General features: G+C 45.5%; 1 protein-coding gene across 2 annotated transcripts; it reads right to left on the minus strand.

Annotated features, from left to right (window-relative positions):
* Nucleotides 1–284: 284 nt before the first annotated feature.
* On the minus strand, nt 285–43677 carry LOC115469421 (tumor necrosis factor receptor superfamily member 10B-like). Of its 2 annotated transcripts, none has more exons than XM_030202048.1 (9): nt 43437–43677; nt 22931–23078; nt 21361–21492; nt 19908–20022; nt 12833–12915; nt 11853–11936; nt 3062–3114; nt 1294–1414; nt 285–970 (listed from the first exon to the last, which is right to left on the minus strand). In XM_030202048.1, the coding sequence occupies exons 1-9, from the start codon at nt 43473–43475 to the stop codon at nt 672–674; spliced, it is 1074 nt and encodes a 357-aa protein (XP_030057908.1). In that variant the 5' UTR covers nt 43476–43677; the 3' UTR covers nt 285–671. The 2 variants fall into 2 exon arrangements, with proteins under 2 accessions (XP_030057908.1, XP_030057907.1); XM_030202047.1 differs by having other exon boundaries at nt 1294–1450.
* Between the last annotated feature and the right edge of the window lie 28412 nt (nt 43678–72089).

The following is a 72089-nucleotide window of genomic DNA, read 5'->3' on the forward strand; positions in this document are numbered from 1 at the left end:
TTCACAAGTGTTTTCACATACAGACTCTGCACCAGTTCTCAAGGGGAAAGTAGCTGTATGCTTTCCTTTTGACAGCTGCCCCAGGAACATGTACAATGCAGAGATTTGTCTTCAATTTTTCTGCAATAAACAATTCCTTTCCCAGTGCACATAGTTTTGGAAATGTAAAATACACACAGTAATATTCCACACCTAATCCCATCCCTGGGAATGTCTTAATGGGATAGGAGGTAATGTCCTATTGTGTATTAAAAACAGTTAAAAGATAGAAAACGGAAAGTAGGGTTAAATTGTTCTCTGGCAACGAATTCCAAAGTTTAATTAAACGTTGAGTGAAGAAATATTTTTTCTGATTTGTTCTAAAACCTGGCAGAAGCACTACTACACTCACTGTAAAAATAAAATTAAAAATGCACAGTGCATTTCTACACTAGCTTATAAAGCAGCACTTAAAGCTAAAATCTGGATCTTCACATACAAATATATGTAAGGTGGGCTCTTCCAACAGCAAGCTGTGATAAACAGCTTTTGAGCACAAAGATGGTGAGGGGTGTAAGGAAGTGTTTCTGCTGCTCCCCTCCCTTCTGAATTCATGGTGTCCAGCACACAAAGAGCAGAACCCATGGAATGTGCACCACACCCACCAGCTCATCAGTGGACACTCTTGCTCCTCAGTCCTCCGTATCATACTTGTACTGTGATGTCTGGACAAGCTCATCTTCGATTTTCTCTGCCACCCCTCGTAGATCAATCTTGCACAGAGCATCCAGTAAAGTGTTCACAGATGCCTTCGACCCAGTTCTGTCCAGCCAGCTATTCAAAAGCTGAATCTGTTGCTCCCTCACATCACCGTGGTAGTTTTGTTCGGCCACCGAAATCTCATTGTCGGACACTCTGAGTTCTCGGAGGAACGTTTTCCATTGTTTAAAAGGCACGTTATTTAAGAAGATGGAGAAGGATTGACGGAGGTCTGTGAGATCAAATGAAAAGAAAGGAAGAGAAGTTAGTAACAAGCTAGCAGGAAGCTTATGATACTGTGAATGCTTCCCCACTCCCTCACTGAACTGTGAGCTTACAATACTGTGAATGCTTCCCACTCTTCCGCAGCACACCTCCTCACTAAACTGTGAACATAAATCCCAGCGGCCAACACGTCAGACCCAGATATTCAATGCCAGGGCCGGACATGGATCAGTACTGAATATTGGAACCTAATTCTGTCCATGGTGGCCAGCATTTAAAAATACACTGAATGATCTGACTGGGCACACCAACCTGGAGTACGACACTTACCCACTCCAGTTTCAGGAAGCAGAGGTCTCCTCTCGCGAGTCTCTAGAGTCCTATTCTGCTCATTGTCATCTCTTTCTGACCTTCTCGATCCGCATATTCTTGTCAAGATGTTAGGACAGCCCTTGGAAACAAACACTCCATCTTTATATCTGTGAAACTTTCCAACATATCAGAATCTCTCAATATCATTTGCTGGATAAAAAAGCAGATTTTTCTACATTTTTCCTGATTTTTGAGGATTTTTTTCCCCCCCCAAATTTCACACATTCATTTGCTTAAATGTTTTAACATGAGTTAAAACTTAACATGCATAGATAGATTGAATGCATGTTAACTAGTAGAATAATTTGTGTTAAATTGATTTTTTTGCACACAAAGGGGACCTTTTTAATAAGATGTGCTAAGAAATGGGCCTTTCCCGTGCACTTAGCCCACTTTTAGTGTGTCCCAAAAAAGGGCTTTTTATCTTTATTTTTGCAGGTCCCACACTAATTTTTTCCATTGGTGCATGGGACTAGCCAAACAATTTTGGAGGAGCTAAGTGCTTCCGTGTTAAGTGTGCAGTAAGCAGCACGAGCTAATGCGTGTGCACTAGCTGGTTAGTGCTTCCATGACTAATATGCCCATGACACGATCCCTCAAAAAATAGTGTTAAAATAGTTTGTGCACAATTATCACTCACGAACAGTGAAATTACTGCAAAACACTTTAGCACATCTTACAGTAAGCCTTCTTGGGTGCACTAAGCCCATGATAGGGCTTAGCACACCTTTGTAATTTTTATATTTCAACATTTTTATTGATGACAAGACAAAGAAACATCTCCAGCAATTTAAGTGTACATACAGTCAAATATCAAGGAGTGTACAACAGAAGACATAATATTAAAGTCGGTCATCAAACTTTAACAATTTTCCTCCCCCCCTCCCCATTCCAACAACCTATTAGTGGTTTAACCTTTGTAATTTTTAAAGGTGCGCAAATGAACCAAATGTCTGCTAACATATGCCCAATAACTCCTAGCACATGCACAGTTTCCCTTCTCAATTCACTTACACCTTCATTTCCCCCCCAAAATCTACTTCATGTCTCCAGCCCTCTCCCCAAGAAACACTGCTAAATCCCTAGTTACCCAGAACTAATATACAACTGCATCAATCCCCAAAACACATCATGCAATCAAAAACAAATCTCTACTATAATAAAACGCAACCTCCCAACGTTGTGAAGCTGACTCCGTGGCTTCACTGAAGTGAAGGGTTCGTAAGGTTCGTGAGATTCATCACTCTTGTCACCATCTCTCTCGGCCCCGCCCTCGATCAAAATGTGATGACATCGAGGGCGCCGGACCTATCAGAGGCGCGAGGGCGAGGCAGAGAGAGATGGTGTCAGACTGACGAACCTTACGAACCCTTCACTTCACTTCAGTGAAGCCACGGAGTCAGCTTCACAACGTTGCAGGTGCGTTCTATTAAACATCGCAGGGTGGCTGGAGGGTTGGGGGGAGAGAGGGGGGCAACGACCCTGGAACTTGGAGGGGGGGCGGGCGGATCCTGCAACTGGGAGGGAGGGAGGGGTGGGGTGACCCTGGCACACACACATTCTCACACACACTCTCGCACCCAGTCTCACTCTCTCTGTCACACACACTCACACACTCACACACTCACACTGTAAAACACACACACTCCGAGGAAAACCTTGCTAGTGCCCGTTTCATTTGTGACAGACACGGGCCTTTTTTACTAGTACATATATGAAAGCTTACCTGGAACAGCCACAACAAGCTCTCAGAGCCTGAATGTCTTCTACCTGGAACAGCTAGAAAAACATAATCATCCTCTTTAGAGCAGGTTATTGCACCTTAGGTTGTATACATCAAGGGTAATTTTACAAGAGGGGTCTAGGCAGGAAAAGCACACATTTTTAAAATTTCATATATACAATTTAAGCAAATTAAGGGCTCCTTTTACTAAGCTGTGGTAGCGATTCCCGCATGGCAAATGTGACGAAGCCTATAGTAACTGAAAGGTCTTCATCGCATTTGCTGCGCTGGAAATTACTAACGCGGCTTTGTAAAAGGAACCCTCAACATCTTGTTACTTTGAAAAAGAAGCATAACGAGGGAAATAAAACATGAATCTATAGAGGGGGGGGGGGGGGGAAAGGAAAGCAACTCCACAAGTCCCCCAAATATAGGGTGGCAGAAAGAAATAAAAAGGGGTTACACAATCAAGAAGATTACAATAGAAATGACCAATCACAATAATTCAACCATTTTCACCTTGGTGTGGAAGTAATGGCGATCAAAATCTTTTAGCATCTGGAACATAAAATATGTAACTATTTCTAAAATATTTAACAAAACATTTACAGGGATAGCTATAGAAAAAGGCAGCACCTAAGCCATGTATTTCTGCCTGTATGTCAAGAAACAATTTACATCTTTCCCGTGGTGATCTCACCAAATCAGAAAACTACTACTACTACTTAACATTTCTAGAGCGCTACTAGGGTTACGCAGCGCTGTACAATTTAACAAAGAGAGACAGTCCCTGCTCAAAGAGCTTACAATCTAATAGACAAGTGAACGGTCGGTCCGATAGGGGCAGTTTGGATTCACTGAACGGTAAGGGTTAGGTGCCGAACGCAGCATTGAAGAGGTGGGCTTTAAGCAAAGACTTGAAGACGGGCAGGGAGGGGGCTTGGCGTAAGGGTTCAGGAAGGTTGTTCCAAGCATAGGGTGAGGCGAGGCAGAATGAGCGGAGCCTGGAGTTGGCGGTGGTGGAGAAGGGTACTGAGAGGAGGGATTTATCCTTTTCACTGATACCTGCCTTCCAAGCAATGCTGATGGCAAAAGTACAGTACACTACCTCTTGCCATGATACAGCTCCATGGGTCTGTGTCCAAGAGAGTAGGAATAGGACTACCATTGGTATTGGTGAGTTGATCATTAAAAACAGGTAGGATCAGTTGCAAACTTGCCTGTCTAGTACAAATGTAGCAGACCTCACAAACTGCCTAGGTAGGGTTTTAAGAAGTGCTGAAAATGAGGAAACTTGCCTGGTAGAGGTGGGCATATGATGTAAAAGGGCCAAGAGGGAGGCCAAATTTAAGCCTAGATCGGGGGTGGGGGGGAGAGCGTAGTTCTGAAGTATTTTCAAAGGTTACAGTTAAAACAGGGAATAAGTGTACCCAGATAGAGGATGCGGAAAAGGCTGAGGTAGTTTAGTTGGTTTTAAATGTCAAGCACATACATATAAATGATTTGCTGATACTTTACTTGAATTGGCTGCTAATAATACGTAGACTGTCTATAACAGTAAAAATAATTCATGTAGATGTCTACAGGCAACTGTACAAGGTCCATAAAAGTGAAGAGCGAGACAAACATCTTATCTTACAGACGGTATGGAAAAATTGATAACCAATGAAACACTGCAATACCAGGGTTTAAATCCTATGAAAGAAACAATGCAGCTTGAACTGGTGATGGAGGTGGTACTGTATATTAAGAAGGGCATGGGATGTCCAACCTCAGCCCTCGCCAGGTCAAGGTTTCAGGATTTCCCCAAGAAATATGCATGAGATCTAATTGCATACAATGGAGGCAGTGCATGCATATTTCTTGGGGAAATCCCGACTGGACTGAGGTTGGACAACCCTGCAGCTAAAGTAATACACAATAAGTTCAATTTTATTGATATACTGCCAATTAAAAAAAAACCAGCTAAGTGGTTTACAGAAATTTAAAAAGGGAAGTGGGGAGATATACAAAAGAAAATCACCAAAACATTACACAAAAGGGAAGAACAGGAGGAATGAATACAATAGTATGAAGGGAGAAGTTAGGGGATGGGCAAAACAGAAGGCAGACAAAGCACCAGAGTGGAGGTATAGCCTGATAGTGAGAGTAGTGGGCTGCGAACCAGGGGAGCCTGGTTCAAATGCACTGCAGTTCCTTGAAATCTTGGTCAAGTAACTTAACTCTTCATTGCCTCAGGTACAAGCTCAGATTGTGAGCCCACCAGGAACAGGAAAAGACAAAAAAAAAAACACAACCCTACAGTAACAACAGGTTCTGACGTGATACCCAAACTGCTCTTTAGAGAAAATAAGATTAGCTAAAAAAAAAAAGATGGGGAACCTGAAGCTTACACTTAGTGAGTGATGGTCAGTATCAGTAGAATGGGGCGATACAATTGAATTCCCTAAATCCATATTGTAATCTGATTGCTGTATTTTGTATCAATTATAATCATTTAAATTGAGTTGCAGTAGTCCAACTTCGTAATCACAAAGGCCAAGATAAGTATACAGAGAGGAGAGAGATCAAGTATAGACCAAAGAGAACACATTTGTTTTAGTGTAAAGAAACAACTAGAAATGGCACAAGAAAATTGGGCCTGAAAAGTGAATATAACTCCAAGGATCTTCATGGAACAGGGAGGGTGCAGGACATGAGAATGAAAAATGGCAGCCTCTGATTTGATTTGATTCTAATTTTTGTCCCATAAATTATTTGTGTAATATCCAAACTTTAAGACAGAAGATCACGTTCAGATCTTGTTCAGTAACAGGGGGATCCAAAGATACTTCCTTCTTTTCACCTTGATGGCCCAGAAGAGTCCTGAATGGTGCACCTATTTTATAAAGACAACATATGCTAGAGCCTGACCAAATATTGGTTTCAGTTCAGATTCAACACTGAAACCAGCCTGAAATCCGGGTTCTGGCTGAAAATGCTAGCACATTTTTGGCTGAAACAAAACTCCACACCGCTAGTCTGTGCCGCCACAAGCCTGGGCCAGACCCCCCACCCCCTCAAACAAACCTGTCCCTCCTGGGCTGCCCACCAACTCCATCCTCCCCCACCCCTAACCTGTAGGCCCTCCCCTGCTGGTCTAGTGGCCTTTTCAGAGCAGGGGCAATCCTGAGTTGCTCCTGCTCCCACCTGCTGCATAGTGACTTCCCATGACAGCCTCGCAGCCGTCAGTTTGAGATTGAAAATCACATGAACAGAAGCAACTGGGCAGGGCCGGTCTTAGGCAGAGGCGACCAAGGCAGCCGCATAGGGCCCCGTGCTTAGGGGGGCCCCGCTCAGCGCGCCTCAACTCTGCCTCACTCCGACTGACCCCTGCTCGGACGACCGCATCATGATCCCACTCGGCCGCTGCCGCTCCGCTCCCTCGACGTTGCGGCACGGTGCCCACCCCCCGCTGAGACCACCGTCAGCAGCCTCCCGCCTCCCCAGACCCCGACAGTTGCACCGACGGCCCCGACAGACAGTTGCAGTGCCAGCACAACGGCCCCGGCTCCTGACAGAGAGTTGCAGCGAAGGCTCACCCCAACGTTTCACTTCCCGCTCAATGTCCCGCCTTCTGATGAGGTATTTCCTGTTTGGCGGGCGGGCGTCACTGAGCGAGAAAGCTGCCTGGAGCCTGGTCGGAGGTAAGCCGGTGTGTGAGCGAGTGTGACTTAAAAATAAATAAAGACAGTCAAGTGGAGCTTGAGCTGGAGCAAGTTTGTGCCACTGCCATTCAAAGGCAAGCCAGGTATGATGATAACTTTTCTTATAAGGAAGAAGGAAGTTTCAAACCCCTTTTGTGCCATTTTAAAGGTAAATACTATTGCAGTAGTCTATTATTCTCCCATCAGTGATTAAGTCAAAATTCAGTGTTTTATGAAGGGCAGTGACAGGAAAAGATCAAGAGGTTAGCTAAAGTGGTGCGTGAATGTGAGGGGTGGGACAGGGGTAAGTGGAGAGGGCTAGTAGTGTCAGACTTTACTGTTAATTTGCCCAAAGTTATTGAAAACCTAAAGAATCAGACTAAAAATTGTCCATTTAAAGGTACTTATCTTGCTAAGATGGCCAGATCATGTGTATTTAGGAGAATTTGAGTTTCCAAAGCAAATAGCATTGTAGCCTCAAAAAAGAGGGGCATTTCTCTAAGCATGTTCAGCTTAGGAGAGGAAAAAAGCACATATAAAATCCATTTCCAAGGAATCTTTTTAAATTAAAAAATAGGGGAATTTGAAAGTACTGGATCTTTTTCTTAGTATTTTTCCTTTATTCTCCTTTGTTATGAGAATTGGAACTACTAATTGTAGTGGACTTGAACTGAATTTCTGGGGAGGGGGGGTCATGATAGCATTGGGCTTATTATTTCAATCAGTTTTTTTGTACAAGTTTAGCTTCATTTGTCTTTATTTGAAATTGCATAAATAAAAAATTTTCTAAAAACGGAATAATCTTATCAATGGGGTGGAGCTAGGGTGGGGGGCGGGGCTAGGGCACGGAGGGGCTAGGATGGGGCCCCACCAAATTGGTCTGCACAGGGCCCCGCACTTGCTAAGACCGGCCCTGCAACTGGGGATTGCTCCTGCCCATGTTGGTTCCAATCCCAAAATGGCAGCTGCCGCTGAGAGAAGCTGTAGCCACCATTTTCACTATGCAGCAGGCAGGAGCTGGAGCAACTTGGGGTTGCTTCTGCTCCAAAGAGGGTACTAGACTACCAGAGCTTTTAGGCCTATGAGTGAAGGATGCAGGGAGGGCAGAATTGGTGGGCAGCCCAGGAAAACAGGTTTTTTTGTTGAGGGGGGAAGGCTGGCCCAGGGGGAATGGGTTTGTTGCGAAGGAAGAATTCTACGGTGTCAGTTTCAGCCAAAACCGAGCAGCGAATTTTGGCCATAGATTTGGTTTTGGCTGGAACTGAAAACCCTGGTTTTGGTCACCCACTAACATATGCGCCTATGTACCTTTACAAATTGCCTCTCCAAAAACATTCCCAATTGAAGTTACACCTGCTCCAATGTAGAAGGAACTTTGTGCTTGTAAGAACTGATATGCATGCATTTTATACAGGGACAGTGTTGACATGCAGGGGCCCAGGGCAAAAATAGGGAAAAGTGGCCTCAAAGTCCATCTTCAGGCTATGTCTCCTTCAGACTGAAGCAGGCTTGGGTCTCCCTGTGGCAGGGGGGGCTCAAGGCAACTGTCCTGCTTACCACCTCCTAACGTCAACCCTGATTTTATAAGATATGTACCTATTTATATCTCACATCAAAGTAGGTGCTATGTTTTCTTCTAGTTTCTTGTGAAATATAATCCCAAACTCAAGTCACTTATAAAATCTCCCGCCCAACCCCCCCCCCCCCCCCCCCAAAAAAAAAAAAAATGTATATACACTTAGGTTAACTTCTGAAACACAGTACAAAAGGAGGAAAAATGAAATGGGGGAGTCAGTATTTAAGTAGACTAGGAGCAAAATCTGAAATAAGACACAATTGGACAACAGGGATGAAAAGAGGAAACACAGGGATTCAATATATAAAGTGATTAGGGACAGTTTTACCATAGATCAGAGGCATTTAAAGGGGAGAATCTTAAAAGGTGGAAAAGAGTGACTACATACACATTCCTCACTCTGAACGTTACCAGTGGTGTGCCACAAGGTTCGGTTTTTGGGCTGTTTTTTTTAAACATTTTTGTAAGTGATATTGCTGAAGGGCTGTCTGGTAAGGTTTGCCTCTTTGTGAATAAATACCAATATCTGCAATAGGGTAGACACCCCTAATGGTGTGGATAACATGAGGAAAGATGTAGTGAAGATCGAAGAATGGTCCAAAATTTGGCAGCTAAGATTTAATGCTAAAAAAATGTAGGGTCAAGCATTTGGGCTGCAAAAGCCCGAGGAAGCGTTACAGTTTAGGACAAAGTACTTTTGTGCACAAAAAAGGAGCGGGACTTAATTGTGATCGTATGTGGTGATCTTAAGCTGACCAAACAGGTAGAAAAAGTGACTGTGAAAATTAGAAGGATGCTGGAGTGATTAGGGAGAGGAATGGCCAGCAGGAAAAAGGATGCAATAATGTCTCTGTAAAAGTAGAACACCGTGTAAAAGTTTGGAGCTCGCAGCTTCACAAAAGGTACAAAACAGGATGGAGTTGGTCCAGAGGGCAGCTTCTAAAATAGTCAGTGGTCTTTGTCATAAAACGCATGGAGACAGACTTAAATATCTCAATATCTATAATTTGGAAGACAAAGGAGGGGAGATATGATAGAAACATTTAAATACCACTGTGGAATAAATGCACAGACGGCAAGTCTCTTTCGGCTGAAACTCTGGAATAAGGGGGCACAGGATGAAGGTGAACGGGAGTTACCAGAGGAAATGCATCTTTAGAGAAATGGTAATGAATTTTGTGAAGTTTAGGCAACTCCAGTGTTGTGGATCACTTTGTCATGTGCTGTGAGGATGCTGTGCAGTTTGGGGGGGGGGGGGGGGGGAGAGATTTTGACTGTAAGATGAATACTGTCAGTAATGTGGATATAACCAAGACTACATCATGTCTGGATGCTTATATGGTTGGCATAGTGGAGACTTGACAACCAGCCTTTAATCATTGGTGACTGGGTCCCCCCACACTAGAGGCGGGCACAGTTCTAACCACCTTGTAGGGTAGACTGGGTGGACCGTGTCATTTACTGTGTTACTGTGTGGAATGGCCTCTTGGTGGAGGTGGTGGAGACGAAGACTCTCTCAAGTAAACAGGATCTCTAAGGGAGAGGAAGGGAGAGTAGATGGCATGGATGGGCAGGCCTGGTTAGGCCATATGGTCTTTATCTGCCCTCATTTTTCTCCATTTCTATGTAAAATGGGAAAAGAGTGAGTCTCCTTTTCTGTGATCTGCATGTAGGCATTCCTGGGGGTGCAGTTTGAGTGGAGGTACAATTATTTATGTTTATTTCACAAGTGATATACTGCCTTTTTGTTGATACAGTCAGAGGTTTACAGATCTATTTTTCCAGGTATTTTTCTGTCCCTACTGGCCTCACAATCTAAGGTACAATGTACTTGTGCATTTTATAATTCACATGCACTAATTTACAGCTTCTTCATTTAACAAACTGATACATGAAGGGCAATTCAAGCAAGGATGCCCACTGCATGAGTAAATGTCTGGAATACTAGAACATACCCATATCAGTGCCAGCAGGGCACCTACATGCAAATAACCATTTAACTTGATAGCGTATTTTGCAACGGGGGTGTACACAGGAGTGTAGATGGCTGGGATATGGGGTTGCTCCCATCTACGCACACAACTTACAGAATACTGTGTGTCCCCACCAAATTTATACCAGGTTGTCACATTGACTGCAGCACGAGAATTTCTTACTTCATAAAAATATTTTTTGTTTATTCCAACACTCTCTAATGGGTCCTTTTTGGATCAGAAAGATATAGCCCACTTCATTACAATCCAAGATGGCCGACTAGCCAGCAGTTCTGCGATGAGCTCCTGGAACCTGGGGTCGGTCCCGAAGATCCTGATCACACTCCAGGGCCCTAAACAGAGCCATAGGGAGCCGAGAGAGTCGTCCGAGACTCCCGCGGCGCCTACAAGGAAAAGAACAGTCAGGACTTCCTCTGATGGACCGAGTCGAGCGGATGAAACGTGGCGGCCAATGCACACATTCGCTAGGATCGAGTTCACCGTGGTCCACTTTTTAAGCCTATGAGGCGAATACCCTTTTTATTCATTTGAGCAGAAGCTGTGCTCTCGACGGGGTTCCAAGGCTTTTCCCTTCATTTATAAGGTGTTTAATAACTATATCATCTGCCACATTGAATGTCAACCAGTTTGCGGTTAACAGTTTACTACTGCCTAGTGTGATTTGTTTGTTTGTGATTATGTGTCACTCCACTGGTCTATATTTATTGGATAACTAGATGACAAACACAGAGGATCCCTATATAGAGAAAAAGATGGAATGAAAGCAAAACTTTATTGACCTTCACACTCAGGGCATAGAGGGATGTCAACTACGCGGAGCAACAGGTACAATTCTGGCCAACCTGTTGGGCAGAAGAGATGGACCATACTGGTCTTTATCTTCCATCATTTACTATGTTACAATGCAACCACAACCCGCCCTATTTCAGATATCAAGGATTGACCACCAAGGTGGAGAAACTGGATCCGTTACAAGAGGAGCAGTACAACAAAAGGGGAGTAGAAGGATCAACAAGACTCTTCCAGAAAGCCAAAAGTGTAACCACAGCCGGCCCTGCCCTAGCACAGGCTATCACCATGAGATGGCATAACTGCAGCTGGTGCTGTCTCAGCTATCATTTGTTTCATTCTGCATCTGAGCTGCCTACCTCAGTTTGATCTCTAGACTCAGCATTCACTACTCATTGAGCCCCTGCAAAATGTTCTTGGCTTCTACGCACTGTATAAAGGTACCAGACTCTTCCTGCACGTGATCACCTGCCCTGGTTAGGAATTCTAACAGCCAGCCTGGGTCCAGTTCCTACCGGAGAAGTTGGAATTACAGGAAAGCTGTGGCCTCCCTAGCCCTTGCTCCTCCAGGTGCCGTCTACCTAGTCTCAGCTCATGTGTGTCTGGACTCTAAGCTGCAACCTGTCTGTCTCCTGATGATAATTTGCTTTTCTTGAAACTCTTTGCAGCATACTCAGGAGATCTGTTTCATTTGGTTTTACTCTCTACATTCCGTATTATCTCTCTCTCCAGTTCTGCTGTTTTCTCACCTGCTTTTTTCCAAAAAATGATGTAGATCAATATAATGAGGAAAACCACAATAACCACAGCAACGACGACACCCACAATTAAACCTGAAAAACAGAAGAGAGATGGAAAAAATTAAACAACAACCACAGCCTGAAATCAAGTCCCGAGCCAGCCTCCATGCTAGAACAGCAAAGAGAAACAGGGAAATCAGACCGCTACCACCGTGCCAACCAGCTCCCCAATTTTCAGGGCACGTGAAATCCTGATGTGACCCCACTGCTGGCATGAACTTGTTGTTCTGTTATTCGTAAGGTAACTAGCAGGGAAATGTGAGCTACAAGTCCAGAAAAAAAAAAAAAAGAGTTAGCAATCTTAGCTCCCAGAAGGTGGATAAAATAGAGCCCTGGGGAACATGTTGCTTCTAACAGAAAAATGGGGGTGTGGCACCCAATCGTCACTTTTCTTGTTTAACGTTTACACAGCCTCACACATAACAGAGTGTAATTAGGGTGACCAGACAGCTCCATGTCCTATAGGAAGCAATGATCCTGCTTTTACTCTGTAGTATGCTGGATTGCTGTAGTTCCCATTTCACCATGGCGTAAAGCCAGGATTAGCTCAGAATAAACCACACGACATGGTACCTAGTAAAGGTCATCACAGTTTAGCATATACAGAGATCCTGAAAAAAGGAAGGCAACATTGACTGACTTAACCGAAACTATTTTAATCTTTAAAGCTGTAAATACATTTTTTACTTATAAACTGCAAATATAAATATAGCATTTACAAGCATGAAGTATGATAAGAAACAAGAGAAAATCCTATCAAAATTGAACTTCTACAAGCATTTCTGCTCTTCCTAAAAATGTCCAACAAGCAACCATTAAAAAAAAAAAAAAAAAGAAATGAATCCCCAAACAACATATCCTGCCACTCAGGAGATAAGACACTGCTGCCACCAGTTTAGCTCCTGAGCAACAGCCACAAGACTACTTACTAGATGAATTCTCCGTGCGGTCGTCACACTGAATATCAGCAGTAGCATTACAGGGCCTCACCATATGCTTCCCTTTAGGGCACCTGAAAGAGAGAGGAAGACAGTCATGGAGGGGGCCAGAATGAGAGAGAGAAGAGGACGGAGTGAAATGCATGGGAGAGAAGTAGGGAGGAAAGTGACAAGCAGAAAGAAAGGGGATGGAGGAGGAAGGAGAAGTGATGAGTGGGTTCGTAGAAAGGGAAGGAAAAAAACAGAGAAGAGCTTACGATCCTTACTAAGGGGGTGTGTGGTTGAACAGGGGGTTCCCATGCTTTGTGATTTGTAATGCTGCCCTATGACACTTTTCTTCCCTTCAGTGTATTTCCCTTGATTGGCCAGCAGGTGGTGTCTGACCTCTGCATTATAGTGATAGCAGAGGTCCATTTTCTTTTTAGCTTACCTTCTCCAAAGAAAAGAGGAAAGCCCCTGAGGCGAAAAAGTAACCTGCAACGTCACAACCTTAGTGCTAATGCTCTGTGCCCTGATGCCAAAGACCTAGTCCAGAATATGGTAGAACTCAGTCTCAGTTGGGAGTGTGGAGGAATCAGACTGCTGCACTGAGACCCAGTTCAGTTCCTGTAAGCATTTCTCAGGGAATTAGCAATATGAATGGTAACAATGCCAAAAATAAGGACTAAAGATGTGCAATAATCAAATAATTCTTGGAGACTAGGAACATGAAAGGATATAAGAAAAAAAATATTCCATAGATCCAAATTCAGATTCAATCCATAGGTTAAAAAGAATCAAGGAAAGTTGAATGGAAATGAAAAGTGAACAACAGGATGCCAAGAATCATGGGAGCCAACTTTTTAGAACGCCTGGGGGTGCTTAACCCATCAAAAGTTACTCTGCCTTGGGCAAAGAAGATATTTGCTCTACATTGGGGGTGCTCAACACTGTTCCCGCTAAACTGAGCAGGTGCCCTCCTGACTGCACTGCTGCTTCTTCAATTTTGTGTTTTCAATCACTAGGGACAGGCAGGTTCCCTGGAGTTCTGCAGAAATCGCCTGTCCTTCACTATCACATTTTCAATAGTGAAACAACACCCCCCCTACTAGCAGGACTGTAGGTGGAGGATTCCTGCTCAGCTTATAGGGAAAAGGTGGTGCTCAAATACACACAGAGCTGGCATTTATGCCGAGAATGCAGTCTCGACAGCAAGGTAAACTGATCAAATAAATGAAAGAGTAAGGGGTGAAACTCGTCAAAATAAAGAAAGAACAATTTGGCAAGTACATCATAGAGACTATTATAAAGAACACTTTTGAACACATCGACAGTTTTCTGGACAGTCAACACAGATTTAACCAAGGGAAGTCTTGCCTCATCAATGTGTTACATATTTTGAAGGCATGAATAAAACACGTGGATAAAGGAGAGTCGGCTGATACAGTGGACTTTCAGAAAGACTCTCTCTCATGAGAGACTTCTGAGGACACTAAAAAGCCATGAGACAGGAGACAATGTTCTATTGTAGGTTGGGAATTGGTTAAATAATAGAAAACAAAACAGAGTATGGTTAAATGGACAATTCTCTCGATGGAAGGTTCAAGGTTATTTCATTTGATAAATCGCTTAAGGACAACCGTTAAAGCGGGGTACATAAAAGCTAAAATAGCAGTATAACCAATATAATCAGAAAAGGAACCCCAACCATATGAAAGAAAAGGGTAAAGCAACAGAATAACACAGCACTTAAAACAAAAACAAACAAACCCCAAAGCCATAAACTGCTGAGTTGCCAGAGTCCCAGACCCTTGTACATAACGCCGGGGGGGAGAAAAAAAAAAAAGGAGACTAGCCTCAAAACCACAGGAAAGGCCTCCTGAAAAAAAAAATGTATTTTAAGCAGCCTCTTAAAAGTCAGTAAAAGTTTCCAGCTTTAAAAAGGCTGGAAATTGGTTCCACAGCTTAGGCCCAGTCACACTAAACATTGCATTCCGCTGTGAGAATAAGGGCACCTGGCAAAAAGAGCAAAACCAGTTGGCCCCGGTCTGCTGACCTGAGATCTCAAGCAGGTGAACAGTGGAGTACTACAGGGATCTCTATTGCAACGGTGCTTTTTTTAAACATATTTATAAATGATCTGGAAACTGGAAAGACAAGTAAAGTGATCAGTTTTGCAGATGACATAAAATTATTCAAAGTTATAAATCACATGCTGACTGAGAAGTTGCAGGTGGGGTCTGGGAGGCTGAAATATTGGGCATCCAGGTGGAAGATGAAATGTAATATGGACAAGTGCAAAGTGATGCACATTGGGATGAATAACCCAAATTATAGAACCATTACACCCACACTAGCCTACTCCTCAAGTCACTTCACTGGCTCCCTGTCCGCTTTCGCATACAGTTTAAACTTCTCGTACTGACCTTTAAATGCATCCACTCTGCAGCCCCCCCATTACCTCTCCACTCTCATCTCTCCCTACATTCCTCCCCTTGAACTCCGCTCACTGGACAAATCTCTCTTGTCGTCCCCCTTTTCCTCCACTGATAATTCCAGGCTTCGCTCCTTTTCTCTCGCGGCACCTTATGCCTGGAAGACTTCCTGGACCTATACGTCTAGCTCCATCTCTACCTGTTTTCAAATCTATGCTGAAAACCCACCTTTTCACTGCTGCTTTTAGCTCCTAGCCACTACTCAATTGCCCTCCCCTTGTCCCTTCCCCCCTTCTCACCCATTACTTCCCTCACCCGTAACTGTCTTGTCTGTCTGTATTATTTAGATTGTAAGCTCTTTTGAGCAGGGACTGTCTCTTTGTGTCATGTGTTCAGCGCTGCGTGCGTCTGGTAGCGCTATACAAATGCTAATAATAATAATACATGATGCTAGGTTTCACATTAGGAGGATTTAAGTGTCATCATGGACAATACATTGAAAACTTCTGCTCAGTATGCAGTGGCAGCCAAAACAAAAGCTAACAATATTAGGAATTAGGAAAAGACTAGAGAATGAAAAAAAGAATATCATAACGCCTCTGGCATTACTCTATGGCGAGACGACACCATGAGTATTGTGTGGAATTCTGGTTGCCGCAACTCCAAAAAATATATAGTGAACTGGAAAAGGTACAGAGAAGGACGATCAAAATGATTAAGGGGATGGAAGGTCTCTCATACGAGGATAGTCTAAAAGTGGGGCCCACACTAGAGGGTAAAAACCTTTGCAGGATTTGGGAGGGGGGTTGTATCAGAAGGTGGACCTTTGATCTTACGGAGGGAGGGGGAGAAGATTCAGGGAAATTTGACTAGAAACACTTATTTGGGTCCTGGCTAATATTCAGCTGGAACCTGCATAGGCTCAGTAGTCGGGATGAGATATTTCAATGCTGGTACTTGCACATGGCCGAGTATCGAATATCCAGGGCTTATTTACTAGGCGATGATGGTCATTGTTCAAAAACACACTGACTGCCACTAGCAGAAGATCAATTGGGACATGTTCTGTTTACCAGATTATCCACACATTTACAGAGGAAACAAAGCTTAAACTTGGCATCAATGGAGATTAGTTTGACACATAGGTAAGAATTTTCTCCTCCTAGTCTTGAGTCCATCAGAGACAACTGGAAAGTTTTGACTTTTTCCCTCCCTTAAAAGGATACATCTGATAGTCTAAAATATAAATGTAATACCTCCTTATCTGAAAGAAAAATGACAAGTACTGCTGATCTTTGTTACACAGTTTACAGATCTCTATAGTTAAAATCAAGTCTATCTGACGGACCCTCTAGTACCAAAGTGTCATCAGTCCTCTGCAATACATTTTGTGGAATGGGCATATAATAAAAAAGTTTCAGCAATGGAAGAAAACCATTAGCAGGATATTTCAAGACCTCCCTCAAAACGTTTTCATAAAGTGGTCTCAAGGTGCAGGGGTTTTAGAAACAAGGAAAATTTAGCAATCTACTACTACAAATCATTTCTATAGCGCTATCAGTCGTACGCAGCGCTTCACAATTTAAACATGAAGAAAAGACAGTCCCTGCTCAAAAGAGCTTACAATCTAAATCAGGAGACAGACAGACAGGGACAAATAAGGGATAAGGGTAGGACAGACAGATAGGACACATAGGGAAAAGGGACTATTGAAGAGAGGAAGACAAGATAAAGGTTACGAGCAGGTGACAAGTTAGGAATTAAAAGCAGCATCAAACAGGTAGGCCTTTAGCCCGGATTTGAAGGCGGCAAGGGATGGAGCTTGACGTAATGGCTCAGGAAGTCTATTCCAGGCATAAGGTGCGGCGAGATAAAAGGAACGGAGTCTGGTGTCTAAATTCCAGACAGAATTTTCAAGATTTTCTATCTTACAATGAATATCTTGAGCACCCTTAATCTTGGGGGCAGTTTCCAATTCCATTATCTTGGATGTCTGAGTCCCTATCTGTAGACTAAATTATTTAACAGAATGTAGTTCCCCCCTTCCCCCCCAAAGAAGTAGTTACTAAGATAGAACACATCTTATGAAGTGCTTCAAAAGCTGACCAGATTGAATTTAGTGTGTTTTCCTGAGGCTGGATCAAAAGCTGCAAAGCAGTTATAATTTATGACAGTTCTTTCCTCTGAGTGCCCAGCATTCCTCCATCATGCCATGCAACAACTGAATCACCTACAGCAATATCTTCCACCACTGGCTCCAGAGTCGACCTTTCTTTCAGGTATAGCATGAAGTCCCACCCTGACTCCGCTACCAGAGTACTGGCAAAGGAAGCCATTGGCCATCCCACAAAAGCCACCAAGGCACAAAGTGTTCCAACCTCCAAGACTCTGCCATACTCAGTGGCCCCAGACAAGTCTTAGGGCCGAGTGATGTCTTGCTCTCCTGATCGGGGCACTGTCCAGCCCTGAAAGCAGCAGATAAGCCTGAATTTAATAAAAGCTGTGCAAAAGCTGCAAGTGCGTTTTGCTGGTGTGACTGGGTCTTTGGTGGGGAAGGGGAAGTGTCCCCTTAAGCTTTTCCATATGCTTTTGACATCTTCTCCCAATAAGAAAGAGGAAATACAACCAGGAAACAGGAAAAAATACAAAATCAGAGCTCCACAGCACACGACCTACTGTCACCATCTTGGCTATAATTTTTTTTTTTAAAGGTAACATCATTCCCACCCTAAGAGGTATTTTGATTTATTGCACGTTATATTCTATCTTTCACAGTATTTACGTTAACAAAATGGGTAAAAGTAGAGGCTGATCAAAGACGATTCCCCACTGGAGACTTGAATCCAACAATCTTTATTAGTATAAGTAAAATAAGGACCCGACATGGGCCGTGTTTCGACACGTGCAAGCGCCTACCATCAGGGGTCAAATAAAATACTCTGGATGAAAACACCTCTTTTGCAAGTTCTGTTCATGCAGTCGTTGCAAGTACTTATCCATTTGCTTTTAGTGCTATCGCGTTTCAAAAGGTGACAGCTTCGCACACAAGCACAGCTGCGCCTCCGTGTTTTCATCCGGAGTATTTTATTTGACCTCTGATGTAGGCGCTTGCAAGTGTCGAAACATGGCCCGTGTCGGGTCCTTATTTTACTTATACTAATAAAGCCTGTTGGAGTCAAGTCTCCAGTGGGGAATCGTCTTTGGTCAGCCTCTACTTTTACCTGCTGTGATCCGTCATCGTAGAGGATTCCCCCTGTTTTGCACTTTGGATTTCGTTAACAAAATGGACCACAATCAAATTTGGTAATATATAATAACAAAAACATTTAAAAAACAGTGAGGGGAGCAATTTAGGTGCCCTGCAGACATGTTTAGTGAGCCGAAAGTTGGCATCACCATGCCCACATTTAGATTCATTCACTTATGCTATGGCTGGCGCAAATGGTTGCATCTAATTGTGGCACTTACGCACATGACTTAACAGTATTCTATAAGTTCTGTGAACGCCTCTCTTGCATTTATGTGCTAAGTGATTTGTGCACGTAAACTACTGAATAACGCTAAACGCTCTACTAACGCTTACATGTGTTAAGGCACATACTAAGTTTAAGCCCCATTACAGGATAAGGGGCTGGGGTATTATAACCTTATCCTAAACATCACATGCAAAAAGGCAACCCCCCCCCCCCCACCAATTCTATTACAATTTCTTCCCCCTGATATTGAGTAAACAGCCACGCCTTATCAACAGGGACATTGCACATACCAAGCGACCTAAATTTCCCACCTTACTCAATACGGCTAAAAGTATCATTGAAGTGGTGGAAGAAAATTGGAAATCCCCTCTAATTCCAACTTACAAGGAACGGATAAACCAAAGCCCGAGAACTGGTGACAAATGCAAGAATAACTTTGCTTTCTAAAAAGGAAATATTATCATTTTATGGAAAACTGCACGGAAATGGTTTAGGTCAAATCCCTGAGAACTGGAAGCTGAATGATTCTGGCTTGAGTGAAGGTTATGTTTGGTAACGTCAATGTATCTGTGAGAGGAACCTGATGATTCGAAACCTTAAGAGTTAAAGGAAAAGAACAGTAATAAAAATGGATACAGTGATATGCATGTGATGTCACCTGTTCATAAAAAAGCAACACTCATTCACAAGCCTATCCCTTTTGTGGAGAAAGAAGTAATTAATGTTAAAAAGAGGTTTGTTGTGGTGGTGGTGGGAGAAATTGTGTGTGGTGTGTGTATTGATTATCTTTTTGTCCATTTATGTCCACACTGTGAGCTCTGAGGAGTTCTTAGGAAGACAGTAATAATTTGTGTGCTACATCAGATGAGGAAATGGCTTTAAATCACGGTGGGGGGGGGGGGGGGGGGGGAGACGGACAAGGGAACAGAGATTACACACTTGGAAAATAGTGAAGCAATGGAAGAAATGTGGAGGAGGTAAACTCGTCATGACTGCAGATCTCAAGAGCAAGCAAATCAGGAATGGTATAGTTACAATGAATCCTAATGGACTAGATGATTTCTTTGGAGCCAAACCTATGATTTTATGACAATGTGGGACTCACCCTAGCCCACTCTGTGGTCTCCTTCCTGTACAAACTTCCTCAGGCAAAGGCCTACCACATCCCTGACTTACCTGGCTGTACAGATTAGACACACTTCGCAGGGATGCTCAGGGGGGCAATAGTAACCCTCTTGACAACGACATACAGTGTTCCTCGTGCTGGTGCATCTGCTCACCACTTCCTCATCTGCAAACAAAAGGAATGAGGCAATCATAATCCTTCTGAGCATTGCTGATCTACAAGTCAGAGAATTCTTTTCCTGGCGAGTATTACCCTTCACCCAGAAAAGACACTGAAAAATGCATGAGGCCGGTATTCAAAGGGGTTACGCTCCTGAGAGTTGGGCTCCTAAGTTGACCACTTTGACTTGGGAATCTTCTATTCCACCTGATGGTAGGTTACCAGTCCCTTGTTCAACTGAACTTGGAAAGTTATCAGTCACACTAGGAAGATTCCTTCCAGTCCTCCAGTGTTTGTGATTTTTTAAACATTTTCCAATCTTCCCACCTGACAATTCAGTAAAACTTTGAAAAATATGGAAAATCCCTAAAAATTCCAGAGACTTTTCCCAAGTTTTGGGAGCTATATAGGTACTTTGCCTTACATGTTTTGGAAGGTGCCACAATGTGTTGTCCCAGTAACAGTTTTAGGGTTCATATGATGTTTTATTTGTATTAAGTGTCCCTCATCAGTATACTACTGTATAAGGATTTCTTATTTATCTTTCCTGCCCTTTCATAAAAAAAAAAAAACCACACTGTAACATGCTAGATGTAATAAAGATAAAGGCAGTCCCCTGTATGCAAATTGCAAATGGTTTGTGTTTTCACTGTTTCCACCCTTTTATTCATTTCCTCTCCTCCTCAGGAGCGGAGGGGTAGCCTAGTGGTCAGCGCAGTGGACTGAGAACCTGGGGAACTGGGTTCAATTCCCACTGCAGTTCCTTGTGACTCTAGGCAAAGTCACTAAACCCTCCACTGCCCCAGGTTTGATTGTAACCACAGAAAGTCAGTATATCAAGTCCTATCCCCCACCCCTTTCACACTTATTCATTTTACCTCTCCCCTTCTTTACTGTATCTCTCTGTATTGCAGTCTGCTTCATCATTGATTGTGTGTATCAAACATATAAACGGCAAGTGACCGACTCACCTGCAAAAACGCTGAGAGTGTAGAAGTCCAAGCCCCGCCTCCACCAGCAGTACAGCCCAATAGGGAGGAGGGCTTGGACATGGGCGTGGAAATCAGAGGAGGAGGGAGCAGGGAGGGAAGGGGAGAGAGCAGGGTTGGTGGACGGGGGGGGGGGGGGGGGGGGGGGGAGCCCATTGGAAAACAAAAAACTAGCCCGTTGTTACAGGCTTAACGGCTAGTATAAATATAAAAGGGAGAAAGAGAGAGTGTGTGTGTCTGAATCACTTTTCTTTCCCCTTCCCTCTCTCCACTTCTTTCATCCTCTCTTCTCCATTCTTTTCCCACTGTCCCCTCCCCCACTCTGTCCCCCTTTCTTCTGGTGCCCTGTAAATACCTGGTTTACAACGTCGGCACGGCAAGCAGAAGGAAAGCCCACTGGGGTACTCTGTGTAATCTGTGCCCTCTGTGCATGGCGCACAGGTGCCACTGGTTTCAGAAATCTCACAGTCCACCTTCACATAATAACCTGCAGAGGTGGGGGACGAAGAGAAGACAGAGAACAAGAGGAATGTCAAAGACTGGAATTGAGAGTCAAGAAGGTCTGTGTGAAACCATTCTATCCAGTACAGAAGAGACCCTCGCCAAAGGGAAGATGGGTCGCAGAAGCATGACAGTACACTATAGAGAGTACTGCAGATTCGATACCAAGCGACATGGGGAAACACTCTAGGTTCAGTATCAAAAATCACTTTCCCTGATCAAACATAAGCAGTTTACAAACAAAATAATAATTAACTAAACATGTAATCATCAAATAACCTCATCCATTACACTTAAGCTCTGCTCACCCTCAGCAACATAGAATGCATTTACAATAATTTGATTTGTGAAAGGTTAGATTTTCTAGGGATATTCTCCCTGTGAGGTGTTACTATTTGTCCTCCCTGTCCCCAATCATCCACTGTCCCCGCCCACCCCAATTTTTCTTTACTTTTGGCAGTGGCGTCGCGAGGTCAGCTGACACCCGGGGCGGGTCGCCGCTGCGCACCCCCCCCTCCCCCGGGTGCGGTGCAGCGCAACGCACCCCCCCCCCCGCCCGAACATACCTGGAAGGCGGTGAGGGGCGGGTGGGAGGGCCAATCCGCCGAGAGCACGCCGCTGGGGGGGGGGTGTCGGCGCCTCGCTGGTTCCTTGCTCTCTCTGCCCCGGAACAGGAAGTAACCTGTTCTGGGGCAGAGAGAGCAAGGAACCAGCGAGGCGCCGACACCCCCCAGCGGCGTGCACCCAGGGCGGACCGCCCCACCGCCCCCCCCCCCTTCCTACACCACTGACTTTTGGGTCTATCTTGACCTTCATCTGCCAAGAAGTGGGACTTAATTGACAGTGTAAAGAAATAATCTAAGTGGTTTTCTCTGACACATCTGAGAAATAAAACAATATCCTTTATTGGACAGAAGGAAGGAGGGGAATTCCCCAGTCAGAAGGGAGAGGTGAAGCAGGTTTACTTTAAAGAGTGGGGAGGGGTGAGGAGGGTTATGTTGTCATTTCACAGTTGATCTGAGATTTTAAGTTTTAGCAAAAGTGACTATTTGGAAAAGTAAGATATTCTGCCTATGTATTTTTGTTTGAAACATTAGTTTGGCATTTGGTGTACTACATTTTTATCTTTCTGGTATGTAAGCATTGTTGAACTGTATTCAGTTTTCTGTGTTGTTATATTTTACATTGCATTATTTGGGAGCACCATAGGATAGAAGGACAGATACAATAAAAAAAAAAATAAGTGATAATCCATCAGCAGTTTAAAGACATAATTCAGACCAACTGTACTCTCACTGGGGAATCAGCTGCTCAATTTACAAAGCAATGGCAAATTTATAGCAAAACAGCCCAACTGTATCTGCATATTCCTGCAAAGAAATCCAGCATCCTCAGCTAACGCTCAAATACAGGACATTCTATACCTGCAGGGCAGTTCTTGCACTTCTTGCCCCGCTCATTGTAGAAATCAGGGTCTGCATCATAGGTGCTGCGCTTCCATTTCCATGCCGCTCTGTGAGACAGTATTGGGTCCCTCATCATGGGAAGAGCTGCTGCCACGGTGGTCCCTACCTGCGAAGATAAGAAAGGAATTCCACACTCAGACTTGAGCATTTGCCAGATCCCTCAGGCTCAGGGAGCTCTCACTGCATTGTGATGTTTGAAAGGAGGGGCAAAGGCCATCTCTACTCTGAATTCTGTCATGAAAGATCCTGTGTCCGCTTCTTCATTTAATAATAAAACTTTATTTATAACTCGCTATATCTATAATAGTCTAAGCGGGGAGCAAAGCACATACAAAATAAAAAGACAAAACAATAAAATTATTTCTTTGCTCGACAAACTATACAAAGATTGCTATATTAAAATACATACATCAAATTTAATTTGCATGATATTAAAATAATATCATAAGTACATAAGTATTACCATACTGGGACAGACCAAAGGACCATCAAGCCCAGCATCCTGTTTCCAACAGTAGCCAATCCAGGTCACAAATACTAGGCAAGATCCCAAAAAAGTACAAAACATTTTATGCTACTTATCCCAGAAATATGCAGTGGATTTTCCCCAAGTCAATTTAATAATGGTCTATGGACTTTTCCTTTAGGAAGCCATCTAAACTTTTTTTAAACCCTGCTAAGCTAACCGCTTTACCACATTCTCTGGCCATGAATTCCAGAGTTTAAGTACATGTTGAGTGAAGAAACATTTTCTCCGATTCGTTTTAAATTTACTACTTTGTAGCTTCATTGAATGCAATGGAACCAAAAGCCTGAAAGAATAAATTAATTTTTAAAGCTTTTTTTAAACTGATCCATATTTCTGTTTTCATGTACTGTGAAATTCTACCTTGACCAATAAGATCCAGATCCTGGTACTGGAAAGTCTCCTTCAGTCTCCCAGCACCTGTCCAGGACAAGCTTAACCATTAGGAAAAACAGTTAGTCACCTAGGATGACAGCTTTGGAGGAGCAGCCGCAGTTAAAGTAAAAGAAAAGGTCTCCACAGCCAAACACAAACTAAAAGAATCATCAACACATACTTTTGTTCACAGGGAGAGTGGTCAGTTTTCAAATGCACCATGGACCTGATTAAATGGCTTTTAGAAACTGCTGTTACAGATTGGACTGGATCATCCTGGGATGGATGGTGATAGGGTGTTCATAATTCTTCAGGTTAATAGGCAAAATCTCAAGGGTGGAGTCTAGAAATCAAAAGGTTAAATGAGGAGTACAAGGTTGAAAGTTCATCTAGGGTGCCTAATACCCTGACACCAGCCCCTGTGCCTCTCCAGCTGCTTCACTGCTGGGATCTGCAAGCCTTCACCTCCCCATAATTAAATGATCCCACAGTTGGGAAGAATTAACCCTTTCCACAAGTGCTAGAGCCTGAGAATCACCCCTTCTCAGTGGTACTCAGCCACATCAAACAGAAAAGCCTTCTTTTGGGGGGGGGGGGGGGGGGGGGGAAGGAAGTCTAGACCTGAGCAACCACATACCTATGTGAACTGTTACAAAGCTGTTTAACAATGTCCAAGCTATGTTCTGAAAATTAAAAACTGATATTCTGCATGTAGCCCACATATCACTGCCCTAATATTTCCAGAACTACTCACAGCACTGGATCTATCTGATGCCTTCACTGGCTGGACTTGAGCACAGATATTATCCAGTTGCTGGTCATACAACTAAACTATGATTGACCATGTGACACTTATTTTCGAATCCTTATCCCGACAGGGTTCTGAATTCTAGCGTCTCCTCTAATTGTTCTGCCTTTATTACCCAGTATAGACCCCCTAGACGTACTTTGAATGACCGGCAACTGAGCAGACCATCTGCCCGCTCGACCGATACTGCATCCTTCTTCTGGAATGCTCTCCTGTCTTCTATCCACCTTAGTTTCCTTACCCCAAATTCTGTACAACTTTGAAGACTCATTTTTTTGGGGGTGATGCCTTTGATAATTCACCCATTGCACCTAGGATAGGCTGAGCCGGTTTCTCTGTATGTGTGGTGGGGGGAAGGGGGGTTGTGAATGTGTGTGTTTTCTTTTCTTGCTCTTTTCCTTTCATACGACTGGCGTTTCTTTCTATTTTCTTATTATGTTGTTGTACAACTTGTTAGCTGCACAGGAAAGATGGCATACATCAAAAGTGCTTGAATGACTTTTTCCTATCGATTTTTGGGGTTCCTTTCTTATTTGATTACATTTTTTTGTTGTACACCACTGTGCCCAATTTTCCCTCAGCGAGCACATGAGCAATTGCTCATACATTTTAGGAGCGTTGCTCAGATTTTACATGGCTGCTCACAAAATTAATTTTGTGCTATGTACAGAAACGCATTGCTAATATTGGCGCTCAAAAATCGTAGATTTTTAAAACTTGTTGCTGACACACACACACACACACAAAACAATTTGCACACACCAGGCCACTCCTTAGAGGAAACACTGCCTGCGACCTTTGATAGAAGTGGCAGTATATTAAGTCTCTTAATAAACAAACAATAAACAATTCTTGACATCTCGTATGGCAAGAGGCCCTACTGGGACCTGAGCCCTACTGAGGAAGGTGACTGCTCAGGGAGGAACAGCTAAATATAGCTTTCTGGAATTACGCAATGCAGGCAGATTAGCTGGGGCCAAACTCCAAAAAGTCTTACATCACCAGCAAACAGGCAAGGTGCTCCGAGATCTGCACTCCACAACACCTTCTGGAGGCACACCCATAAGCTGGGTGCCTTCTCAGCACGTGTCAGTAAAACACATCAATGCAAAAACATTTATATAACTGTCTATTGAACCAACACTGGGAAAACAAGTCTTCTCTCACCCCTCCCCTCCTCTTCTTGTATCCTCCACTTAGTTATTGTGTCAAACGTGACACAAATGAACATATTTGATTCATCTGGAAAAGGTGCCCAGCAATAGTACCTGTGGCATGAAAACACTGAACATCTATTTTTGTGCCCTTACAAAACCCCTAAATAGTTGAAAAATAAACACCTAGGAAGGGAAGCCCTAAATATACCCTAAGCACGCAACAAACACTTACTCCTCAAAGGATGCAGTGCCCCCGTAACATGCACTGAATATCCCTCACACCTACTTCTCTTCCCAAGACATATAACTTGTATATGTAGACAGCGTGCACTTTATACACACAAAAACACTTATAACATATCCTCCACGCATACCACTTTCCAATATGTGCACTCTCTCTACATATACAAACACCCCAGTAGTATGTACTGAATATGCCCCACACATACCTCTTCCAGAGATACGCACACTCTGTACATATAGAATCTGTATATTATTACACACATACATAAAAAATTCACTGTAGATCCTACACACATGCCTCTTCCCAAAATGGGCACACTCTACACACCTATCTTTATATAATAATTGGTCAATCTGCCTCCCTGGATGGCTGGCTGGCTGGGTTCGTAACAGCATGCAAATGAGCTTACGTCAGCTTGCCTCCAGCATTTCCTTCCCTCTCAGTGTCCCGCCCTCATGGAAAGACGAAATGACATCAGAAGAGGGCAGAACACTGAGAGGGAAGGAAAGGGAAGGCTGGAGGTGATGCGAACTGAGCCTGCCGCTGCTGCAACCTGAGGGAAGGAAAGAGAAGGCTGGAGGCGATGCGAGCTGAGCCTGCTGCCGCTGCGACCTGAGGGAAGGAAAAGGAAGGCTGGAGGCGACGTGAGCCGAGCCTGCCGCCACTGCAACCTGAGGCCTGTTGTGGGAGACAAGGCGGGCAGGTGGGGGCTGGAGCAAGTCACTGGACATGGATGGGAGGGGAGAAGAGAGGAGAATCACTGGACATGGATGGGAGGGGAGGGGATAATGGCTAGACGTGGAGGGGAGAGGAGAAATTGCTTAGACGATAGCCTTCCTAGGGCCCGTTTATTTTTCGCAAAACAGGCTTTTTTGCTTGTGTATTATATATTATACACACACTCACATACAGCATGTACTATATATCAGATAACACACCCTCTTCTTGATATATCGAGTACTGTACTCTCCAATGAGGAAATTTTGGTCCTAAAGAAAGGCCTAAAGTTTGTAGCTACCAATACATATGATCCTTTACAAACAAGAATAAGGGGCCCTTTTACTAAGCCACATAGATGCCTACATGCGCCCAACACACATCAATTCAGAGTTACCGCCCAGCTACCGTTTGACATGCGTCTGCTACATACGCCAGAAAATATATTTTCTTTTCTGGCACGCAGCTAAAAATCGAACGGTAACCCCAACTTCACGCGTGTAGGCAATTACCGCACGGTTAACGTGAGAGACCTTACCACTAAGTCAATGGCTGGCAGTAAGGTCTCAAGAGTCAAAACGGACACGCGCCAATTTTTATTTTGCCACACATCCATTTTCGGCAAAAATTTTAAAAAGGCCTTTTTTACAGGTGCGCTGAAAACTGGATTTGCACGCGTCCATAACATGCGCCTACACTACTGAAGCCCCTTTTTCAGCAAGCCTTTGTAAAAGGACCCCTTGATTTGTTGTTTTGTTTAGATTTGAGAGGAAACTTATGATTACACATTTTTTTTTTCCACTGACATTACATCAAACACTAACTCCTCTTTGGTCAAACGTTCATCTAAATGGATCCCTCCTGGACCCACAGATCCTCTGATCTCAGCATTTCACCAGTGTGTGTTGCGGGACATAACACGATTAAAGCAAAAGAAGAAGAGGATCATTTTCAATCTTTCTAAGGATAAGAACCTGGCGCTCAAACATTTCAAACACAACAGTGATATCACAATAACCTGCTGATAAAGGAGGATGGATTGTTATCTTCAACACCAGTGATTACATCAAGGAAATAAGTTGACAATTATTGGATTGCACATTAGACAAGGATCCGACAGAAGAGCCAGGAAAAATTAGTTTTTGGGTTAACTTTGGTTATGACTCTGGATGCCTCATGTTGAAACAGAATTTTTTGATAACGGATCACCCAATAATACCAGTTATCTATATGCTACCTAAAATTCACAAAACTCTTGTGGATCCCCCCGGAAGACCGATTGTGTCAAGCACGGGTCCTTGAACCCCTCTCTAACTTTGTTGATACTTTCCTGAGACCTTTCATTCCTTTGGTGAAATCATACATCCGTGACTCCTCTCATGTTATTAATCTTTTTCATGAATTTGATGGTGATTTAACAAACATTATCTTAGTCACCTTCAATCTTGAATCTTTATACACCAACTAGTAAAAAAAAGAGGCCCATTTCCAACAGAAAGGAAATGGGCGCTAGCAAGGTTCCAGGGCCCCCTCCCCCTCATCACCCCCTCCTCCTCATTGCCCCCCTCCTCCCCCTCCTGACCCCCCTCCCCCCAGGACCCCGCCACCCTCTCTCATCTGAGGACCACCACCCCCTCCCCCTCAGGACCCCTCCCCCTCATCTCAGGACCCCCCCCCCTCCGATTTCCACCGCCCAGTGCCTCCCTCCCTCTGTCTCTGTGGCCTCTAAGTGCAAGGAGGACGTGTGCCCCAGCCCTTCGTACGTGGTAGCTGCTGTTTAAAAGTTTTACTTCCTGCTCGGCCGGCAACACTCGCTGTTCCTGTGGTCCCACCCTTCCGCAAACAGGAAATGAGGGCGGGACCAGAGGAACAGCGAACCACAGCCTGTCTGAAGCAGTGTCTGTACTTGGTGGACTTGAGTGATGCTGGCCGAGCAGGAGGTAAAACTTTTTAAACAGCAGCTGCCACGTATGAAGGGCTGGGTCACCCGCACATGTCCTCCTTGCACTCGGAGGCCACAGAGACAAAGGAAGGAGGGGGGGGCGCGGAAATGAAAGGAGAGGGGGGGCGTGAAATTCGAACGGCAGTGGGGCCGTCGCGGCCCGTGGAACTCAGACAACAGGAGTGGAAGGAGGGAGGGAGGTTGGGGATCATGGAACTCGGGGGGGGGGGGGCATTTGGTTACTCACCTCCGGTGGCTGCTGATGGGTTCCCTTCCCTCTCACTTCCCATTGGTCCACCCTGTGACATCATCCCCAGGGTGGACCAATAGGGACTCGGTTACGAACCCAGGCAGCCAGACGGAAGTGCAGAGGTCCAAATTATTATATAGGATATTCCTCAACAACAGGCTTTTAAAATAAAATCACAGATATCTTGAATGATAGAGATGAAAAATACTAGAGTGCCTACTGCATTTATGGTACAGCTTGCATCAATATTCCTTCAAGAAAATTATTTCTGCATTCAAGGTAAATTTTATAAACAGATCAAAGGGACAGCAATGGGGCCACCATGGCCCCTGATATTGCTATTTTATATGTAGCCTTTTTTGAACATCAATTTTTGGAATCACACCCATATCAGGCAACCCTCAGGGGGAGGAATGCTGGCTTCGGCCTAACCCCTGGTAAGCCTTTCCTCAGCTGAGAGGTACCCACCTCTACCACCGGCTGCCTTTCAGGTGCTGTGGAGGACTTGCAGCTCATCTGCATATCCTTACAGCCTTCTCCGGGGTGACACCCAGGTCCACCCCGATCCACTCAGGGCCTCCGCTCTAGGTGCCCAGCGCTCCCACCAGGTGCTGTGGAGGACTTGCAGCCCTTCTGCATTTCCTCACAGCTGTATCCGGGGTGACTCCAGTTCCACCCCGACCTTCCCAGGGCCTTCTCTCCAAGTGCCCAGAGTTCCCAGGTGCTTTTTGGCTAGGATCAGGCGACCCTCAGGGGGAGGAATGCTGGCTTCGGCCTAACCCCTGGTAAGCCTTTCCTCAGCTGAGAGGTACCCACCTCTACCACCGGCTGCCTTTCAGGTGCTGTGGAGGACTTGCAGCTCATCTGCATATCCTTACAGCCTTCTCCGGGGTGACACCCAGGTCCACCCCGATCCACTCAGGGCCTCCGCTCTAGGTGCTAAAGTACCTTAATCGTTTATGGCCCCTATTCACATTCTCTTCCTAGCTCTGTCCCTTCCTAATCTTTTCCCTCACCCCCTACCTCTCTCCGCTACAGGAACTCACTTCCCATCCATTGACTTCATCACCTCACCTTCTCTCCTACCCTCTTCCTCCTTTTTGGCTTTTAATCTCCGTCTCTTTCTTCCCTCCATTTTGCCTTCCCCATTCCACCTAAATACCTCTCGCCTTCGACGCCTTCGTGGCCACACCTCTCCTACTCTCCTCCGCTCTCTTTTACTCCTTCTCTTACTCTCAGCTGGTGACATCAATCCCAATCCTGGCCCTCCTCACCAACTATTATCCAAACTCTACAGATCTCACCGTGACCTCTCTAACCTCATCTCTATTCCTCTACTCCCCTCCTCTTCTCTGCCCTTCTCTTGCGCCCTATGGAATGCCCGCTCTATCTGTAACAAACTCCCCTATATCCAGGACCTCTTTATCTCGCGTCACCTCCATCTGCTCGCCATAACAGAAACCTGGCTCTGCCCTGATGACTCTGCTTCAGTCGCAGCCCTGTGCCATGGCGGTTATCTATTTTCACATACTCCTCGCCCTGCTGGCCGTGGGGGCGGTGTTGGACTACTTCTCTCTCCCTCCTCCAGATTTCAACCCCTTCTTCCACCTCAATCTCACTGTTTTTCCTCCTTTGAAGTCCACTCTATCCGCCTTTTCTCTCCTCTGCCTCTTCGAATAGCGGTCATTTATCGTCCCCCTGATAAGTCCCTTTCATCCTTTCTCAGTGACTTTGATGCCTGGCTTGCCTTCTTCCATGATCCTTCCTCCCTCTCTCTCATCCTTGGTGACTTTAATATTCCTGCTAATGATCCTTCCAACTCTTATATTTCCAAGTTACTCGCTTTAACGTCGTCCTTTAATCTCCAACTATGCTCCACCTCCCCCACTCATCAAAATGGTCACTGTCTTGATCTCATCTTCTCCTCCAACTGTTCACCCTCTAGTTTCCTTGCCTCCGATCTTCCCCTCTCTGATCACCATCTTATAACTTTCACACTTAAATCTCCTCCCTCCCAGTCCCGTCCTATCCTATCTAATTTATCTAGGAATCTTCACGACATTGACCCTTCATCTCTATCCTCCCATGTTTCAAACCTCCTCTCTACTGTGGCACCATCCACGTCTGTCAACGAGGCTGTTTCTTCTTACAACAATACTCTATCCTCTGCCTTAGACACTCTTGCACCTTTGATGACCCGCCCTGTAAGGCGTACAAAACCCCAACCTTGGCTGACTTCTAATATCCGCTACCTACGTTCCTGTACCCGCTCCGCCGAACGCCTCTGGCGGAAATCTCGGGCCCTTGCTGATTTCTTACACTTTAAGTTCATGCTGACCTCCTTCCAATCTGCTCTTTTACGTGCCAAACAGGATTATTATATCCAACTGACCAACTCTCTTGGCTCTAATCCTCGACTTCTCTTCACCACATTGAACTCTCTCCTCAAGGTGCCCCCTCCCCCAACACTATCTCCTCAGACCCTTGCTGAATTCTTTCACAACAAGGTTCAAAAGATAAACCTTGCTTTCTCTACCTCACCAGCTCTCCCTCCACTAGTCCGTTCCCCTCTCTCTCCTTCCCCTCATTCCCTTTCCTCCTTTCCTGAAGTTACTATTGAGGAAACTACACTTCTCCTTTCTTCCTCAAAATGTACCACCTGTTCCTCTGATCCCATTCCCACCCACCTTCTTAATGCCATCTCTCCTACTCTTATTCCTTTTATCTGTCACATTCTCAACCTCTCACTTTCCACTGCGACTGTCCCTGCTGCCTTTAAACATGCTGTGGTCACACCTCTCCTTAAGAAGCCTTCACTTGACCCTACTTGTCCCTCTAATTACCGACCCATCTCCCTCCTTCCTTTTCTCTCCAAATTACTTGAGCGTGCTGTTCACCGCCGCTGCCTTGATTTTCTCTCCTCACATGCTATTCTTGACCCATTACAATCTGGTTTTCGCCCTCTCCACTCAACCGAAACTGCGCTTACTAAAGTCTCCAATGACCTATTACTGGCTAAATCCAGAGGTCAATATTCCATCCTCATTCTTCTTGATCTTTCCGCTGCTTTTGACACTGTCGATCACAGCATACTTCTCGATACCCTGTCCTCACTTGGATTCCAGGGCTCTGTCCTTTCCTGGTTCTCTTCCTACCTCTCCCTCCGCACCTTTAGTGTTCACTCTGGTGGATCCTCTTCTACTTCTATCCCTCTGCCTGTCGGCGTACCCCAGGGTTCTGTTCTTGGTCCCCTCCTCTTTTCTATCTACACTTCTTCCCTTGGTTCATTAATCTCATCCCATGGCTTTTCCTACCACCTCTATGCTGATGACTCCCAAATCTACCTTTCTACCCCTGATATCTCACCTTGCATCCAAACCAAAGTTTCAGCGTGCTTGTCTGACATTGCTGCCTGGATGTCTCAACGCCACCTGAAATTAAATATGACCAAAACCGAGCTTCTCATTTTCCCCCCCCAAACCCACCTCCCCGCTCCCCCCATTTTCTATTTCTGTTGATGGCTCTCTCATTCTCCCTGTCTCCTCAGCTCGAAACCTTGGGGTCATCTTTGACTCTTCTCTCTCCTTCTCTGCTCATATCCAGCAGACCGCCAAGACCTGTCGTTTCTTTCTTTACAACATCCGTAAAATCCGCCCCTTTCTTTCCGAGCACTCTACCAAAACCCTCATCCACACCCTTGTCACCTCTCGTTTAGACTACTGCAATCTGCTTCTTGCTGGCCTCCCACTTAGTCACCTCTCCCCTCTCCAGTCAGTTCAAAACTCTGCTGCCCGTCTCATCTTCCGCCAGGGTCGCTTTACTCATACTACCCCTCTCCTCAAGACCCTTCACTGGCTCCCTATCCGTTTTCGCATCCTGTTCAAACTTCTTCTACTAACCTATAAATGTACTCACTCTGCTGCTCCCCAGTATCTCTCCACACTCGTCCTTCCCTACACCCCTTCCCGTGCACTCCGCTCCATGGATAAATCCTTCTTATCTGTTCCCTTCTCCACTACTGCCAACTCCAGACTTCGCGCCTTCTGTCTCGCTGCACCCTACGCCTGGAATAAACTTCCTGAGCCCCTACGTCTTGCCCCATCCTTGGCCACCTTTAAATCTAGACTGAAAACCCACCTCTTTGACATTGCTTTTGACTCGTAACCACTTGTAACCACTCGCCTCCACCTACCCCCTCCTCTCTTCCTTCCCGTTCACATTAATTGATTTGATTTGCTTACTTTATTTATTTTTTGTCTATTAGATTGTAAGCTCTTTGAGCAGGGACTGTCTTTCTTCTATGTTTGTACAGCGCTGCGTATGCCTTGTAGCGCTATAGAAATGCTAAATAGTAGTAGTAGTAGTAACTAAGGTTCTGGAGGAGATACATCGACGATGTGCTGGTGTTATTGAGAAACTTAAGGAATTCCATACATAAACAGTTTGAATCAATATTTAAGATTCACGATGCATTATGACACTAAGGAGATCCCCTTCCTGGACATTGTTAAAAGACACATACAGTTTCACCACTACGATATACAGGAAACCTACTGATAAGAATCATTTTCTTCATTTTCAAAGCTATCATAACAGGAACCTCAAAGAAAATCTGCCTTTATGCTCAATTCATGTGACTAAGAAGACTGTGCAGCAATTACACTGAATCTGAACAACAGGTGGTGCCTATGGCTATGAGATTCCAAGATAGGAGTTACCCTACAGATTGTATTATCAGGGGGATAGATAAAGCTAAAGCTGCAGATAAGAATCAGCTACTTGCAAACATGAAGAGCAAAGGAAGCCTAATATTGTCTGAAGTTTGAGATTTTCAAATCTCTCAGTAGCTATTAAGAAGATACTATGAAAGCATTGGTATATATTGGAGGGGTATAGCTGTTTTCAAGATCAATGGCTGACAGTCGCTCATACTCGTAAGAACATCAAAGAGATTGTGGCCTCCTCTGCCCTCCCCCGTGCACAAGCAGCACCGCCAATTTCAGGACACAAGCCCTGTGGATCTTGCTCAGTATGTTCATCTTCTATATCAATTACTGTGTTTATCCACACACACACAAGGCTTATCCCTTGTGGCATTCCTCTGACTGTAGTACAGAAGGTGTTGCATATATCATTTTATGCCCTTGTAAGCTCATTTATGTGGGTAAAGCTATCAGGAAGATCAAGACAAGGAAGACTGAACACAGAAGTAACATCAGGAGAAGCAATATGAAGGCACCCTTAGTTAAACATTGCTATGATTTTTCCCATAACTTTGTAGATCTCCGTTTCTGTGTATTTAAATTAGTGAAAGCACATGGCGGGGAGGAGACATTGATAATATTTTATTACAGAGTTTAACAAATATAAGATCTTGTCTCATCAGACTGTGTGATTTCATAAGGAACTTGTTTTATAATGCAAGATTTATATAAATGATGTACACATGTATTTTTAGAATTACAATGCGCTATTTTCCATTTTTTTTATACATTTAACGTTCTGTTTGTGTCTGCAATAATACCTTTTATTGTACGCTCATCACTATTTTGGTCTGTTTGAGATATAATGTATTATGATTTTCTTGATTTATACATCTGTATATAAGCTATTTAGTGCCTTTTCCTCATATAGTGCTTTTTGCAGTACTTATCTGCACAATTTTTGACGGACGCTTATACCACTTCCTTCCCCTCCCCCCCCCCCCCCCCCTTTTTCCTTACTATGGCTTTGAGTATTAAAGATGTTTCCATATGGTTCAAAGGTAACGAACCTATTTGCATTCTTTAACAGATGCTATGATGTTTTTTTTTTTATATCACATTTTTATCGGTTTTTTATTTCGTGGCTTTGAGCATATAATAGGCTATGACATCACTCGCTTACCACGTCATTTCATGACACTTCAGTAAGGGCTTATAGGCTTTTGATTGCGCATGTATACTCTTACTTGGCAGTTTTTCTAACCAACAGCGTTTACCACGAAAGTGTGGATACTAGCGTTTACTTTTCTTGGGTAAGCTATCTGCTGTTTTTATTATTACATCTACACTCTTCTTTAGAGGCATTGTGCTGTCTTGGTTATGGTTGATATGTGTGTGTGTATATATGTATGTATATATTAGCCCAGACTTTTATTTCGTTTATTGTTTTATGGGCTGTTTTCACCAATTTTCACAGCTGTTATCACCGATTTTCACAGCTGTTATCTCACTGTAGGGCGTTTCAATTAATGAGACATTACATTAAGGAGGTTGCAGTTTGAAATATCGTATCATGGTTATTTACTATGACGCTATTATGATAAACCGGTATCTTTTGAGTTTGAGCTGGATGCATTTAAATTGAGCGACATATGATCTCCGGTGAATTTTATACTATCCGGCTTATTTTCAAAAGAGAAGGCCGGCCATCTTCCGACACAAATCGGGAGATGGCCGGCCATCTCTCAAGGCCGGCGAAATCGGCATAATCGAAAGCTGATTTTGGCCGGCCTCAACTTCAGTCCGTCGCGGAGCCATCCAAATGTCAAGGGGGCGTGTCGGAAGGGTAGTGAAGGCGGGACAGGGGCTTGCCAGGGCGTGCTTAAGAGATGGCCGGCTTCGCCCGATAATGGGAAAAAGAAAGCTGGCCCTGACGAGCATTTGGCCGATTTTACTTGGTCCCTTTTTTTTCAGGTTCAAGTCCCAAAAAAGTGCCCAAACTGACCAGATGACCACCGGAGGGAATCGGGGATCACCTCCCCTGACTCCCCCAGTGGTCACTAACCCCCTCCCACCCTCAAAAAAAACAACTTTAAAAACTTTATTTGCCAGCCTCAGATGTCATACTCAGGTCCATTGCAGCAGTATACAGGTCCCTGGAGCAGTTTTAGTGGGTGCAGTGGACTTAGGCAGGCGGACCCAGGCCCACCCCCCCTAGCTGTTACACTTGTGGTGGAAAATGTGAGCCCTTCCAAACCCACCTGAAACCCACTGTACCCACATGTAGGTGCCCCCTTCACCCCTTAGGGCTATGCTAGTGGTGTATAGTTGTGGGTAGTGGGTTTTGGGGGGCTCAGCACCCAAGGTAAGGAAGCTATGCACCTAGGAGCTTTTGGTTTTTTTTTTTTAATTTTTAGAAGTGCCCTCTAGGGTGCCCGGTTGGTGTCCTGGCATGTCAGGGGGACCAGTGCACTACAAATGCTAGCCCCTCCAACGACCAAGTGCCTTGGATTTGGCCGGCTTTGAGATGGCCGGCCTCGGTTTCCATTATTGGCAAAAAACGAGGCCGGCCATGTCAAACCTGGCCAAATCCAAGGCATTTGGCCGGCCCCAACCGTATTCTCGAAACGAAAGATGGCCGGCCATCTTGTTTGAAAATACGGTTGGCCCCGCCCCTTCGCAGCGCCGTCCTCTGAGATGGGCGCCCTTAGAGATGGCCGGCCCCGTTCGAAAATGCCCCTCTATATATTATATCATGTTGGCAACACCTCTTTATTTTGTATCAATTCAGGACTATGCTTTTGCTTTTCTCATATACACTTTACACCTTGACGTCTTTTTATACCTATTTATGTTATGTGTAATGAATAGTTTGCCGCTTTTTATTTATAGATTTTATTTTTCTCCCCCTTTGTGGGTTTTTTTTTTTTTTTTGGTAGGAAGCCATAATACGGCAAGGAACATGTTTTTATATTGTTCCTTTTTTTCAGTGCCTCTAAGAATATCGTGACCTTGTGTAAGATCGGTGGGCTTTTGCTTTTCTCTTTCTTCTTTTTTCATGACACAGTCTGCACAGGATTGGTTTCCATCACAACACTAAGCACAGTGTGTGTGTGTTTAAATCACTTGCTATGATATTGAATTGTCACAATTGTATGTAAACTTTAGACACTTTAGGGCATCATCACTACTTTGTATGCACATATCCCAAGAAATATGATTTTATTTGCATGCACATAAAATATTTTAAGGTGTTTTCCTTTTATTTATATGACTGTTTTGAGGTATGGTGGTTGGTACCCTTATATTTTGTATTTTTTTGTATATAGATATCTGCTTTTTATAATGTATATTATTTCTTACAATTAAGAAATTTTTTATCATTATTACTTCTTATGTAAATGATATTTACATATACGATTGTCTTTTTTTACATATTTTGTTAATAGACCCCTGAGGCAGGCGTCTTTACACCGAAAACACGGCCAGTTTCGGATCTTTCAGGATAAAAGGACTCTGGCCCAGATGCATTGAAGACATTGGTAATTCCCGTTCCCTACCGATTCCATAGCGAATCGGTAGGGAACGGGAATGCATCAACGATAGGGAATGCAAATGAGCTACTCGTTGTAGCTCACTTGCATTCTCTAGTCCTTTGGTACCTGAGTCGGAGAATCGGGACGTCCCTTTAGATTAGGCTCCTCTTCCTGGTCTCTTCAGCCAATCAAAGCGGGCTTAACTGGCTGTTGTCAGCGAAACGCGCTCTGATTGGCTGAAGAGACCAGGAAGAGGAGCCTAATCTAAAGGGACGTCCCGATTCTCCGGCAACCAGGAAAATAGAAAAATTTCGCTGTGGAGGGGTAAGTGGCGCGGCGAAGACTTCAAGAAGGGGGAAAAAAACACGAGCGCCGGCAGAACAAAAAACTGCAAAAAAAAAAAAAAAAGACGTCTCTCAGAAGCGCAGGGAGAGTACGTCCTTAAAGGACGACCCCTGCTTTTTTTTTTTTTTACCTTTTTTGGAGGCCCTTTTCCTTTCCGATTCCCTCACAGGAGCCCTAACAAGAGGTCAGACATCTCGTTAGGGTTCCTACGGTAAGGGAATCAGAAAAACGGTAGTGCAGCTCATTATAATAGCTTTTCAATCATTTGCATTCCGTTTTCGTTGCCTGCTACCCTGGCAGGGAAAATGCCCTTAGTGCATGCCCGGGGTGAACTACTTGCGTTTTAAACTGGCTGGAACCAGTTTAAAACGCAAGTTGTGGGCTCGTTAGGTTTTGTGCATCTGGGCCTCTTAGTTTGTCTCAGTCTTGAAGGCCCAGCTGTGCTTTTTTTTTCTTTGCTTGTTTTTGTGTACTGTTTTACCCTCTCTTTTGTTACTTTACACGTATAGAGCGTGCAGATTGGAAAGAATGTGTTTTATATATTAACCCAAGATGTGCAAACTCGATAAAGATACTACACACAGAGACGTACCCTCTTCCTAAGCATACAATATTCACCCATGGTTTGCGGTGTACGTTTCATACACCTACAAGCACGCTGCATGCACTCTGTATACATGCTCCCTCTACAAAAATGTAGTCAGGTCAGGCAAAAGGATATTATGCACCTTAGACAACCCCTTCAGCCTTCCACCAATCCCACCCCCAATTAAAAACTTTCAGGCCCCATGATTCTGAGAATTAAGTTCATGAATTATGATTCCTTCTGACAACAATCTAAACAATTCGTAAAAATGCATAACTGGTCCTCATACTTTTAAATATTACAAGCTTTCAGGTCAGTGTTTTTCTAAGCATGTGCCTAAGCAGGCAGAAAGGAATGCACTGATAACACCCACATTTTCTTCCAGCTCTGCCACGACTCCGCCCCCCCCCCCCCGCTCCAGTACTGCTCTATCACGTGCTGCTGAATACAGCTAGACAGCCAGTAGCCTCTGCAGCCCAGTTAAATCTTTTTGAATATCCAGGCACGTGCGCATACTACTACTACTTATTTCTATAGCGCGACTAGATGTATGCAGCACTGTACACTTGAACATGGAGACATTAAGAGTTTATTCATTCTAAATAGTATTTCCCAAGTTGTGTCATGTAGTTTTTTTGAAACCAGAAAGACAGGGGAAAAAATTGGGAATTTTTATCTTAGGTTGATCACATCCAGTGTACTTGAATGTAACTCACCGTGAGCTACTACTGGAAAAGGTGTGAGCAAAATCCAAATAAATAAAGTGGTGCGGTAGCCGTGTTAGTGCACTTTTATGTTTCAACGATTTTTTATTGATGATTCAACATTTTGAATAAAAGCAATAAAGTCAAACCCTTTGTGATCATAATAGCAAGTCATATGTGTATACATACATCTTAACTGTACATAAGTAATGCCATACTGGGAAAAGACCAAGGGTCCATCGAGCCCAGCATCCTGTCCACGACAGCGGCCAATCCAGGCCAAGGGCACCTGGCTAGCTTCCCAAACGTACAAACATTTTATACATGTTATTCCTGGGATTTTGGATTTTTCCAAGTCCGTTTAGTAGCGGTTTATGGACTTGTCCTATAGGACATTTTTTTACATTTTCTCCCCCCCTGCCCCCCCCCCCAGAAACAGCTGCACATTAAACTTCTTACTTCATGGTACCTATTCCTTCCAGAGGCTATTACAGGAATTTCCAGTCTTATACATGAGTACATTTCTGCTGAGCATCCCATTTGCTAGGGCGTGCCAATTTTATTGAGCACGGCACTTCTTGCTTTGTGGGAGATATTTTGCAAATACTTAACCCATCTCTCTATATAAAACGCACCTCCAACGTTCTAATGAAGCCTCTGTTAGCCAACATTCTAAGTGAAGGGGGTGAGATCGCATTGTGTCTGCCCCGCCCACGCGTCAACCGTGATGACATCGAGGGCGGAGCAATGACACTCAACCAATCGCATCGCTCGGCAGCGAAGCGTCAGGGAAGGAGGCGGCGCTCTCGACGTCAAAAGAAGGCGGAACACAGCGAAGGGAAACCTAGACGTCGGGAGCACCGCCTCCTTCCCTGATGCTTCGCTGCCGGAACCGCCACGGAGGTAAATTTAAAAACAAGAAAAAAAAAACCACACATGTTGGGGGGAGAGAAGAGGGTGGCCACTAAAGTACAACAATGGGAGCGGGAGGGCAGGGGAGAAACGACAGCATGGATGCGAAGGGGGGGGGGGGGGAGAAGAGGGCGGCCCAGGCTGGGACATGGCAGAGAGAGGAGCATGGATGCGAGGGGGGGTCATGGAAGGGAGAGAGGGGACTTGCTCGAAAAGGATGAATGCAGGCGGCAGGGGACAGAGGAGCATGGATGGGCATGGATTGGGAGGGCAGGGCTCAGGGAGAGAGGGGAATTGCTGGATAGGCATGAATGGAGGGGCCAGGTGACAAAGGAGCATGGATGGGCATGGATTGGAAGGGCAGGACTCAGGATGAGGGGAATTGCTGGAAAGGGATGAATGGAGGGCACAGATGGGCATGGATGCATATGGATTGCACAGCAGGCCTCAGGCAGAGAGGGGAATTGCTGGATAGGGATGAATGGAGGGGCCAGGTGACAGAGGAGCATGGATTGGAAGGGCAGGACTCAGGGAGAGGGGAATTGCTGGATAGGGATGAATGGAGGGGACAGATGGGCATGGATGGATATGGATTGCAGGGCAGGCCTCAGGGACAGATGGGAATTGCTGGATAGGGATGAATGCAGGGGGCAGGTGACAGAGGAACATGGTTGGGCATGGATTGGGAGGGCAGGGCTCAGGGAGAGAGGGGAATTGCTGGAAAAGGATGAATGGAGGGGGCAGGGCACAGATGGGCATGGATTGGGAGGGCAGGGCTCACACTCTCTCTCTCATATACAATGTCTTTCTGACTCTCACTCACTCTATCTCACACTGTATCACATTCACTCTCTATGTGCCACACACTCACTCACACACTCGCTTGGTCTCATACACTCACTCTCACAGAGAATCTGTGTCTCACACACACTCTCTCTCTCGCCCACACACACACACACTCTCTCTCACACTGTGTCTCACATACACACTTGCACACACTCTCATTCTCACACACACACTCTGTCACAAACACACTCACACTCACTCTCTCTCTCACACACTCACACTTTCACTCTGACTCTCAAACAGTCACTCTCACATACACTCTCCCAAACATACACACTCCGAGGAAAACCTTGCTAGCGCCCGTTTCATTTGTGTCAGAAACGGGCCTTTTTTACTAGTATATCTATAAACCTCTTTCTTTTCTTGGGATTGCCAGAGACCTCCCTGGCCTCCCACAGCATTAATTCATGCAGCCTATTTCTCCAATACCAAAAAGAGGGTGGATCTACCTGCAACCAATGTCTTAATATACATTTTTTCCCCACTGCATATGCCTTGCATAGAAATATCTCCATATTTTTGTCTGAAATCCCATAAGCATCACTTTTATTCAAAAACACTCCTCTCCAGGAAGGGAGCAGTCTTTGCCCTAACAGATGTTCAAGATATTTCTGCATCGCTCTCCAAAATAATTTTATTCTATCACATCTCCAAAATGCATGCATAAAGGTATTACTATCTCTACAACACTTAGGGCATTGGGCATCAGGTGTCCATCCTGCTCTTACCGCTTGTACCTGTGTTATGTACCCCCTATGGATTACCCTATATTGACTCTCCTGCAACTCTGCCCCACCTACTTGCTTTGGTATTTCTTTTATCAATTTTGCAAAATTTATGCCTTTCAGCTCATATCCCAAATCTTTGCTCCATGCCTCTTTTAATGTCTCATATGTACGTGGGGGAATGAGCGACACCAGAGCTCTATGCAAACTCGAGATTGACACCTGCCGTGTTAGTGCACTTTTAAAAGGTAATACATAGAAATAAATCAAAACTAAGAAAAGAAAAGATGATACTTAATACGTTTTTGATTAGCTTTCAAAGATAACCTTTCTTCAGATCAGAAAAAAAACATTTGCTTATTTCCAGTCTGAAGAAGGGTTACCTTTGAAAGGTAATAAAAAAATATATTTAGTCCAATAAAAAAAAAAGGTATCATCTTATTTTCTTTTCCGTTTTGATTTATTTCTATTTATTATCCTATGTTGGAAACAGTACACACTCATTCTGACATTACCCCCAAAATGGAAAAAAAAACAAAACCCATAAAACAAGAATTCCCATGACTGACACTGGAAACTAAACAAGATTAAAAGCTTTGGGCTGCACACCCCTAGTATACCTGTGCTTATATATTTAAGTATCCATAATATTTATATCTATTTGTGACCATCTCTGGGAAAAGGTGACTAAATGAGCAGATCCAAAATGTTGGAAAATGGCAAGTTTTCCTGGGTCCATAAGCAGTCTGCAAAATTTACATGTTTAAACCTCTGTAACTTATTTTTGTCACATTAAAGGATGGGGTTTGGCTAGTTGTACTACAAATTGTTTACTCTAAATTCATTCAAACCTCATTTTTTTTTTTTTTGTTTCAGGCAACTTTAGATAGATTGATACTTAAATGAGAAATGGGTTTTTGAAAGACCTCCATCTATTAAAGCATGCGCTCCTGCTTTGGGTCTGTGTGGCTGTCGGGACCTATTGCTTTTGAATTTGACATATCAAACATATAAATGACAAGTGACCGACTCACCTGCAAATGTGCAGTAGAGACTTCCCTCTCTGTCCCGCCCTGCGTCAAGACGTGATGATGTCAGAGGGCGGAACAGAGAGGGAAACGGAGTCGGAGTCACTGTCGGACGCTGCCGCTGGAGCTGGAGCCTGGAAACAAACATCGCGTGCACCAACCTCCCCCCTCTCCCCTCCGTATCGGGCCCCCTGCACTGACCTGACAGCGCTGCAGGCAGCAGCAAAGCGATCTGCTGCTGCCTGCAGCGCTTTCACACGGAGGTGAGAGGCGCTTCAGGTCAGTGCAGGGGGCCTGGCACGGAGGGGGGCGGGAGCGGCGGAGAGGAGGGTAGCTGGAAATCTCGCCCGTTTTAACGGGCTTAACAGCTAGTTTAAACATATTCCAGGAGGGTCAGAGCTCTGGTACAGCTTGCTTGCCACTAAGGAGCAAATCGGGCATTCTGTATATCCAGAGCCAAATTTAGAAGGGGAAATAAGCAGGGAATTTGCCCAGGAGCCTCTTGGCAAGGTGATACCAGTGAGGCTGTGATTCAGTGAGTGCCACTCCATAGTTTCTGCCCTGGGCCTTGTGTGTATTTTTCACAGTGTCTCTCATTCCACGCTCCTGTCTGTGTGTCTCACTCTACATCCCTGTTTAGCTCTCTCTTTTTTTGGACCCTATATACTACCAAAACGTTTCTTTTTCCCATTTGTGTAAATCTGGCTCGCGTTTTAAGTTCGATACATTTTAATTTTGTCATAAAACTCTAGCAACAATGTTACTTTTAGTAACAGATTGACATTCTGAAATAAAGGTAGGCGTGCGATGCTTATTTGGCGACCTTATAATGTCGCACGATTTTATTCGACACATTTTCCTACGACACTTTCACTGCACATCTCCAGTGTAAAAAAAAAACAAAACCCCAGGCCTCCACAGACATGCAAGGCCCTCATCCACTCCCCGGGACACCCTTTGGGACCCAGACATGCACTCGAAAGAGTTACCAAAGTAAGCGATCAAGTGCTTATAACTTTGCCAGTCCCTGCAATACAAGCACACATCGTCAACTAATTACCAGGCACAGGAGAGCGATTGAGCCCAGGATCCCACTCATTCCAACCGCCTTTCTGAGGATGGCTGCAGGCGAGACTTGGTCCTAAGTCCCGGGGCACTGGGCCATAACTCCTGTCGCTGCACTGGATCCCCAGATCACACTGACTCTTCCCTCCTTGAATGAAACCGTCGACCACCGCCGGAGCGAAAGAGGGCAGAAGAGAGACAGGCTCTGCCGCTCCCCCTCCCGACCCGATCACCACTGAAACTACCAAAGAAGTTATATAACTACTTTCCTTTCCTTAAGTTCCGCCCTCTCCACACTACTGCCACCCCCATTATTATTACTCCTCCTCCTTCCATCCTCTCCTTTTGTAATCCCTTCCCCCTGATCATCCTCCTAACCCCGCCCGTATCCTGGCTTTTTACTCTCTTACACTTCTCATGCTCTCCTCCGTAGATCATCACACTTGCTCCCCTTTGATTGTAGGCTAATAATAGATTCTTCCCTTAACAAATGGCTTTGACAGCAAGTTATTGCTCGTTGAAAGGGGTAGCCCATACTCTTCCCGCCCAGACTTATATCAGCTCCTCATTTATAGTTTCCGTCTGTTCACGATGAGGCAGCTCAAGAAGTTCTCTCCTTGCCTTACTATTAAGGGTAGCATGCATGCAGGAGGCAGCTGACTGATAGAAAAAATCTTTTCAGGCTCATATAGGGTTGCAATCAGGGCGTAGCCAGACCTCACGCTGGGAGGGGGCCAGAGCGTGCACAGGAGGAGCAAGAAGAAAGAAGAGCAGGGCAGCCAACGCAGCTGTGCTGGAGACTGGCACTGAAGAAGGCATAGGCTGGCGGGGGTTGGGACCCCCCCCCCACGCCAGCCAAACAAGGGGCCCAGATGAAATTTGCAGGGGGTCCAGGCCCCCATAGCCACACCCCTGCAATAAAGATGTGCCCCTTTGGCTCTGAAATGTAACAAGGGGAACAGGCAGCTGGGAGATGGAGTCACACATCACCGCTTTCCATCAGAGACTCACCACCACCACCTCCATCATCACCATCATCCTCTTAACCAACCACAAACTTCAATGGGGATTAGTAGACCACAGGTTTATTGAACAAAATATATGAGGGACCAGAAACAGGCCAGGCAAGGCTTCACAAATAGTATAGCCAACATACGCCCAAGCATACTCAGCTGGGAGCCATTTTCATATTATTAGCAGATATCCCTATGTTCTGCAGCCACAGTAGTTATGCAACATGACACCCCCCCCCAATTCCTCACTATAACTCATAGCTAGGGTACTGCCTTTGAAGTCAGCTCCCCGCCCCCCCCCCCCCCAGCCAACTAATGTCACCCATAATGTCAGCTAGACAAAAATCCTGTAGGCAGGGCCCATCTAATCTTGCCTAATGGTTGGGCTGACCTTGACTATGGGCCACACTGTGCATATGGCGTTGTGTATTGCTTATGTTTGACTTATTCTTGCTGTACACTGCCTTGAGTGAATTATTTATTTTATTTATTTGTAGCATTTATACCCGCGCTCTTTCCCGCTAATAGCAGGTTCAGTGCGGCTTACAGAGTATGGTACAAGGTATCAGAGAGACAATACAAAGTATGTTGCAATGTATCACAGATAATACAAAGTATGATATAATGTATCACGGAGATAACACAGCTGTATAGAGTGGGACAATAGTGAAAGATGTGGGGAAAGGATTGGGATGTGGGCAGGCTTGGTGTTATGGACTGGATACTAGAATTAAGAAGGGTCGTTTGGGTAGGCTTGTTTAAAGAGGTAAGTCTTCAGCAGCTTGCAGAAGGGCAGGTGTTCATTGGTTTTCCGGATATGTCTAGGTAAAGCGTTCCAAAGTTGGCTGCCTATAACGGAGAAGTTCGATGCATAATAGGTTTTGTATTTGAGGCCTTTGCAGTTGGGGAGATGAAGATTGAGATATGTTTGAGAAGATTTGTACCAGTTCCTGGCTGGAAGATCGATCAAATTGGACATCAAGCTTCGGGATTCGCCATTGAGGATCTTGTGGATCATTGTGTGGGTTTTGAAGTTGATTCTTTCCTTGATAGGGAGCCAGTGAAGTTTTTCTCGAAGTGGTGTTGCGCTTTCAAATCGTGATTTACCAAAAATGAGTCTGGCTGCTCTGTTTTGGGCGGTTTGGAGTTTTTTCATGATTTGGGCTTTACAACAGATGACGATGCTATTGCAATAGTCGGCATGGGTAAGTACTGTGGATTGGACTAGGTTGCGGAAAGTTTTCTGTGGGAGGAATGGTTTCACTCTTTTCAGTACCCACATCATGTTGAACATCTTCTTCGTTGTGGCTTTTGCATGAGTGTCTAAAGTTAGGTGTTTGTCTAATGTTACTCCTAGGATTTTTAGATTGTCAGATATTGGGATTGTAACGTCGGGGGCATTCAGGGTGGTTGGGAGCAGAGTAGAGTGTTGTGATAAAAGGATTAGGCATTGAGTTTTTTCTTTGTTCAGTTTCATCTTGAAAGCGTTGGCCCAGGATGCTAGGGTGTTCAAAAAGATGGTAAATAATATAATAAAAAAAAAATGTCTCAGGTACCCTGCTGTGAAAAAGTCAACACCTGCAACATGAACAATTCAACAACACACTAAAATATATAACAATTATAACTCCCTGAAGGGAGGATGGATGCTCTGCGCCACAGTGGCGTAGCCACAGGTGGGCCTGGGTGGGCCCAGGCCCACCCAACAGTAGCACACATTTAGTGGTAGCTGGTGGAGAGCCCAAGCTCTACCAGCTGAAGACTTCCCCCTGATGGTAACAAAAATGCTAGTCTCCACGCTACCGGTACCTGCACATGCTCAGTTTTCAGCGCATGCCTGCTGCAGACTGCCAAGGTGGAAAGAAGTGTTTTCTCACCAGCTGAGATATTTTGTTTGGTTGGGGGGTGGGGGGAACACTTGGTGCCCACCCAGTTCTTGCCTAGGCCCACCCAAAATCTATTTTCTGGCTACGCCCTTGCTGCGCCAGATTCAGAAGTGTGATATACCTCCTCAGCCTCCATCATCTTCCCTTCAACCCCTCCCCTCCCCCCATACTCCCTGCCCTGACCTTGTTACCCAACCTCTGTGCAAGCAATCCACAAAGACAAATTTCCCATCTTGAGGCCTTTTAAATTAAAAACCTCTAGGGAGCCAATTTACTCAAACTCTCCTGCACTAGCCTGTATTGCCCTCTCCATCTCCACCCCTTCTCATAGCTGCCCAAACACCTCTCAAGCCCTGCCTTCAGTAACATAGTAACGTAGTAGATGATGGCAGAAAAAAAGACCTGCACAGTCCATCCAGTCTGCCCAACAAGATAAACTCATATGTGCTACTTTTTGTGTATACCTTACCTTGATTTGTATCTGTCATTTTCAGGGCACAGACCGTAGAAGTCTGCCCCGCACTATCCTCGCCTCCCAACCACCAGCCCCGCCTCCAGCCACCGGCTCTGCCACCCAATCTCAGCTAAGCTTCTGAGGATCCATTCCCTCGGAACAGGATTCCTTTATGTTTATCCCACGCATGTTTGAATTCCGTTACCGTTTTCCTCTCCATCACCTCCCGTGGGAGAGCATTCCAAGCATCCACTACTCTCGCCGTGAAAAAATACTTCCTGACATTTTTCTTGAGTCTGCCCCCCTTCAATCTCATATCATGCCCTCTAGTTCTACCGCCTTCCCATCTCTGGAAAAGGTTCGTTTGCGGATTAATACCTTTCAGATATTTGAACATCTGTATCATATCACCCCTGTTTCTACTTTCCTCCAGGGTATACATGTTCAGGTCCGCAAGTCTCTCCTCATACGTCTTGTAACGCAAATCCCATACCATTCTTGTAGCTTTTCTTTGCACCGCTTCAATTCTTTTTACATCCTTAGCAAGATACGGCCTCCAGAACTGAACACAGTACTCCAGGTGGGGCCTCACCAACGACTTATACAGGGGCATTAAAACCTCTTTTCTTCTGCTGGTCACTCCCCTCTCTATACAGCCTAGCAACCTTCTACTTACGGCCACCGCCTTGTCACACTGTTTCGTCGCCTTCAGATCCTCAGATACTATCACTCCAAGATCCCTCTCCCCGTCAGTACCTATCAGACTCTCACCGCCTAACACATACGTCTCCCGTGGATTTCTACTCCCTAAGTGCATCACTTTGCACTTCTTCGCATTGAATTTTAATTGCCAAACCTTAGACCATTCTTCTAGCTTCCGCAGATCTTTTTTCATGTTTTCCACTCCCTCCCGGGTGTCCACTCTGTTACAAATCTTAGTATCATCTGCAAAAAGGCAAACTTTACCTTCTAACCCATCAGCAATGTCACTCACAAATATATTGAAAAGAATCGGTCCCAGCACCGATCCCTGAGGCACTCCACTACTCACCTTTCCCTCCTCCGAGCGAATTCCATTTACCACCACACCCTCTGGCGTCTGTCTGTCAACCAGTTCCTAATCCAGTTCACCACTTCGGGTCCTATCTTCAACCCGTCCAGTTTGTTCAAGAGCCTCCTGTGGGGAACCGTGTCAAAAGCTTTGCTGAAATCTAGGTAGATTACTTCTGTAGTACATCCCTGATTCAATTCTCCTGTCACCCAATCAAAGAATTCAATGAGGTTCGTTTGGCACGATTTCCCTTTGGTAAATCCATGTTGTCTCGGATCTTGCAACAATATTGGCTTCCAGGAAATTCACTATCCTTTCCTTCAGCATCGCTTCCATAAATTGAAGTGAAGCTTACCGGCCTGTAGTTTCCAGCTTCTTCCCTATCACCACTTTTATGAAGAGGGACCACATCCGCCGTTCTCCAATCCCATGGAACCTCTCCCGTTTCCAATGATTTATTAAACAAATCTCAGTGGCTCTGTGTTACTCCTTCCCCTGTCTCATTACAGTCAACAGCTGGGATTCCTGCTCACTGCTCACCTACTTTCATCACATTGGAAAATCCCTGCCTATATATCATGTAGAATGATGTGTCTTAGTGAAAAAAAAAATGATTTTCTGCTCCAAGGCAACTGGATTCAGATTACACCATTGCGCAAGAGATGACCTGCTAGCAGTACGTAAGAGGCAGAAATTTAAAAAGGCTAGACTGCAGGTTTTGTCCTACACGTGCCATCAAGGCTTCTCTGATCTTATTGCTATCATGGTTTGTATAGTGCACACCAGATGATCACAGCACTGTATAGAGATACATGATGGTCAGCCCCTACTCCCTAGAGTTTATAATCTAAAGACAGGTAGGAAACACATGAACAAACAGGAGGTTTTGAATTAAGACAACAGGACTTGGAAGACTGAAAGTAGGTGGGATTAAATGAAGGAGGAGCATTAGATATATCATGTATGGAAATATTCTAAGGAAGGCTCTAGTAGTTATGTAAGATATTGCTAATTATCCCTTTCTGGTATAGCTTGATAGAGAGGAATGCTGTTCATCCACATGTACCAGTAGTCTGCAGTGAAAATTTTATGTTTTGCTCACCTGTTTTTACTTTTACATTACATGGGGCAAAGTTCGGCATCCAACATGGGAACATCGTCACGGAAGCAAAGAAAAGCTCACCTTTATTTATTTATTTGTTGCATTTGTATCCCACATTTTCCCACCTCTTTGCAGGCTCAATGTGGCTTACATAGTACCGTAATCGGCGTTAACCGATTCCGGTGTGAACAAATAGAAGGTGTGAGTAGTATCAAGGTGATATTATGGTAGAGTGAGATACATGTATGGTAAAGACAGTTGGGGAGAACTTAGTGAGGGAAAGGAAGAGTTAGGATTTGTCCATTACGATATTTAGTTACGTTGTGTGTTTTTAATGTTGGGTCGGTGGGGTATGCCCTTCTGAACAGTTCTGTTTTTAGTGCTTTCCGGAAATCCAAGTGGTCAAGTGTGGTTTTTACTGCTTTTGGTAGTGCGTTCCACAGTTGTGCACTCAGGTAGGAAAAGTTGGATGCATAAGTGGATTTGTATTTGAGTCCTTTGCCGCTTGGCTAGTGGAGGTTTAGGTATGATCGTGCTGATTTTATGGCGTTTCTGGGTGGCAGGTCGATGAGGTCTGTCGTGTATCCCGGTGCTTCGCCGTAGATGATTTTGTGAACTGTCGTGCAGATTTTGAATACGATACGTTCCTTAATTGGAAGCCAGTGCAGTTTTTCTCGGAGTGGTTTGGCGCTGTCAAAACGCGTTTTTCCAAATATTAGCCTTGCTGCTGTCTTTTGGGCGGTTTTAAGTTTCTTTATGATTTGTTCTTTGCATCCCGCATAGATTCCGTTACAATAGTCTACGTGGCTTAGTACCATTGACTGTACCAGGTTGCGAAATATTTCCCTTGGGAAGAATGGTTTCACATGTTTTAGTTTCCACATTGAGAGAAACATTTTCTTTATGGTGACTTTAGCTTGGGACTCTAGTTGAAGATTTCGGTCAATAGTTACTCTGAGAATCTTCAGGCTGTCTGCGATAGGGAGGGTGTATCCTGGGGTGTTAATGTTTGTGGGTTTGTATGTGTTGTATTGGGATGATATGATGAGACAGTGTGTTTTTTTCTGTATTGAGTTATGTTACTTCTGATACTATTATTTCTATAGCTAGGGCTTAATTCCTGGGGTAACAGCTTGGAACATGGGCCTGCCACTTATTTTTAGACTCCAGAACAGTACAGGTGCTCTGCTCCAGCTCTTCCCTTCCAGGCAGCATGCAGGGAAGAGGAAGGGAGGAGGTGAGCCTGGAGCAGAGAAGAGCAAAGTACAGGTGACCATTCTCTAAGCTGGTCCCTTTTTGCCTGTTGTTCCTGCCCCTGTCCCCTCCCCCTGCTCTACAGTTACAGATCCTTTTTGTCCACAAATAAAGCCTTGTCTATAGCACCACTAATGGATACAGCATTATACGGATAAATATAAGAGACATCCCTTCTCTACAGATCTTACACTTTAGTCAATGAAAACTAAAGAGGCTTCAAGAATTTCTTATTTATTAAGCCAGTGGTTAACACCAACAAGGCTGTGATAGAATAAAAAGAGGTACAGCTTTACAAGTAGCCACAAAAAGGTGGGTTTTTAGAGTGGCTTTGAACAAGATGAGGACACTACTCACCTTGCCCTCTTTATTCCCTTACCCTTAATTGTTCTGTTTACCTGTCTTATCTAGATTGTAAGCTCTTTGAGCAGGGACTGTCTTTTTGTGTATGGTGTACAGCGCTGCGTATGCCTTGTAGCGCTATAGAAGTGATAAGTAGTAGTAGTAGTAATGTAGAAGCCTGCCCTTGCAGATTAGCAATGCGGCCGCGCAGGCTTCTGTTTCTGTGAGACTGACGTATGTGCAGGACGTCAGACTCACAGAAACAGAAGCCTGCGCGGCCGCGTTGCTGATCTGCAAGGGCAGGCTTCTACATTGAATGTTGCTAGTGGAGGAGTAGCCTAGTGGTTAGTGCAGTGGAACATGGGATGTTGTTACTATTTGAGATTCTGAAATGTTGCTATTACTTGAGATTCTACATGGAATGTTGCTACTATTGGAGATTCTACATGGAATGTTGCTATTCCACTAGCAACATTCCATATTTAGATTGTGAGCTCTTTGAGCAGGGACTGTCTTTTTGTATATGGTGTACAGCGCTGCGTATGCCTTGTAGCGCTATAGAAATGATAAATAGTAGTAGTAGTAGTATAACTGCAAATTAGCTCTAATTAACATCAATTATAGTCAATTATTGTGTTACTTTAGGAGAAAAAGTATCAGAGTTGAAAGACATCAATACAGGAGTTCCTCAAGGATCATGTTTATCTGCAATACTTTTAAATATATTTCTGTTACCTTTTTTGTCAGTTATTGTATTGTTTAAATCTGAATTTCAGGCTTTATGCTGATGAACTACAAGTTCTTCTACCTATTGATGATTCAATTAAACATATTTTTGATAGGTTGAATATGACATTGGATGAAGGCAAACTGTTTGGAGTTAAATGTGAGCAAAACAAAGATTCGATTGTTGTCACCATATACTTCCATAGATGTGCCAAAATCATTTTCTTTTTGAAGGAGAAGAAATAACAATTGATGATACTTTGAGAGACTTAGATGTGATGGTAGATTCCAGTCTGAGCATGAAAATACATACTCAGAAGACTGTGAAGGATGTGTTTTTTTAAGTAACGTCTTATTATCTGCCGTCATTTACTATGTTACTACGTTATGTTAGACCAGTGATGGGCAACCTTTTGAGCTTGGTGTGTCAAAATTCACCAAAAAAACGAGCATAACTTGGGTGGTGTGTCACTTCAAGAAAAATCACTGCTACTAGGACCGCCCCCCGGGCCCCCCTACCCAAGATCGCTGCCCACCCGAGGTCGCCGGGCCCCCCCTCCACCCGCTACCGGGCCCGGAACTAACCTTAAAGCTTCCTTTCACGTTGCAGCAAGCAGCAGCAGGGCAGACCTCTCCTCCTTCCTTCTGTGCTCCGCCCTCGCAGACGTTACGTCAGGTGAGGTCAGGACATGGAAGGAAGGAGTGGCCTGCCCTGCTGCTGCTTGCTGCGACGTGAAAGGAGGCTTTAAGGTTAGTTTCCGAGAGCGAGGAGGGAGGGCGGACCACACTGCGGCGGCGCCGCGTGTCATCGAAAATGGCTACGCGTGTCAGTGCTGACACGCGTGTCATAGGTTCGCCATCAGGGTGTTAGACATTTAAAAAAATTGCTAACTTCAAAAAAGTTTAGAATAGTAGTACAAAGCTTTATCGCCAAGTTTTGATTACTGTAACAGTGTATCAGTCACAGGCATTACAGGTGCACAAAATGCTGGAGCTAGAATTTTGGTAGGTGTCAATAGATATGAGCGTATCTCATCAGTTTTGAAGTCTTTACATTGGTTACCTATTGAGTATTGTATCAAATTTAAAGTCTTGCTCTTAGGTTTTTAAGATCTTAATTGGTATGGTTTCAGAAATAGTAGCAGCAAAATGACATGCGTCACAGCCTTCCAGAACTTTGAGATCTGCACAACGACTGTATTTAGTCATACCTTCATTCCAAGTTGTAAGACTAAATGACCATAGAGCAGATATTTTTTTATATAGCAGGTCCCACCTTGTGGAACAGTTTACCACTGAGACTTAGTGTAAATGGGGTATTTAAAAAAAAAAAAAATTAATGTTGCCCCCTATATAGGGGCTTACCTGGGCTCCGGGGCTGCTCTGGGGTCCATTTGGCTCCCTGGGGCTCTTTTTGATGTGCCTCAATTTTTTTAGGACCCTTTTTGGGGTCTGCATGGTTTTCAGGCCATTTTTGGCCCATCCGGGGGCTTTTTCATTGGTGACCAGTGTTTTCTGGACTGCCCCAGGCTTGCTCCAGTGGTTTTGAGTCCCGTTTCGGGACCGGAGCAAGTCCTGGGGCTGGAGAGAGAAGGAGCGCCCAAAAACGCGGCTGGCGTGAGTGGCACACCGCCGCGAATGCGAGGAAGCAGGGGAGAAAAGAAACTGGCTGGCTCCGGGCCTGTACCCAATTTTTGAGATGCCCATCCTGAGTTCCAGGCCTTTCACATCTTTTTCGGGCTAAAAACGGAAGGAGCGTCGGAGGGCTACCGGGACCCCAAAGAAGTTAAAGGACCCCTGGATGGATGTCAGTGGTTTAAAGTAAGAGGCCCTAGGGCCTTACTTTAATTTAATTTGGTTTAATTTTTGAGCTTTTGCAGTGTTATTTGTTGGGCCTTCCCTAAATATTTTAAAATTTTTATTTTTATGGTCGGGGGGTCTGGGGGGTCTCTTTAGGTGGACTGAGTCCTTAAAAAATTTTAATGTTAATTTTTAATAGTTTTTGGGGGCATTTTAGGTACGGAGCATCCTGTGCTGCTCTGATTATGTATTTTGGAATTCCGACGACGGTGTTTGTGAACGTACATGTTACTTAACATATGTGGAAAATTTGGTTAAATTCTGTTCAATTTGAATGATGTTTTTATGTGAAAATAGTGTAAAATGGCACCTATTAAGGGTTGTAAAAAAATAAAACATGGTCTGGATTCAGTTTAATGTAACCTGGATATTGGCACAATTTTTATTTAAGTATGGTGTAATTTACATTGTATTTTGTGTTGAAATCCATTTTCCCCATTGACATTAATGAGAAAATTGGATCTCAAGATGGAGCCTGACTATAAACTCCAAACTGTAAAAGTTAGCTAACATTCTGAAAGCTAGTACCTGATTGGTGGTGACAGGTCAGATGGCCAAGCTGAGGTTTCCTTGCCAGGGGAAAGGAAGCTGGTTACAGTGGGCAGAGGAACTGAAGACACTGGAGAGGGCAGACCTGTGTGGCAGGTGCTCTGCCTGTGTGTGAGAAAATTGAGTGTGAATAAGGGAGAGAGCCTAAACAAAGTGTTGTATGACTAAATCAGAGAAGCTGGAGACACAGAGGGAGAAGTCCTGCAAGGCAGGGGCTCTCTCAGTATGAGCATATGTATTGGTGTACCAAGTGGTGATTCAGAAAATTATACTTCAATATTAGAACACCATTTTAAATGCAGGTGTGAACTTAAAGCTGAGCTGGAATTAAAAATTCCTTTGATAAAGGCTCTGAAAGAGTGGAAGCTGTGAGGACAGAAAGCGGGCCTGCCTGAGTTTTTAAATAAGTCACAAGCTATATAAAAGCCTGTTGGTGGCTAGTGACTGTGGCTACTAACAGTGACTGTGCATGAAAGCTGGTGTGCTTTTCACTGGTCTGCTATGGAACAGAGTGGTTACCCTTAATATACCTGATTGCAGCGAAAGTCTAATCTAATTTGGGCTTAAATAAAGCTGTTGTCCTTTGCTGAGTTGCTGCTTATAAAGGTATTGGTGACAGTGGTGTATGGTGAGAGCCTGACAGCAGTGAGTATTAAAATCTGAATTTAAGCAAGGTTGTTGGCGTCTCTTGCTAGACTGTTCATATTAGTGATATATAGTGAGTGGCTGATTACAGAGTCATATAAAAATGTTCCTCATTAGCTAGGGAAAAAAATAAGAAAGGTCTCACTAAAGGGAAATTTATTTATTTATTTATTTATTTGATTTAGCTATTTTTTTTTTTGGCCACAGTATTAAAATTAAATTCTCTATAGAGTTCCCATTGGATAGGGAAATAGGGTATTGTTTCCTTTAAGTTAATTAAAGTACAGGTTGCGGAAGCTGTTAAACAGACAACGTTGGAACAACAAGTGCACCATCGTTCAAGAAAGACCAAAGGTTCTCTCATTCAAGAAAGGTCTACATAACCAGCTAAGTGTACAATCACATCATACAGCGTTTAAGAGACTCTATATTTAAAATTAAATACTTACCTGGAGGTGGATGTTTAGGTTCATTCCTACGTGAAGAAGGTTTGATTTCTGCAAGACAAAACATTGACACAAAGAATCAATTTCTTCATTAAAGTTTCATAGTTAAAGTAAAGTTTGAGTAAAAGAGAAATTAACAAATATTAATACTTATCTGATTATTTTTGCTGTGTGGAGTTATCGCATAGATAAAACTTGTTAATTGAAAGTATACACAATGTCTGAAATTTAAGAAAGTAAAATTGTTGCAAGTTATATTTACATATTCTTGTAGTGCAATATAAAAACTAACTGCACTATATAATTTGTATTTTAAATGCAATTTAATATCAAAATATTACATTTTTAATACAGCTGTTTTTAATATATTTATTGAAAATATTTATTGAACTTTTTTAAACACCTTGTGCAATAAATTACTTTAATTTAAAGTTTTAGTGTATAATAGTGACAACATTCTTTAAAACTTGGGACATCAGAGGAAATTCCTTGCACATCATATAGCATACATAATACAGAATTTTCCTAATTTTCCTGTAAATTTCCTAAGCGGTGAGTGTTTAGCATGGGAACCCTTATACCGTGATTAGTTCATTTTATCGCTCTCTTTAAAACCTCACCCATAGGAGATCTACAAGTGGCGTCACGTGACAGGATTCGAATTTAGAATTCTAATTTAGAATTTGTAAAGAATTTAGGAGAAAGATTACGTGTTGTTTTATACTGATATCGGTTACATGGTTATATTGTATTATGTATCTGTGTTATTGAACCGGTGTCTACCACTACGATATTCCGTAAGCCACATTGAGCCTGCAACTAAGTGGGATATAAATGTGTTTAATAAATAAATAAATAAAGTTTATTTGTTGTGATTAACTGAATTTCTTCAACAGATCTTATCTGGAGCAGTGCAATAAAAGTGAATAGAGAGTGTGTCATAGTTCTTTTTACTTGCAAGAAAGAAATGGAAGATTGGAAAGAAGAAATTCTTCAGCAGATCTTATCTGGAGCAGTGCAATAAAAAGTAAATAGAGAGTGTGTCATAGTTCTATTTATTGCAAAAAAAAAAAAGAAAATAGAAGATTGGAAAGAAGAAATGGAAAGTCTCCATTCACGGCTAGAAGAACAAGATATAACTTGGGAATCCTGTTTAAACAGAATTAACCGAATGATGGAAAGACAAGAGGAGGAAGAATTGAGAATCCAACAAAAGAAATCTTGGAATGCTGAGGATAGATGGAATAGAAGCTGGGATGAAAATAAGAGAACATGGAAGTCAGAGAACGGAAAATACAGAGAACCATCTTGGAATCAGTACAGAAAAAGAGAAAAATTTTATGAAGAGTATGAAAATAATCAGATGAGATCTTATTGGAGACCTCAGCACAGAAAGAGAATTCCTGTTTGCGACCACCGTGGAAAGTATGGGCATATTAGCCGATATTGTGAAACTGAACTGGAAATGCAGGAAGACTTAAGTTTTGAAAATACTGAGAGATCCTTGAGTCCAGCAAGGCTCAGTCAAAGAAGCTTAAGCCCGGAAAAGGAGAGAGAGAAACCCGAGTCCTGGAGGGTATTATTACGTTTTGTACCCAGTACAAACCCTAGAAGAAAGCAAGGAACGGTACAAAGAACAAGAGCAAGTGTTGGAAGAGAGGCAACAACAGTTAGCTGATTTGAAAGAACAACTAGTGAGTTTGGAAAAGAAGATGGAAGAAAGGGAAATGAGAATAATAGAAGAGCGAAAGGAAGAAGATAGGGTACAAGGCTCTTCAGTTGTAGAGGACTCCAGCTCTGAAAAAGTGGAAGAGGATCTTATTGACGAGGAAACTGCAGAAGAGTGGTGTGCACTGGAATTCCCTGAGATGGATGTGGAAAAATAAGTTTGTCCGGTGGTTGAACAAATTGTTGATGGCCTTTCTGGTGAACTCATAATACCAGAGGGAAGTGTGCAACTGCCAATAGAGATTCCACCAGTACAAGAAGACACTCCTTTGGCCCTGATCGGCATTGAAGTGGAGAACATTGCCGCTGAAGATGAGGTGGTTAACTTAGTGGAGTTTAAAAAAGGTTTGGATGGCTTCCTAAAGGAAAAGTCCATAGATCGTTATTAAATAGACTGGGGAAAATCCACTATTTCTGGGATAAGCAGTATAAAATGTTTTGTAAATTTTTGGGATCTTGCCAGGTATTTGTGACCTGGATTGGCCACTGTTGGAAACAGGATGCTGGTCTCGATGGACCTTTGGTCTTTCCCAGAATGGCAATACTTATGTACTTATCCTCTATAATAAAACGCACCTCCAACGTTCTGAAGCTGACTGCGTGGCTGAGGCATTTGTGCTCTCTGGCTGCAGCTACTAAACCGACGTCACGTAGTACCAGGTATGTCAGCAGCACGAGGCCCGACCCCTGATTCCCTCGCCGCAACGACACGCCCCCCAGGTTGCATGACAGCAGCACAAAGCCCCACCCCTACCGCAATGCCACGCCCTCCCAGGTCGCTGCCCCCAGGCGTGCAGGCTCGGCCCTTCTCTCTCTGTTAGCTCTGGTCCCGTCCTCATTTCCTGTTTCTGCAATGAGGGCGGGACCAGAGCTAACAGAGAGAGAAGGGCCGAGGCTGCACGCCTTTTAACGCTGCTTGGTGTCCCGTTCCGGGCCCTTACCTGGGGGCCCCCAGCGGGGGGCGAAGACCAACGGAGGCCGCGGGATCCGGGGCGGTGAAGACAAGCTGCCGACGGGGCCGGCGCTGCCGCGGGCCGCTCCGAGGCCGGCGATCCGCTGGAGCGAGCGCCGGCCTCGGAGAAAGGGATACGCCGGCCAAGATGGCGGCGCCGGCGTCGTCGTCTCCCTCGCTGGAGCAGACCAGCGAGCCAGCCCCGCCTACTCGCGCCGGATTGGCGCATGGACAAGGAGACCCCGCCCGCCGGGCACGCTGGCCAATCCAGGCCTCCCTTGCCTGCCTAGGCCGGGGGGATTGGCTCCAGCTGCTTCAAGGGGATGGACGGGCGGAGGATTTAAACAACGAAACGGAAAGAGACGGGTGCTTCCGTTTCGTTCGTCAGAAGCCCCCACAGTGGATCGGAAGGCTAATCACCTTCAGAGACTGTGTCCTTCCAGCTAGCCGTCCTTGCTAGCCACCTTCAGAGACTGTGTCCTCTTCAGCTAGCCGTCCTTGCTAGCCACCTTCAGAGACTGTGTCCTTCCAGCTAGCCGTCCTTGCTAGCCACCTGCAGAGACTGTGTCCTTATAGCTAGCCGTCCTTGCTAGCCACCTTCAGAGACTGTGTCCTCTTCAGCTAGCCGTCCTTGCTAGCCACCTTCAGAGACTGTGTCCTTCCAGCTAGCCGTCCTTGCTAGCCACCTGCAGAGACTGTGTCCTTCTAGCTAGCCGTCCTTGCTAGCCACCTTCAGAGACTGTGTCCTTCCAGCTAGCCGTCCTTGCTAGCCACCTTCAGAGACTGTGTCCTTCCAGCTAGCTGTCCTTGCTAGCCACCTTCAGAGACTGTGTCCTTCCAGCTAGCCGTCCTTGCTAGCCACTTTCAGAGACTGTGTCCTCTTCAGCTAGCCGTCCTTGCTAGCCACCTTCAGAGACTGTGTCCTTCCAGCTAGCCGTCCGTGCTAGCCACCTTCAGAGACTGTGTCCTTCCAGCTAGCCGTCCTTGCTAGCCACCTTCAGAGACTGTGTCCTCTTCAGCTAGCCGTCCTTGCTAGCCCCCTTCAGAGACTGTGTTCCTTTTCTGCGCTAGCTGTCCTTGCTAGCTGCCCTTTAGAGACTGAGTTGCTGACTACCAGCCAAGCCGACTGTCACCCCGCGGTTCCAGCAGTCCTGCTGGCCGCCTGCAGCTGGGGGCTCAACCCTCGGTGAACGGCGGTCGCCGCAGGTGAAGATTCGGGGTGCGCGGCGGTCCTCGGAGGTCTTGCCAGGCCTCAGGGAACCTAAGGGCTCACCAACCATCGGAACAGGACAGGAAACGGAAGCCATGAGCTCGCCTACGCAGCCCGATCTACGGGACCTGGCCAAGGTACTTCAGCAGCAGCAGGAGCAGCTGAACACCCTGTCAGGGGCGCTCCAGAACGTATGCTCTCAACTTTCTACGCTTCAGGTACAGAACCAGGCCGCTGCGGTCCAGGGGGCTGCAGCGGCTCCCCGTTCGGGAGGGTTCCGCACGGGACCTCAGTTCCCTGAGCCGGCGCGATATAATGGGGCCTCCGGAGGTTGCCGGGGGTTCCTCAATCAGTGCAACTTGGCCTTCTGGATGCAACCGGAGACATTTGCTTCGGATATATCATGGGCTTATGTGAAGGGAAGGCCCTGGCCTGGGTGGTCCCACTTAACGAGCAACAGGACCCCATCTTGGATGACTATAGTGAATTTCAGCGCCGGTTCCGTATGGTGTTCGACCTTCCTGGGAGACCATCTTCCGTGGCCTCGGAACTGCTGCGAATTCATCAGGGTGAGGGAACGGTGGCCGATTATGCCATTCGTTTCCGGACTTTAGCCACGGAGCTCCGTTGGAACCCGGAGTCCTTAATGGCCATCTTTACGGAAGGGTTACAAGAACGAATCAAGGACGAATTGGCAGGGTGAGAGGTCCCAGGCCAACTGGACGCCCTGATTTCGCTCTGTATCCGCGTAGATACCCGGTTCCAGGAGCGAGCGAGAGCCCGGGCGGAACGGCAGAAGTGGGCACGGGGAACGTCCCGGACTACTAAGGGGCCGTCTCCTCGCCGTGGGAACCGGGACTCCAAGGACAATGGGGAGGAGCCGATGGTGATGGGCCGTCAACGACTGGCCCCTTCCGACAGGAAAAAACGCTTGTGGGACGGACTGTGCCTCTATTGTGGTGAGGCCGGACATTTTATTCGAGCCTGTCCCGCCCGGGCGGGAAACGTCTCCCCCAAGGCACCTTGAGGGGAAGGGTCTTGGGGCATTCCGCTCCCCTACCGGATTCCTTGATCACACTGCCAGTAATTCTGCGGTGGCACGAGACCGCTATCCAGACCCGGGCCCTTGTGGACTCTGGGTCGGGGGGCAACTTCATCGGGTACGAACTGCTACAACAGATGGGCTGGCCCACGCTCCCGCGGCGGCCGGCGCTGCAAATCACCTCCATCCAGGGAACTACATTACCACAGCCGGTCACGGAGATCACCTCCTTTTTGGAATTGCAGGTGGGGGAGGATCACCGGGAAGAAGTTCAATTCCTGGTACTATCCCGGACCATTCATCCAGTGGTTCTAGGATTGCCCTGGCTACGGAGTCATAGCCCTGTTATTGACTGGACCAAGGGAAGTATCCAAGCTTGGGGCAGTTCCTGTCGGGAGAACTGTTGTAAGGGCCGGACCGGCAGCTGCCCCGCATTTACTAGTACGCCCGGGGGGGCGCAGATAGAGCTGGGCTCCCTGCCCATGGACTATAGGGACTTTGCAGATGTGTTTTGTCCAGTGGAGGCGGAAGTTCTACTGCCTCATCGGTCGTTTGACTGTGCCATTAACTTGATGGCAGATACCATGCCACCGCGGGGCCGACTGTATACCCTGTCCCGAGGGGAGTCCAAGGCGATGCAGGAGTACATCCGGGAGAATTTGCGAAGAGGTTTCATCCGGCCTTCTACGTCACCGGCCGGGGCAGGATTCTTTTTTGTTACTAAGAAGGATGGCTCCTTGAGGCCCTGTATCGATTATCGGGGGTTAAATGCCATCACGGTAAAGGATCGCTTTCCTCTCCCGCTCATTCCCGAACTCTTTGACAGGCTGCAAGGAGCCCAGATGTTTACCAAGTTGGACTTACGGGGGGCCTACAACTTAGTGCGGATCCGACAAGGGGACGAATGGAAAACGGCTTTTAACACCCACGAGGGACATTTCGAGTATCGGGTGATGCCATTTGGCCTATGTAATGCCCCTGCGGTGTTTCAGCGACTTATTAATTTTGTGCTCGAGGATTTGCTGAACTCCACGGTAATTGTTTATCTGGACGACATCTTGGTGTTTTCCCAAAACCCCGCGGAACATGTGGGTCATGTTTGCGCAGTGCTGCAGCGGTTACGACAGTACCGCCTGTTTGCTAAGCTCAGCAAGTGCGCTTTTCACCAGAGGTCGTTACCATTTTTGGGACACATCCTGTTACCTGGGGGGCTACAGATGGAACCGGACAAACTCCGGGCAATTCGAGAATGGCCACAACCGCTGGGATTGAAAGCACTGCAACGTTTTTTGGGATTCGCGAACTACTATCGCCAGTTTATTCCCCAGTATTCACAACTGACGGCGCCGTTGACAGCGCTCACTAGAAAAAACGCGAAGGTCCGGGACTGGCCGCCCGAGGCGCAGGTGGCTTTTCGCCAGGTAAAGGAGGCATTCGACTCAGCGTCCATTTTGTTAGCCCCGGATCCGGACAAGCCCTTTATTGTGGAAGTGGATGCGTCCGCGTTGGGAGCCGGGGCGGTCCTCTCGCAAGTGAATTCTAAGGGCCGGCGCCAGCCTTGCTCTTTCTTCTCTCGTAGATTCTCCCCGGCGGAATGTAATTATACAGTAGGGGACAGAGAGCTCCTAGCATTGAAATTAGCCCTGCAGGAATGGAGACATCTGCTGGAGGGAGCGGAACATCGATTCACAGTGATCACTGACCACAAGAATCTACTGTATCTACAAGAGGCTCAACGGCTCAATCCCCGACAAGCCCGGTGGTCATTGTTTTTCGCCAGATTTCATTTTCAACTGGTTTTTCGGGCGGCTGCTCAGAATACCCCTGCGGATTCTCTCTCCAGAGCATTTGAGATTCCAGAGGAGACTAAGGAGACCCATTCCATGTTGGATCCGGCATGCCTCAGCGCGGCCGTGGGGGAGGTGGCTCCTACGAGAGAACTAGTGCCGGCCGCTGAGCGAGCGAAAGTTATGCAATGGGGGCATTCGTCCAAATGGGCGGGACATTTTGGGTATCAAAAGACTCTGCGTCTCATTACCCGACAGTATCAATGGCCTCAGATGAGGCGGGACATTCTTCAATTTGTCACCACCTGTCCGGTGTGCGCCCAGACCAAACCGGTGATCGGGACCCCCATGGGGAAGCTACAACCACTGTCCGTACCGACAGGACCCTGGGTGGAGCTTTCCATGGATTTTATCACCGACCTCCCCAGTTCCCGGGGACATACGGTGATTTGGGTGGTAATTGACCGTTTTTCCCGAATGGCCCATTTCGTTCCCTTGCCGGGACTTCCTTCGGCGGTCGCATTAGCTCAACTCTTCATTCCACACATTTTTCAACTTCATGGGCTGCCTCTTCGGATTATTAGTGACTGAGGCCCCCAATTCACCTCGCGTTTCTGGAGGGCCTTGTGTACTGCATTGGGGGTGAAAACCCATTTCTCATCCGCATACCATCCCCAAACCAATGGTATGGTCGAAAGGACGAACCAAACGTTAAAAGGGTTCCTACGAGCATTTGTCAACAAACGCCAAGATAACTGGGTCTCCCTACTCCCTTGGGCCGAGTTTGCATATAACCACAGTGTCCACTCGGCCTCGGGAGACTCTCCATTCTTCTTGGTGTATGGACGACATCCTCGACTTCCAGCACCGTTCCCGTCTGGATCTCCGACCCCCATGGTTAATGAAACTCTGGCAGATCTGCAAAGAGTCTGGGAAACGGCCCGAGAACAACTGCAGAAGGCAGCCACCAAATACAAGATCTTCGCAGATCGGCATCGGAAAACCGCTCCCGTCTTGCAACCAGGGCAGAAGGTATGGTTAAGCACGAAATACCTCCGGCTTCGGGTGCCCTCCCGTAGATTGGGACCTCGGTACATTGGACCCTTTGCAATCCAATCCCGACTTGGAGCTGTGACATATCGGTTGCGGCTACCTAGTACCCTGCGGGTGCATAACGCTTTCCATGTTTCCTTATTGAAGAGTTTCCAAGGGTCTCGATGGCATCCTCAACGGCAGAAGACCGAAAATCTAGAAGCAGATCCCGATCCAGAGTTTGAAGTGGACGAAGTCCTGGATGCAAAAAGACAGCGAGGAAAGCTATATTACTTATTGTCCTGGAAGAATTTTGGCCCCGAAGACAACTCCTGGGAGCCCGCTGCGAATGTACATGCTCCACAATTGGTCAAAGCCTTCCACGCCCGGTATCCTTCCAAGCCCGGGCCCAGGGAGAAGGGGGCATCCGGGGAGGATACTGTCCCGTTCCGGGCCCTTACCTGGGGGCCCCCAGCGGGGGGCGAAGACCAACGGAGGCCGCGGGATCCGGAGCGGCGAAGACAAGCCGCCGACGGGGCCGGCGCTGCCGCGGGCCGCTCCAAGGCCGGCGACCCGCTGGAGTGAGCGCCGGCCTCGGAGAAGGGGATACGCCGGCCAAGATGGCGGTGCCGGCGTCGTCGTCTCCCTCGCTGGAGCAGACCCGCCTACTCGCGCCGAATTGGCACATGGACAAGGAGACCCTTGCCTGCCTAGGCCGGGGGGATTGGCTCCAGCTGCTTCAAGGGGATGGACGGGCGGGGGATTTAAACAACGAAACGGAAAGAGACGGGTGCTTCCGTTTCGTTCGTCAGAAGCCCCCACAGTGGATCGGAAGGCTAATCACCTTCAGAGACTGTGTCCTTCCAGCTAGCCGTCCTTGCTAGCCACCTTCAGAGACTGTGTCCTTCCAGCTAGCCGTCCTTCCTAGCCACCTTCAGAGACTGTGTCCTTCCAGCTAGCCGTCCTTGCTAGCCACCTGCAGAGACTGTGTCCTTCTAGCTAGCCGTCCTTGCTAGCCACCTTCAGAGACTGTGTCCTCTTCAGCTAGCCGTCCTTGCTAGCCACCTGCAGAGACTGTGTCCTTCTAGCTAGCCGTCCTTGCTAGCCACCTGCAGAGACTGTGTCCTTCCAGCTAGCCGTCCTTGCTAGCCACCTTCAGAGACTGTGTCCTTCCAGCTAGCCGTCCTTGCTAGCCACCTTCAGAGACTGTGTCCTTCTAGCTAGCCGTCCTTGCTAGCCACCTTCAGAGACTGTGTCCTTCTAGCTAGCCGTCCTTGCTAGCCACCTTCAGAGACTGTGTCCTTCCAGCTAGCCGTCCTTGCTAGCCACTTTCAGAGACTGTGTCCTCTTCAGCTAGCCGTCCTTGCTAGCCACCTTCAGAGACTGTGTCCTTCCAGCTAGCCGTCCTTGCTAGCCACCTTCAGAGACTGTGTCCTCTTCAGCTAGCCGTCCTTGCTAGCCCCCTTCAGAGACTGTGTCCTCTTCAGCTAGCCGTCCTTGCTAGCCCCCTTCAGAGACTGTGTTCCTTTTCTGCGCTAGCTGTCCTTGCTAGCTGCCCTTTAGAGACTGAGTTGCTGACTACCAGCCAAGCCGACCGTCACCCCGCGGTTCCAGCAGTCCTGCTGGCCGCCTGCAGCTGGGGGCTCAACCCTCGGTGAACGGCGGTCGCCGCGGGTGAAGATTCGGGGTGCGCGGCGGTCCTCGGAGGTCTTGCCAGGCCTCAGGGAACCTAAGGGCTCACCAACCATCGGAACAGGACACTTGGTAAGTGTGAAGATGATTTCACAAATTTGCAGGGATTGCGGCTGGAACTGGAAGGGAGGGACGATGACCCAAGAACTAGGAGAGAGGGAGGGAGGGAGGGGACCCTGAAACTGGGAGGGAGGGAGGGAAACTTCAAAACTAGGAGAGAGAGAGAGAGAGACCCCAAAACTAGGAGAGAGAGAGACCCCAAAACTAGGAGAGAGAGAGGGAGGGAGACCCCAAAACTAGGAGAGAGGGAGGGAGACCCCAAAACTAGGAGACAGAGAGAGGGAGACCCCAAAACTAGGAGAGAGAGAGAGGGAGGAGGAACCTGAAACTTGGGAGGGAGGGAGGGAGCTGAAACTCAGGAGGGAGGGAGGGAGGGGAGGACGACCCTGGAACTCAGAGGGAGGGAGAAAGGACCCTGGAACTCGGAGAGAGACAGGGCGGTAGGGGACGATCCTGGAACTCGGAGGGAGGGGATGGACGACCCTGGAACTCGGAGGGAGGGAGGAGGGAGCCACCCTGGAACGGAGGGAGGGGCCACCCTGGAATGCAGCGGGAGGGAGGGAGGGGCCACACTGGAACAGGGAGGGAGGGAGGGGCCACCCTGGAACGCGGAGGGAGGGAGGGAGGGAGGGGGGCCCATGGCACACACTCTCATTCTCACACACACTCTCTCTCTCTCACAGACACACTCGCACCCAGTCTCACTCTCTCTCTGTAACACACACACATAGTCGCACATTCACTCTCTCTCTCTCTCTCTCACACACACTCTCACAAACATACACACTCCAAGGAAAACCTTTGCTAGCACCCGTTTCATTGTGTTCAGAAACGGGCCTTTTTTCTAGTGTAGGAAATAAGGAAATGTTTTCCTGAAGAGACAAATAAAGTGTATGAAGAACCAAGTGCATTCAAGGTGGAAGAAAAACAAAAGATGGAGACTCTGACAAAAATAAGGTTTCCATTGACTGTTAAAGAGAAGAGAAAGAAAAGGAAGAACCAGCGTAAACCACAGGAAAATTTTGTGGTTAAACAAAGAAAGAAATGGCTTAATGTGGCTTACATAATACCGTGAGGCGTTCGCCAAGTCATTAAGATGTAATGTTTTGTTTCTGCTTGCTTTCATTTGTTAATGACATTCAATGACAAGGCTACAAATACAGTATTGTAGCAGGACTTTATCCACTTCTACCCTAGCTGTGATTATTTTTACGCACCAGAATCCACATGCAACTTTCTTTAAATTAATCCCCTTTTTCTTTATCTTATCAGTCTATAAGATGCTCCGCCTTCACTTACATCCTATGCCATCTATTAAGATGTTTTATTGTGTATTGTGTTGACATTGTAAGTAGCATGTTATGCCATAATATGTAGTTATTTGAATATATTTTCTGTTGATATTGTCTATTGCCTATGTCCAGATTGTTCTTGTTGTACACTGCTTTAGGTGAATTTCTTTAAAAAAAAAATGTAATGATTAGATCTGCCTCACCCATTTGGGCAGCGGAAGCCATGGGCTCTCTTTACTATCCTGGAAAGAACTTCAAATCCCCTCTAGATCCTTAATTACCCCAACATGGTATCTGCTCATGGCAGTATTACTCAGTCAAGGCAGTATGGACCCTTGTAATTAGAAAGGAACCCAGTATGTAGTAGATATAATGAGATAGTTTATTACAATCTTACCAATGGTAGTACAGGCAAGTCAAGCATTCACATAGTGGAGCAGCACATCATGGCACGTCATCTCTCTCTGGCCTTCTGGAATCTTCTGCTCTAATACCCCTCAGACTGCTGCTTATATACAATTCTGACTCCATTGGTTCCAATGGACCCCAGTCTCTCACACCAGGGCTCTTGGTTCTTATCAGTTGATCAAAATGACTTCATATGTTCCAAAACCTTCCTCTAGCCCCCCCTTTGGATGTTCTCACCTGGGGTGCATCTGACCCAGTACTATCTCTACATAACCATAGCAACTCTTGCTCATGACGTCTTGCAGGTGCCAGTCCCAGAGCAAATGCCCCCCTCCCTTGCCAGCTCAGCACTTGCTACAGTGAAATGTAACTGTGTCAAAGGTGATCTCTGATTTTTACAAGCTAGCTCTCTTTTGTATCAGAGATGATTTTGATTTTAAGAAGCCTAGCTCTTATTATGAGCCATTGGCCTGTATTTTACTGAGAGCAAGGGCTAGCAAGGCTAACATATTTCTTCATTCCCCTCTTGCCGAACCCCCCCCCCAGGGGGGGTCGGCACACATGACTACTAGCGGGTGTGGCCGTCCTTTCCAGAGGGCTCTTAGAGTCCTGTGGGGGGGAATATATAGGGTTGAGGTGACAGGGGTGCTCTGTCATGACGTGGGACTTAGGCTATAGCAAGAGTCAGCATGTGGATATATAATTATATGCTGGATGAAATGCAGCATTAGGTTTCCCCTTTTATCATAACCAACCCAAGGGGCCTAACTATCCTAGACCTACCCCTCTGGGGCGGAGCTAGACTTGGAAACATGTGAAGTCATTCAAATCTAGGTATCATAATGGAATCAATTGAATGGGTGATGGTAGTTAATGAATATATCATTATTACAAAGCTGATGTTGGAAGGCGGGGGAAAGAAAATTTTCAATCAAAGTTTGACTAATGATCAGCTTTGATTGTATAAATATAGCTGAAACTGGTGTTAATAGGGAACAAATATTTCATTTTAGCATTTAAAAAGGATTAACATTGGCCAAATAATGAATAACTACTGCAAACTCATGAGCATTATAATTACAAGTATTGCAAAGGCTAAGCTATGGGTGTCATAGGCCTACATTATATATGAAGGGCCTACTGCTTAACCTGCAGTAGTCTCATAATTATGGACAAGATAATAGTTTTGCCATTATCTTACTGCTGGGTGTAATAGATCTAGATCGTATATGAAGGCACTGTTGAGTTATAGTGTTCTTGGAACATACATAGGAATATAATCTTCTTGTCCCTTTATACAGAATATGAAGCAAATATGTGTTAAAGAAATGAATTGATTTGCTTCATTTTCTCCTGATGATTGAGAAATAATCAACAGTAGAAAACAGTCTGCTTAGTTACCATTTGAGGTCCAGTGATGAAAGGTACAACAGTTTAAAAACGGAGTGAAAACAATCTAAACCTGTCTATACAAATTAGAAAAATGTAACAAACTAAAATGAAATGTATGATAGTTCAATTAAACAGCATAAGCAGAATAAATATCTTCCTTAACAAAAGAGTTATACTTGTGTTACAGGCATTAATAGGTAAAATAAATAGGTCCTACACAAAATTTATGATGGAAATGTAGTTTGTCTTGTACTGAGAGTAGTAACAAGAAGGCTTAAGACAAACCTCTGAACACAGGGAATAATGCACCAGACAACAGTATCAACACCTGATTTAGTAGCTAATTTTGTTGACTAAGGCAGAAAGGTCTTCTAATGCCTTTATAATGGACAGAGCCGTAGCGAGGGGAGCTGACACCCGGGGCGGGTCGCCGCTGCGCACCCCCCTGGGTGCAGCACGGCACACCCTCCTCCCGCTGGAGCGCCCCCCCCCCGGAGCGCATACCTCCCCCCCGGAGTGCATACCTGCGGCGAGGGACGGGCGGGAGGGCCGATCCACCCCGACTGCACGTTGCTGGGGTGTGTCGGCTCCACGCTGGTTCACTGCTCTCTCTGTCCCGGAACAGGAAGTAACCTGTTCCGGGGCAGAGAGGGCAGTGCACCAGCGCGGAGCCAACACCCCCCAGCGGCGTGCACCCGGGGCAGACGGCCCCCCCCCCCCCCCCGCCCCCTCCCCCCTACACCACTGATAATGGAATCATCAGTGTCAGTATTACTGGGAATGTAAATACAAAAATGATTTCTGGCTTTAAATTGATCAAGTACCCCTCTTGACACTCCTATAGCATTTATAGTGATAATAGAGGTACGGCACCTGTTAAACCGTATATGGAATAAAGTTTATACATTTCAACATATCTATTTCCAATTTTCCGGACAAAGAACCAAGGATGCAAATGATGATTCGTATTGTCAGGAATAATAGAATCATTACAAAAAACACACGGGGTAAATAAATAAATCCTATGAAATAAATAAGTCATTGGAAACAGCAGCCCATCCCAAAAAAGAACCTGTATTACCCTTTTATCTGAGATACCAGGGAGCATTTCAATCCCAGGAGCCTGTCACAGGTAGAAAGGCAGTGACTTCACAGGACAGAGGAATCACCATCTGCTGGTTATTATTTTGTACTTTTAATTTGACAGAACAAATGAGCCTTTACATTTCACCAACTGCTAAATCTGGACAGTTTCATTACTCCCCTGAAACCCCCAAAACAAATGAATTCAGAGAGGCTCCATTGTGTAACCACAGCACATGCTCATGGTTTATAGAAATATAGAAAACTAGCAGGTAACATTTAATTTGCTAAAAGTAAAAAATACAAAGAGGAAAAAGGACTTCAGTGGCTCAGGTCACGTCTGAAATGGAACTTGGACTAATGGCCCGTCCTACATCTTCATCAGTCCTGAAAAGACCTCCTGTATTTAAGTCCACAATTCTTTAATTTGTTAAACAATTTTTTCTTCTTTCAATAAAGTCCAATTACAATCAATTTCTCCCAGGTACTTATCTGAAGCAAACGCTGCTACACTGTACAACATGGCTGTTTCACCCCCCCCCCCCCCCCCCCCCCCCCCCCCGCTTTGTCAGGAGTGTTTTTATTATGTAAGATGGCCGCCAGGTAAGGAGCTCCGTAGCGAGCTCCCGAAACCCCAAGGGAACTAAGTCCACCCGAACCATCCCAGGGCACACCTAACCGGACTGGAACGGACCGGAGCTGAATTAGAGTCACACCGGACCCGATTGGAGGACCACAGGACAGCGATGGCCTCACTGAGTCCAACGCAAGCAAGCGAATGACCCGAGACCGATCACGATTACCCACCTGCCTCGTGGCCACAACCCGTCCTCATCTGGACTGAGACCCAGCTGTGCCGAAAATGACCGGCCTCATCAACCAGAGGCCTGGCAGAAGCGACCCCATAGCCCGAGCCCAGATCCGAAGGAAAAGGGGAACCATCGGAGCCTCGCGGACACGACCCGTCCCAACCGGATTGAGGCCCAGCTGCGCCAGGGACGACCGACCTCTCCAACTGGAGGCCTTTTGCGGAAGCGCTCCCACAACCCGAGACCAGGTCCGACACGTAGGAAGAGACCATCGGAAACCCGCAGTGCCGGAGAACAGTGAACTGCGAGAAGACGCTGACCACCGCATGGATCGATAGAAGGGGGGAGAAGCATCGAGCACTCGACACCGGACCACACACCCGAACGCCAGACAGCAAGCCCCAGACAGATCGGAAGTGCCAGGGAACTTACCCGAACACAATCTTAACCAAAGGGCACCCAATCCTTCAACGCGCCTTCACTGATGGCGGCCTGACCGCGAACAAGTGTCGAGAATGCAGCTTGCAGCACTATAAATGACCTCGCCTGACCCGACCTGACCACGTGGCCAACAACGGACCGCACGTCCGGAGACAGAGAAAAAGACAGAGGAAGCGGTGCCATCGGCAATGGTTCGAACCACGCGATTGGAGAGAGTCTACCGGTGAGAAGCCCAAACATCCCGGTGCAAGCGGGAAAAAACAGGGAATAGCTAACGGCTGCTCAGCCAGAGTGGAAGCTAGCGGCAAACGGGAATTGAGAGCGGGCGATTAACTGGAGACGAGCTCGGCTGGTGAGTACTGCTACATATGAGCGCTGGCATCAAACCACACTACGGTTGGAGAGAACCATAGACTGCCCAGATAACACCGACAAGAGAGACATGCGGCGCACAGCACTGAATGAGACAAGCTGCTGCAGGTATATACCAGCAGGCTTAAACTCTCTTTAAAAAACTCTCTCATATATAGCACTAGGTTTTCACACAAATCTGAAATGCTTGTTATTGCACATGCTTAGCGCTCGGATGACCATATTGCTCAAAACCATCTGATACTGCTTAATAACACCTTAACCAGAGTTTAACATTTTTGTCTATCTAGACAGACCATCATTGATGTAATTAACTCTGTACTAACTTACTGTCTATACTGCACTACGCATATTGCACTGTATACTATACTGCCTATTGTTTAAGCTGCATTGTTTATACAGCATTGTTTATACTGTATCGTTTAAACCGCACTGCGCATACTGTACTGTTTACTGTCAAACTACACACAAATCACAACCAGCATGAATACCAAAAAACTATTCATGATAATCTATTTCCTCCCCCTAATCTACCATGCTTAGACCACTCCCAACTTAAACAACAACTTACTCACAATACACAAACCCTATAGACAAACCACTTACAACTCACCAGAACAAAAGAATAACAACCAACTAAAAGGAAAAACAAATACATACAGAAATAATCAACAGAAAGGGAAGAAAGGAAACAACAAAACCAAAAACCTAGAAAACAGGCAACTAATAAAAATCAACACATCTACGACCCAAACCGAACCGTACCATCCAATCCAACTGGGATACGTTAACGCCTGGTCAGTAGTAAACAAAACAGATATTATAACAGATTGGATCACCACAGACACTATTTATCACTGAAACCTGGATCCACAACCTTAAGGATCCCAAAATCCTATACTTACTGTATGCCCACCAGGATACAAAATTACCCACTGGACAAGAAACGGGAAAAGAGGAGGTGGTATAGCCATTATATACAAATCCGAATTCACTATTACTACCACAGCTGAATCCATCCTACCTCAACTCGAAATTGCATCGGTAAGAATCAATCACCCAAACCTGCAGGAACACCTTAACGCAATCCTACTCTACAGGCCTCCAGGTAGCTGGCAAGACACTCAAGCACACCTTATGGACTTCATCTCGAACACTTGCATCTCTACCTCAAACCTTATTATAATAGGCGATATCAACCTGCACCTGGAAGATCTTACCTTAACAAGCACCCAAGAATGCAAGGAATTCCTACAATTATGGGATCTTCACGTACCAAATGCACAACCGACACACATCAAAGGACACACACTAGATGTTATCGCATACAAATTCGATCCAGACCTAAACCTTATACTAGCAGATACAAAATGGATACCCACACTATGGTCAGACCACTACAAAGCATACATCTCCCTCCAATGGAGGACGAAAACCACAATCAAAAAGCAAGAACGAAAAACCTACACCACTAGAGGAAAAATAGACCTGGTAATATTCTGGCAACAGATCTACGATAACGAATGGACAACAAAGACAGACACAATCAAATTCCTCCAAGAGTGGGATAAAAGATGCAGAACAATATTAGACAACATTGCCCCAATTCAAACCAGAACCTCGCACAGAAAGAACTCAACACCGTGGTTCAACGAAGAACTGAAAAAAATCAAAACACAAGTTAGGAAATTAGAACGTGCATGGAATAAAAAGAAAGACGATCCTACAATCAATGCCTGAAAACAACTCCGAAGAAAATACAAATACACCATAAGACAAACCAAAAGATTATACTACAAAACCGAAATTGGACTAAATTACAAGGACACACACAAACTCTTCCAACTTGTGAACAAATAGACACCACATCAGTCACGAAAAACAGCACAAACACACCAGGAGCTGATAACCTCGCGAAATACTTCAAAGAGAAAATAGTACAACTGCGACTAAAAATACCTGTCAGCCCCATCGAATACACTGTACTCCTAGACTGTCTGGACCCAGACCCTGGAGTATA

This window comes from Microcaecilia unicolor, chromosome 4 (genome assembly GCF_901765095.1).
Source record: "Microcaecilia unicolor chromosome 4, aMicUni1.1, whole genome shotgun sequence".
NCBI classification, from domain to species: domain Eukaryota; kingdom Metazoa; phylum Chordata; class Amphibia; order Gymnophiona; family Siphonopidae; genus Microcaecilia; species Microcaecilia unicolor.

Bases quoted from the DNA above. Each gene is read 5' to 3' on its own strand.
- LOC115469421 (XM_030202047.1), bottom strand. From the start codon at position 43,475: ATGAGTGGGATCCTGGGCTCAATCGCTCTCCTGTGCCTG. The intron at 23,079-43,436 runs GTAATTAGTTGA...TTATCTTCGCAG, and splicing joins CAATCGCTCTCCTGTGCCTG to GTAGGGACCACCGTGGCAGC. The intron at 21,493-22,930 runs GTATAGAATGTC...CCACCTCTGCAG, and splicing joins GTGCAAGAACTGCCCTGCAG to GTTATTATGTGAAGGTGGAC.